General features: G+C 37.0%; 2 protein-coding genes, 1 long non-coding RNA gene and 1 pseudogene across 3 annotated transcripts; 1 reads left to right on the top strand and 3 right to left on the bottom strand.

The window, feature by feature from the left end:
- Positions 1-472: 472 nt before the first annotated feature.
- On the top strand, positions 473-4,142 carry LOC130721939 (uncharacterized). The gene is made up of 3 exons (XR_009013724.1): positions 473-806; positions 1,958-2,093; positions 2,443-4,142. It is a non-coding gene; the product is annotated as an uncharacterized LOC130721939 (long non-coding RNA).
- Positions 4,143-31,566: 27,424 nt separating this feature from the next.
- Positions 31,567-32,328, bottom strand: LOC130724804 (pentatricopeptide repeat-containing protein At5g39980, chloroplastic-like). Its single transcript, XM_057576084.1, has one exon. It carries the CDS (start codon positions 32,326-32,328, stop codon positions 31,567-31,569), a length of 762 nt encoding a protein of 253 aa, XP_057432067.1.
- Positions 32,329-44,406: 12,078 nt separating this feature from the next.
- On the bottom strand, positions 44,407-47,195 carry LOC130723124 (pentatricopeptide repeat-containing protein At5g39980, chloroplastic). Its single transcript, XM_057574081.1, has one exon. It carries the CDS (start codon positions 47,048-47,050, stop codon positions 45,041-45,043), a length of 2,010 nt encoding a protein of 669 aa, XP_057430064.1. The 5' UTR covers positions 47,051-47,195; the 3' UTR covers positions 44,407-45,040.
- Positions 47,196-48,306: 1,111 nt separating this feature from the next.
- On the bottom strand, positions 48,307-51,518 carry LOC130723125 (phytoene synthase 2, chloroplastic-like; annotated as a pseudogene).
- Positions 51,519-72,089: the final 20,571 nt, after the last annotated feature.

Below are 72,089 nucleotides of genomic sequence, written 5' to 3'. Positions count from 1 at the left end.
ACTACTAAAAAAACGTGATTTACCGAGGGATTTTAGCGAGGGAACAAAATCCCTCGCTATTAGCGACGGAATGTGATGGAATTAGCGACGGATTCATGTTTTTGGAATAAAAAAGATGTTTTCAAATTTAGCGACGGAATTAGCAACAGATTAATAATCTCGATGTTTTTCCGTCGCTAATTCCCTCGCTAATATTATTTTAATATTTTATCTTCGAATTTAGCGACGAATCATTACCGTCGTTGGTGTGCTCCCGTCGCTAAATGTCTTTTTTCCGTCGCTAAAACTTTTGATTTTGTTATTTAAAAATGACAATTTTGTGCTCTAGAGGTTTGAACCTTGGACTTCCCTAGCAAAACAAAACAAATTGGGCTTAGCCATTTCAACTAAATATTTTTTATTGCAATAGGTTGAAATATATTTACTATTACTTTTAAAGTTTTCAAGTCCTAATTATTAGTTCGAACCTGGGACTTCCCAAGCACTTGCACAATTCACACACTCATCCTCTCCAACGAAAAACCCTAAGTCTCGGTTTTCTCAGAAATTTCACGCTCATGGCCGCCGCCGTCGCTCTTGCTCCACTTTCACCGCCGCTCCTGCGCTGTTCACCTCGTCGTCGCTCGTGCTCGTGCTCGTGCTCTACTATTTTATCTGTCCCTTGCTAACTCTCTTTCTCTCTTTGTCTCCAAAAGGATCTTCATACACTACCACTCTTGCGCAACGTGCAATTCATAAAAGGGAAGGCTTGGAGGAAGAAGATAACCTACCACTTTCATCTGAACTTTAAATACGCTTAATTTATGGTAATTTTTTGTGTGTTCTGTTGTGGGTTCATGAATTGGGGGTTCTGTGTTGCCTTCATGCTTGGCAGCTCTCAAATTCATGAGGTCATAAAAACTTAGGGTTGTGATTTTGTTGCTGTCTTGAGTGAATTTATTGAATAAGTTTTAATTTGCAATGTCTAATCTTGGTCATTTATAGTTAAATTCTCATGTTGTTGCTTGCTGCGATTTACGTTTGATTTTTTTTGTAAAGCTTGTAATCTTTGGGGAAAAAATATTTGGTGTTGTAACTTGGTGCTTAAACTTGCTTACTTTTTAGATAAATGGTAACGGGTTGCCGAATAGAGCCTTCAAAATTTTTGGAAAAAGATTTCCTTCATGAATTTTGAGGTGGAATTCGCATGAGGAGTGTGTGATTTATGATTATCATATAGATGGTAGAAAAATTGTTTTGTTTTATTTTACGTGTTGTGAAACTTTTGCTGCTGCATGTCTCTAAATTGTGGTGCAAAATGAGGTTGATTGTGTGATGGATATTTTGTTGTACTTTCTATAATAAGTTAATGATCCAATTGATGAACTCTTCTTGCCTTAGCCCTTGAACATGTTGAAATTTATACTACTGTTTGGAAATTCTTTTTTCTGCTATTATTTAGTTCAAATTTGTTTATGAGCTTAGCTTATATGTTGATTTAAGTGTTAGATTTGAAGAGTTTAAGTTTGGTGAGTTGTGGATATGAAATTGATCTTGGTATATGGTGAAGGGTGGAAAAATCGTGCGATTATGTTGTGCTTGAGAAATTTGGATTCTTGAGAATGTTATTACTGAGTTTATGGCCGGGAGATGTTTTTGAGCAATAATTTCTCATGAGATATGTCTTATGGATGAGTAGTTGACTTTGGAAAATTAATTTACTTGTGTATATGTTCTTGGAATTCAGTATTTAAACAAGTGCTGCATCTTGAAAGTCTTTTAGGTAAGGTTTTTAGAGTTATTATTTAATAGGGTTTGTAATTCCCCCAACTTACCTTTTCTTAGAGTGAGTTCACTCCCACCTATGCTTTAGGTTTCCCTCTATTTTCCTTTCTCCTCCTCCCACTTCTCTCCCATTTCTCCTAGCTTGTCTTTTTCTCTCCCTTGCTAATTCTCTTTCTTTCTCTGTCTCCAAAAGGATCTTCATACACTATCAAAGGGAAGGCATTGGAGGAAGAAGATAACCTAACACCCTTGCGCAGCTTGCGATTCATACAAGGCAGGATGGAGTTCTAAACTTGCTGCGATTTACATTTGGGGGAAAAAAATACATGGTGTTGTATCTCTGTGTTGCCTTCATGTTTGCTGCGATTTAAAGTTGCGTTTTTTTATGAGATAAATTGATTGGGTTGCTCAATAGAGCCTTAAAAAGATTTGGAAAAAATATCTCTTTGATGAATTTTCATGGTGGAATTAGCATGAGGAATGTGTGTGGTTTATGAAGATTATTTGTATCAAATTCAGAGTTGAGCTTATTTGTATCAAATTCCTTTCCCTTTCGGTTACTTTTATTTTTGAGCTCACCTTAAGAGATGGTTTTTGCAGTTGTACAAAAATACTTACTAATCATTGTTTCTTTCATGATTCATTGAGTTTGATGTTGATTTGCTTCCCCATGTACAGGTTTGGGTTGGAACTTGCGGTTTCATCTCCTCTATAAGCCTCGACATCTCAGGATAGAGGGAGCAATCAACTTTGCGTTTCCCTTCTGTGGACATGAAGCTGCTTGAATCAAGAGGTACATCCCTATCTGTCTAAGTTTGAAGCTGCTGAATGAAGGGTTTGACACATGTGCTTGTGGGTAAAATCGTTGTTGGGACTTAACTTTATGGGTTCTCACTATTTTCAACAATAATCTTTACTGAATTGCTACCATATGTTGCTTTAAAACCTTGCTTGCATGAGTTAAATATGAGGATTCAAGCCTTTAAAGTTTATTTTAGCTTGAAATCCATGTTATGTTTTAGTACCCTTTCCTTGTTTTGTCAATTTACTTACATATTGATGAATGCTTTGATTTAAGCTTGACTATGCTTTTAAATTGAGAATTCATTTACTGAACTGCTACTAATTGGTTGCTTATTGTGTGTGTTAGAAACATGGATGTGCCTGAAAATAGGAAATCAATGGACAATAGATTCCTCATAGGAATCTATTAGCGAGGGAATGAAAATAAAAATGTCAGGCTATTAGCGACGGACACTTCCGTCGCAAACAGCGACAGACTGCTATGTTCCGTCTTAAATAGCGACAGAGTATTCCGTCGCAAATAGCGACGGCTAGTTATGTTCTGTCGTAAATAGCGACAGACTCTCCCGTCGGAAATAGCGACGGATATATGGGATAATCCTGTAAAGATTTAGCGACGGAAATATATAAGTTAGCGACGACCATTTTTCGTCGCTAATACCGACGGATTTAATTTTCCATCGTTAGATTTTTAGCGACGCCACTTAGCACGGCGGATGGCGTTCCTTCGGTAATTCCGTCGCTAAATGTTTTGCGACGAATTTTTGCTTATTTAGCGACAGATTTTGTCTCTCGCTAAATAGCTTATTTTAGTAGTGGTACTGTTTGATTGAGACCTTTTGCCGTAAAGATGTAATATGTCATATTGTAAGTAGCGTAGGTCTGAACTTCTATCCGTTGGTGTACAAATATGACAATTTGATAGTGACACCACCGTCCTTTCTCTTCATCATAACAATTGTGGCAGACATGTGATTTCTTCTATGGAACTTTTGTACAAAACTTTCTTAACTTCTTCGGAAAGTATACTTGATTTGACTTTGTAGCTTGTCTTTATATATATTTTAATGGGGGTTGTCTAAATAACCTTGATAAAAACCGGGTTAAATCACTTTTTAATGAGGTGTTCCAATGGTATTGTAACATGAGTTTTTATAAATTCCAACTCATTTCAATATTTTTTTTTTTTATATTTTCATAATACTCATTTTATTAAATAATCTATTTGCATAATAAACCAATCAATTGAGATAATAACACATAACTCCTTTTAAAGAAAAACCCTAAGAATCCTTACGACATTTGGAAGCTCTCCAAGCTCTGCCATTTTTTTTCTACCTACCATAGGTGCAGCAGCACTAAATGTTTTTAAAATATAAGAATAATTGTCATATGGAACAAAAATTAAATCAATTTTTTTAAGTTTAAGAAAATAATAGGACAATTGGGTTATGTCTAATTTTCAGCTTTGCAAGTGTTGAGGGACTGCAACAATAATTGAATATGGTATCAATCCTTGTTGCTTAAGTTTTGCACACTAAGATTAATTGTGAGAAGACCTTTTCTATTTTCTTTGCCAGATCTCGTGAATTCCTTCAGCAAGGAGGCCAAGAAGAAGAGCGGACAAACTGGATTCAAATTATATGGAAGAATTAGGGATTAGAGTTCTCAATTATTTCTTTACGGAAAATGAGTTATGTGTTATTATCCTTATTGATTGGTCTATTATTTTTTTTTTGATAATTGATTGGTTTATTGTGCAAATAGATTATTTAATAAAATGAGTATTATGAAAATATAAAATAGAAAGAATATTGAAATGAGTTGGAATTTATAAAAATACATGTTATAATATCATTGGAACACTCATCAAAGGGTAATTTAACCCAATTTTTATCAAGGGTCATTTAGACAACTCCACTTTAATGCTGAAAAAATAATAAACTACATATGAAATATTTTGACGTCCATCGCATAAATCACCGCACTGATATATATTAAGATATATAGTTTATACAACAGGAAGATTGAATCAAATAAATTCACTTATTTACTGCCCATATTCAACAAAAAAAAAAATTAAAATCACTTATTGCACGTTAAATGTCCACATACAAGTCAATTGAAACTGCAACTTAAGAAGTAAATAATTTATAAGTTATAGAAAATAAGTTTATTATAAGCTGAAACATACAACTTTTAATTTGTGTTTTTAAAAGTTTTAATAAGATTCAATATGTGGAAAACTAAAGTAACCGTGGAGAAATAAATACTATACCTTACCTTTGACTTCAAAATAAATAATATAATAGGATTATACAATAGTAAGAGCACTAGTAAAATCTCAAATGGCCTCCAATTTCAAACTTCTCTTCTTCACTCTCCTCCTTTGCATAGTTTTCAAAGGTACTATACTACAACTCTTATCTGTAGCATGCATATGTCACATTGTATTTCTTTTATTAAATTTTTAATTCATTGCTTATATTATTTCAGCTCATGGACAATGCTCCTTAAGGGACATTAGCATTAGACAAAAAGAAACATCAGATTGGGCACATGGCATGCGTGTGGTGCGTGTTAACATCACCAACAACTGTTCATGCACTCAGTCAGAAGTGAAGCTTGATTGCTCTCAATTTCAAACAACTTTTTCTGTGGACCCAGCAATCTTGAATGTTTCTGGGGATGAATGTATTCTAAAAAATGGCCAACCAATTAGACCTTTTGAAACTGTCACTTTCCTCTATGCGTGGGAACCTAAGTTTTCATTTCAACCAATTTCTTCTCAAATTGCATGTTCTTAAGTATGAGGATTTGTAATTTTCTTTTTTCCATCTCATAAGGTGAACAATATACAATTTGCACTACAAATGCTCTTGTTATTGTTCTGTTTCTTTAGTTCTTGTTATTGTTCTGTTTCTTTAGTTCTTTTGTAGCTTTAAGGAACTGATGCTCTCGTATTGAAGTTTTGAATGAACTGATCAATGTGAAAATTTAGAGGCTCTTATAATTAAATTTTTCCTGAAAATGCACAAGCAATACTGAGGTAGAATTCCTCAATAAATACAAAATAAACCAATGCAAATAAATAGATATTTCTTTCTGAGATTAAAATGACAACAAAACTAGACCACAAGATTCATCATCGCGCGACTACATATATCTATAAAAACCAACATGATGGTACTTCCTTAAATTAAAGGAGTCAATTCAGTAGTGCAAAGCTTGATCATTTAATATTCAAGAAAAAACACACTTCTATTTTAAAGTCAAGAAATCGAGAAAAGCGTTGAGAAATATATTGATAAAATTAAAACCATGATCATCTCCTATTGAAGAAGTAATCTCTCTGGTCAAATGGTTGCATTACAATTCCAATCCTGACATATAGGTAAGAATATTTATTACCTTTATATCAAACTTTGATAGTAGGGCTTCGTTGAGGCCAATTAGTCCCCTCAGCATGAATACTTGTTTTAGGTAATTACTCAACTCATAAAGAAATCTATAACCAACAGAACTGACTATGGTTACTTTTACGGTTCCTTTTATCTTGGCATCTAGACTTTCAGATTTACCTTTTACCCAACTGTTTCACTTTGGTTCCATTACAATCGAGGCTAAACAATGAGTCTAACGGTAGCGCTGGTGATCTACCAAAATAAAGTAGCAATGATGGGGTTGGCAACTACAACCTTACAACTTCAACTCGGAGGATTAACTCAAGTGGTAAGAGTTAGGGGATATAAAGGATTGAGGGAATTGAATGAAAGCGGAAGAAGGGGTCATGGTTCAAACCCTAGTGAATGAACTAAATTACTAATATTGCTAACAACTAACCTTTGCCTAAAAAAAAAGAAAAAAGATATGTATAAACTCAGCTTAGTACATGAAAGAAGGTAGTTCAATCAGGGCAATATGAATCAAGGCGAAACTATTGTACCATCATCCTCTTACTTATCACTATCTTCGCGACATGTATTTCCTAAAATCTCTTGTTAAAGCAATGTTCCTGAAATCAAAATTTCGAAATTATTATATAAAATTTGCACAGTGGCACATGATTTCTGGAAACGGGGTGCCTTGAAGAGGGGAAGCAACACATCCTTTATTGTGCTTATACCAAAAGTGAACTCTGTGCAAGGTATGAATGAGTTCAGGCCAATTTCACTTATTGGCTGTATGCACAAAGTTATCTCTAAATTATTGGCCACTAGACTCAAATCTGTCCGAGAAGGTATCATAGATGAAAGACAGTTTGCGTTTATCGGAGGGCGGAATATGTTGGATAGCGTGGTGATAGCCAATGAGGTACTTCATGAGGCTAAGTTGAAGAAATCACCTACACTGTTCTTCAAAGTTGACTATGAAAAAGCTTATGACTCGGTCTATTGGGATTTCCTTGAGTACATGATGGTTAGAATGGAGTTTAGCTCACGATGGATAGGTTGGATAATGAGTTGTTTGAAATCGGCTTCTGTCTCAGTATTGGTGAATGGCAGCCCGGGTAGGGAGTTTCAAATGGAAAAGGGGTTACGGCAGGGAGACCCCCTGGCTCCGTTCCTTTTTCTAATCGTTGTAGAGGGCATGAGTAAATTCTTTTTGAATGCAGTAAGGCTGAAGAAGTTTGGTGGGTTCAAGGTTGGAGGAGATGATGATCTGGAAGTGTCCCTTTTGCAATTTGTTGATGATACAGTCTTCATTGGTGATGCTTCTATCCAAACTCTTCTCACTATCAAGTGTGTGCTCCGTTGCTTTGAGTTGATTTCAGGTCTCAAAGTTAACTTTGTGAAAAGCAAGTTAGCTGTTGTAGGTGTTGAGGATGGGATTGTTCATCAGTTTGCATCTTTTTTGAATTGTAAAGTTATGCAGATACCTTTTGTGTACTTGGGCCTCCCGGTGGGCGGAAGGCCAGATAATCAAAAGCTTTGGGATCTAGTAGTGCAGAAAATCAGAAATAGACTCTCTAGTTGGAAAAGGAAGACTATCTCTTTTGGTGGTAGGGTGTGCCTCATTCAGAGTGTCCTCTCTGCTTTTCCGTTGTTTTACCTCTCCTTTTTCCGTATGCCGGTGTGTGTGGTCAATACTTGTACGAGCCTCATGAGGAGGTTTCTGTGGGGTGGAAGCGAGGAGGTAAGGAAGATTGTCTGGGTCAAGTGGGCCGATGTTCGCAATCCTAAAGACGCGGGGGGCCTTGGCATTAAGGATCTTTCCTCGTTCAACCGAGCTCTGCTGGCTAAATGGGTGTGGAGGTTCCGCACTGATTCTGGAAGCCTTTGGTGTCGGGTCCTTCGGGCTAAATACGGAGGGGAGAGTAGGTTGAAAGAATCTGGGTGGTGGAAAAGAGTTCAGGTGGCATGTAAAATTGAGGACTTGAACTGGGTCGATGTAGGGGCGAGGAAAGTGACCAAATCTGGTAATGACACTCAGTTTTGGCTAGAGGATTGGTCGGGCAAAGATATCTTCAGAGATATAAGTATCATAGATTGTTTAACTTGTCCCGGCTGAAGAGAGCTGTAATCTTTGAGTGTGGGTCGTGGTCTCAAAACTCATGGGTCTGGGAACTTCAGTGGAGAAGGCCATTGGTTGTAAGAGAAGTGGTTTGGCTACAATCTTTGATGCTGGATACGAGTAGTCATCCCTTGGTGGAGGGTGCTCGAGATACATGGTTCTGGATTCCTAGCTCTGATGGTAAATATTCAGTGAGCTCATCCTACTTCTTCTTGCAGGCCCCTGAGTCGTTGGTTGAAGATCAGGTTATGAAGAGTGTTTGGCACTCTTGCGCTCCATCGAATGCCAAGGCGTTTGCCTGGCGTGGTCTGCTAAATAGGATTCCTAGTGGGGAGAACCTTCTGAAGAGGTGCGTGCCCACAGCTGCTAATGATGCCTCTTGTAAGGTTTGCGTAGTGGAGATGGAATCTTGTGCGCATTTACTGTGTTCCTGCCCCTTTGCCTATGATGTGTGGAAGGAATGTTACAAATGGCTTGGCATAGTAACTGTGCTTCCAACAGACCCACGAGCTCACCTTTTACAACTCTGGGCTAGTGGTAATTCGGATGTGAATCTATTGTTGTGTTCCATTTGGGTAGCGGGTGTTTGGACTATGTGGTTGATTAGAAACGAAGGCATTTTCAGAGGTGGCATGAGAGATGTTATGGATGCAATAAAATTAATGGAGGGCTTGGCAATGGATTAAAGCACGTAGGAAGGGCTTCTCTTATTCTTGGTTTGAATGGATTTCCAATCCTTGGGTCTGTATGGAATCCTCGTGATTAATTGCCAGCATTTGTAAGACTGCACTGTTTTTTAGTTTCTTAGTCTTTAGGATTTTAGCTCCTTTTTTCCTTGTTTGTTTTTTTTTGGCTCCTGTATTTGTTTTCTTTTCTCTTTTGTATTGGGTTGAGGTATCACTTGTACTTCATTTCAATATACAAAGTTGCTTATAAAAAAAAATTAATCACTTAAATGAAATTGCAAATATCTTAATTTTTATTAATGATACAAATTTAAATATTAGCTAATTAATTTTATGTAAATATAGAAATATTATATATTTTCATATTCATATTTAATTCATTTCTCTTTCCTCTATCATAAAATTAATTCGTAATTGGTTATTCATAATTTCTCCAAATTCTAATATTCCAAATTATAATTTATTATATTACATATTTATTGAGTCAACAATATGGATCAATGACAATCAAACATGTGGAAAATCATGGTAAGAACCAATAGGTGAAAAATATGAAGCATTTATGTTACAATATGACCTACTTTGGTGGATGAGCTTTATATATTATTAAGATTATAAAACTTCCAAATTATTATATAAAATTAATCACTTAAATGAAATTACAAATATCTTAATTTTTATTAATGATACAAATTTAAATGGTGGCTAATAATTTTATGCAAATATAGAAATGTTCTATATTTGCATTTTCATAATTAATTCATTTCTCTTTCCTCTACCATAAAATTAATTAGTAATTAATTATTCATAATTTCTCCAAATTATAATTTATTGAGTCAACAATATGGGCCAATGACAATCAAACATTTAGAAAATCATGGTAAAAACCAATATGGGAAAACATGTGACATTTATGTTATAATATGACCCACTTTGGTGCATGAACTTTATAAATTATCAAGATGTAATACCTTTGACTTCAAAATAAATAATATAATAGGATTATACAACGATAAGAGCACTAGTAAAATCTCAAATGGCCTCCAATTTCAAACTTGTCTTCTTCACTCTCTTCCTTTGCATGGTTTTCAAAGGTACTACACTACAACTCTTATCTGGAGCATGCATATGTCACACTGTATTTTTTATTAAACTTTTAATTCATTTTTTAAATTATTTCAGCTCAGGGACAATGCTCCTTAAGAAAACATTAGCATTACACAAAAAGAAACATCAGATTGGGCACATGGCATGCGTGTGGTGCGTGTTAACATCACCAACAACTGTTCATGCACTCAGTCAGAAGTGAAGCTTGATTGCTCTCAATTTCAAACAACTTTTTCTGTGGACCCAGCAATCTTGAATGTTTCTGGGGATAAATGTATTCTCAAAAATGGTCAACCCATTCGTCCTTTTGAATCTGTCACTTTCCTCTATGCGTGGGAACCTAAGTTTTCATTTCAACCAATTTCTTCTCAAATTTCATGTTCTTAAGTATGAGGATTTGTAATTTTTTTATTTGTCCTTACCTCATGAGGAGGTGAACAATATATAATTTGCACTACAAATAAAATTTTCTATCATATGCTCTTGTTATTGTTCTGTTTCTTTTGTTCTTGTTATTGTTATGTTTCTTTAGTTCTATAACGTGTAGCTTCAAGGAATTGTTGCTCTCGTATTGAAGTTTTGTATGAACTGATAAATGTAAAAATTTAGAGGATCTTATAATTAAACTTTTCCTGAAAAAACACAAGCAATACTGAGGTAGAATTCCTCAATAAATACAAAATAAACCAATGCAGATAAATAGATATTTCTTTCTGAGATTAAAATGACAACAAAACCAGACCACAAGATTCATCATTGACTATGTTTGGATCAGCGTTAGTAGAATTGGATCTGATCAGAATTGGATCGGGCAGAATTGAATCTGGTAAACATGAGTTTGAGTGATGTGATTTATATTTGGATACAGTTACAATAACGTGATTTTAGTAAAAGAATTTTGTTTGGATATCTTTTATTAGAATTGCTTTTGAGTGAGTAATGACTAAAAGGGGTATAAATAATATTAATTAGTATTTAATTTTAAATATTTCATACAGTGTATTAAATAATATTTTATAACAAATATGGTATCTATAAATAAAAACATTGATTTACTTGAGTAAAAAAGAAAAGAGTAAAATACACTCACCCCCTCAAGGTTTGCAAAAATGACACTCCACCCCATTCTTTTTTAAAATCTACACTCCACCCTATTTTTTATAAAGGCAAAATTTAGTGATGAAAACAAATTCGTCACTAATAAAAAATAATTACTAATTAGTTAAAATTTAAATAAATTTAATGCATATACACTATCATACATTAATTTATGAAAATAATTTTACTGAATTAAATTTAAAAAAACCATCAACTCTGTCTGTTGAGTCCACGTCTCATTTATCTCCAAATCATATTTCTCACCACAAACGCTCACCACCAAGCCTTTGCTCCCTTTAACACGGTGGCCACCATCCCAGAATGTGAAACCCCATGGCACCACCATGCCTCAAAGTTTTGTTGCGACCTGAACCCCAGAACGTGAATCGCACATCCCCATAGCCACTTGTTCAACTACTTCTTGTGAACTTCACCCCTTTAAGTTGTGAGTGAACGCTCTGTTGGTTTAAGATGTTGTTGGATTTTGTTAAAAACGGTGCTCCACCGCACCGTTGAGGGTTCTAATAACCTCCGATCCACTTCATATTTCTTAATTTTGTTTCTCAATTTTCTTCACCCATTTGTGTTGCTTTTAGGGTCTACAATCCAATTTTGAAAATTAGAGGTATAAAGAGATTATTTTAATTCAAATTGAATTATTACCAAATATGAAAACACAAGCATGTTTCACTGTGTTTGAGATATGGTTTGTTAACCGGTTAGGTGTGCTATTGCAAAATTTGCATTGTGAATTTACGGAAGAAGAACACGATTGAGAGAGTGAGGGGGACTGTAATGTTTACATTTTTAAATTTATTGGATTATATTGAAAATATTTTTTGAAATTATTGATTAACAATTTAAATAATAACTAATTATTAATGAAGAATATTTTTCGTCACTAAATTTACCTCAATATAAAATGGGGTGGGGTGTAGATTTTAGATAAAAATGGGGTGGAGTGTAATTCTAACAAACCTTGAGGGGGGTGAGGATACTTTACTCAAAAGAAAACTGAGTCATGAAAAAAAAAGGTTTTACAATACAAACATGAATATCACAAGATTAGATGAAATTAGTGGCTGATTGTGTATTTTTTTCAATGGTTATCACTTGCTTGAGTATTGGCCCATCCGAGTTTCCTTGGCCCAGCAAATTTATTATTACTATTAGTTTTATATTAATTAAGAAATTAAAAAATGGTAATAAATAAATATATACGGCCCCAAACAATAAAACCCTAATACCCTTGTCTCCTTCTCTCTTTCTCCCGCGCAGCCACATTCTCTCCTTCTCCTTTCTTCTTCTGTTTTTGATTTTTCCTTTCATCAACATATATTGTCTGCAATTTCTATCTCTGTATCACAGTGCAAGAAGAGAAGGGTATTAAGGGAATCAGATTTTCGGATGTTTCTCAGATTTGGAGAGAATCGGATCCTCTCACGGAGAAGCAACCCTGGATTGCTTCAGCCAGATCCACGTTCCATCCTTGAATCGGTTCTTAGATGCGAGTAGCCAAACATCAATTTTGCACCAACGATCCACGTTACAGCTTCAAATCCGATTTTGAGCCTCAGATCCGCGTTTGAAACACACAACCAAACACACACGTACATATATCTATAAAAGCCAACATGAGGGCACTTCCTTAGATTAGATGAGTGAATTCACTAGTGCAATGCTTGATAATTTAATATTCAAGAAAAAACACACTTCTATTTTAAAGTCAAGAAATCGAGAAAAGCGTTGAGAAATATATTGATAAAATTAAGGCTTAAATAAGTGTATAACCCCTAACCTTTACTAAATGCTTGATTTTCGTCCCTCGCCGGAGCAAAGGTGGGCTTTAGTCTTTAACCTTTGCCAAAACGTTTGGTTTTGGTCCCTCCAGAGATTTGGGTCAATGCCGGAGTTCCGACGGCCCATGTGGCATGGCCACGTGGATTAATGAGACTATGTGAAATTTGTTTTTTCTTTTTCATTTAAATTTTTAAAAAACTCAGAAAAATCCTAAAAAACAAAAAAAAATCTTGAAAATAATAAATTTATCCTCATCAGTCATCATCTTCATCCCAATTCTTTTATCTTCTTCACCAAATCAAAATTAAAACTTAAATCCAAAACCCATTCATCAACCAAAAATTAAAATCATCATGCTTCATTCAAACCCGAATTCTATCACTCAATCATTCAAACCCGAATTCTATCACCAAAATTATCTCAAATTCAAACTCATTTTCAGAACCTCTTCACACAATATCCAGATTTTGGGGACAATTCCAATTAAAACCCTAAAAACCTGGAAACAATCCCATAATTTCAAATCCCCTTCCTGTTAAAAGCCTTAACGTATTATCATCATTCTTTTTGTCTTCCAGCCGCAGCCATCTCTGTGCGATTTTGTCTCGGTGCTGGCATTGGGTTTCGGTGGTGCGATTGGGTTTCGGCGGTGGTGCGATTCCAATCATCCCTGTCTTCCTCCATGACTAGCAGGGCCCTTGGCTTTCCATCTTTCCCAATCTCGTCGCTTTTCTATCTCTGGAATCACTCTTTCTCTCACTGAGTTTGGGGTATTTTGGTTGAGATTTGGTTCAGTTGCTGATCTGTTTCTGGGTTGAGAACAAGGTGAAGAAGAAGATGGTGGGAGGTAGTGGGTGTTGGGTCTGTTGTTGGGTTGGGGATGAGGAAATTTTGGATTTGTTTCTGAATTCTGAATATAGTGCTTCTCTCTTTTTTCTTGATTTGGATCTGCTTCAGATTCCACCCAAAACTATGATTCCTTCATCAAGCTAAGTTCCATTTTTTAATTCCATTGCCTCTAGACATTAAACTTTTTCCCATCCTAATAACTTTCATCTTTCCAAACCCTGCATTCTCTCCTCTTCACTGGAGAATAAAAACACTAACTTTACCTTTTTTTCCTTCCAAGTCCAACCCACCGTTGTTCTTCTGTGACTTCATTTTTATTTTTACGTTGATTTTCATTTTTTCGTTTTTTATTATTTTATTAATTAGATTTGTGGAGTTTTAATTTAGTAGTAATTTATTTTTAGGATTTTTCTTGAGTTTTTTAAAATTTAAATGAAAAAGAAAAAACAAATTCTATATAGCCTCATTAATCCACGTGGCTATGCCACATGGGCCGCCGGAGCTCCGGCGTTGACCCAAATCTCCGGAGGGACCAAAACTAAACATTTTGGCAAATGTTAGGGACTAAAGCCCACCTTTACTCCTACGAGGGACAAAAACCAAGCATTTAGTAAATGTTAGGGAGAAAAACTTATTTAAGCCTAAAATTAAAACCATGATCATCTCCTATTGAAGAAGTAATCTCTCTGGTCAAATGGTTGCATTACAATTCCAATCCTGACATATAGGTAACAATATTTATTACCTTTATATCAAACTTTGATACCTTTCGTTGGTAGGGCTTCGTTGAGGCCACATCCTCTCAGCATGAAAACTTCCAAGTGTTTTAGGTAACTCAAGTCATAAAGAAATCTATAACCAATTGAACTGACTATGGTTACTTTTACTGTTCCTTTTATCTTGGCATCTAGACTTTCAGATTTACCTTTTACCCAACTGTTTCACTTTGGTTCCATCACAATCGAGGCTAAACAACGAGTCTAACAGTAGCGCTGGTGATCTACCAAAAAAAAGTAGCACTGATGGGGTTGGCAACTACACCCTTACAGCTTCATCCCGGAGGGTTAACTCAAGTGGTAAGAGTTGGGGGACATAAGGATTGGGGGAAATGAAGGCTGTGGAAGGGGTCAGGATTCAAACCTAGTGAAATAACTAATTTACTAACATTACTAACAACTAACATTTACCTAAAAAAAAGAGAAAAAAAAATATGCATAAACTGAGCTTAGTACAGGAAAGAAGGTAGTTCAATCATGGCAATATGAATTAGGGTGAAACTATTGTACCATCATCCTCTTACTTATCACCATCTCCGCGACATGTATTTCCTAAAATCTCATGTTAAAGCAGTGTTCCTGAAATCAAAATTTTGAAATCCAATATTAGAATATTTTGAAATTTTGATTCAGGTAATATTATAAACATTATTACTTTCATGAATCTAATTTCAGGAAACAAAATCTTCCTGAATCTAATCTCAACTTTTAAAATATAAATCTGAATCTAATTTCAGGCATTTTGAATTTTAGTCCATGAGTTTGGTTTAACATAACACGTAATGTAATCTATATTTCTGAAAAGTAGGTCTTCTAGAACAGAAAAGTAGTTACCTGAAATAAGTTTCCACGAAAGATCAGTAAATTATTCAAAGAATCATATTTGTGTTCTGGAATCTAAAATTCGGAATGTTTCAGAATTTGATGGTATTTAGGGAACTTACACCGTGCGGGAGTGGCGACGAAAGATGAAGGGATGGTTATATTAGTTTTTCCATATGAATCAACATAAAAGAGAGTCTCTTTCAACAAATGAACCAATTACAAAATACCAAAATTGTTGCTAAATGCTTATAGTTGGTATTGCATGAGGATTTTTCAGCTGAGAGGTAGTTTAGAATTCAGATAAGAATATTAACTTCAGTTTCTTTGAAAATTCTTTTAGATCTATCGCCAAAAATGAAAAGGAGGTTCTCTCAGGAGATTGCTATGGGTTAGGTGGTCACTAGCCCATGGTGGCAGAACCCAAAGATAACTTTGCTGCCCCGGTACGAGGATATGAAAGATGGAGATCTGACAGGACGACGGGAACATCAGCGCTTGGAGGAGCCAGATAGAGCTGGAGATTCGATAGGAAGACGACGAAGACTTCACACGGTGGCAATGGGCAGATGACGGGAAACTATGAAGAGGGGGAAACTTCCCTGTTTATAGATGGATTGCACGCCAAAACCACGTACAATCAGGTGAAGACAACGTTCTCCACGGTCGGTAGGATCGTAGGCATCTTTGTTCAGAGAGAAGTAAAGCGAAACCGAAAGCACAAATTCGGGTTCGTGCGGTACATGAGGAAAGCAGATGCTATGGAGGCTATAAAGGGCCTCAACGGAGTATCCATTGACGGTGCCCCTATCAAGGTCTCATTGGATCGATACCCCTTCGCTCTAAAGGGAAAAAGAATACAGGGGAAGGAAATTCTGGCTGCCAGGGCAATGGGTAAGCGTGTCTGGAAACCTAGGGATGAGGGGAGGAAACCACAACTGAGTAGGGGGGATCCAGCTTCAATGGAGGTCTACCTCATTGATGACGCAGAGGTGGAATGGGTGGGAAGGGTGGCAGTGGCGTCCCTGAGAAACTTACACAGTGTAAGGGATATACAGAAATCACTTGAGGAAAATGGATGGTCGAATGTGATTGTCAAATCCTTGGGTGCAAAAGAGGTGGTCATGGAATTCATAGACCAGGGAGCGATGTTCAAATTCCTAAGCGAGGCAAGGGGGAACCTGGGGGATAACATAGAACTCATCAGACCAGCCACTACCGCAGATAAACCAACCCGTCATTTCTAATGGATCCTCATGAAAAATGTCCCCTTGGGTGCTTGGACGGAGAGGTTCTTCAGGCAAATTGCAGGTCGTCTAGGGGCCTTTGTATGTCTGGATAACCAAACTGAAGCTAGAGCAAGGTTTGACATGGCTAGAATGTTGATATCAACGTCTTCCCCTGTGGTGATGACGAGCGAGGTAAGCATGATGATAGGGAACGACATCGTTAAAATATCAGTGGAAGGAGAACCACCATCGATGTTGCCAAGTTTTGCACTGGAAGCTCTAAGGATGAAAGAAATGGCAAGTGATTCTGATGAAGGGGGGGGGGGAATTCTCGTCGGAGACCATGGTGGAAGAGACACAGGAATTAGGGACTCCTCAGCTGCCGGTTGACGGTGAGCTTGAGGAAGATGATGGGGCCCACCAGCTGGAAAAAAGGGATGATGATCTTTTGGAGGGAATGGAGACAATGCTGGTAGAATCATACAATGGCCAGACTAATCAGATTGAGAAAGTTTTTGAAATTACTCCCAGGGAGGAAACGCTGCAGCTAGAAACCACAGAGGAGGGGTTGACTATAGCTTGTATTGGAGGGAGCGTGTTATTCAAATTGGAACATTTTCATCTGAGGGATCCTGACAATATTAAAGTGGAAATTTCAGGTCTTTGGATTAGGAGTATGGCATATAAGGCAGAAAATCCATTGGTCCAGGGTATGGTTGAGATAGACAATTTCTGGCGTATAACTTTTTGTGCAAACCCTAATCAACTATATGGGCTTTTTGACGAAATGGTGAGAGGGAAAAAATTGGGCCGAACAAACAAAACAAGGGGCATAGAATCATTGACAACGAATGAGGTAGGAGTGGAGGAGCCCAATGTGATGGAAACGGATCCCTTGGGGTCAGGAGGAAATGATAATTCGTCAGAAATCTCTACTGATGGGGTGGAGGTGAGCAATTCACATCTTGCTGAGGAAATATCACAAGCAACACAACGAAAGAGGGGCAGACCTCGTAAGATCAGGAACACGGTTTGTCTTAAGGATAAGGTGGTGGAGTCTTCCCCACCGGCTCCAAAGAAGAGGGGCAGGAAACCGAAAGGGGGAATCACTCCAAGGGAAGCACCGGCGATGACGATTGATGTTTCTAACCCTAGCCTCCTTGAAGGTGCGTCTAGCCTGAGAGAACCTCAGGGCATATACCCGACCAGATCAAAAAATGTGTGGCTCCTTGGTAAGGTGTTGGGATTGGAATTTGATGGAACAGATGCACATGCCATCCTGGGATTAGACAAAGTGCTAAAGAGTTTCCTACCAAACGATTAGCGGTCAAATGGAGCAAAAATGGATCACCTGGAACTTTCATGGCCTGGGCAAAGCGGAGAAGAGAAGAGCGGTGAAGGATTTAGTACGGAAAGCCCAACCAGAAGTCATTTTACTACAGGAAACCAAATTGGATCTGTCAAGGGAGAAGACAATCAGGAAATTTGCTGATGCCCTTCAGTATGAAGTTGATTTTGTGCCAGCTATAGGGAGCGTAGGGGGACTGATGACTATGTGGAAAAGTTCAGCCTTTGTTGTGGAAGCAGTGTTTAAATCCGATCGAGTCCTTTGTATCTTGGGGAAGGTAAGACATAATGAATTGCAGTGTATGATTGGGAACGTATATGGTCCTAACCTGGTGGAAGAAAGAATAAGCTTTTTTACTGAGCTGACTGACTGATAAGTGCCAATTTTACGTATATTTGAATTCATTTTAAGCACTTATCTTAAGTGATTCATGAGAAATCCTTATTAGTTCTCCTCATCTTGATTGGAATTTGTTATTTGATTGAGAATTAAGCTCAAATGTGTTTTATGATTGATTATATTCTCAAATTTTGATGTAGGGTCTAAGTTCTCAAGGAAAAATGTATATTTTCATGAGACTTGAAGAATTTTTGGATCATCAATGTGCCCAGCGCTTGTCAGTGGCCGCCTAGCGCCTATGGCGGTTCCAGAAACCCAACCTTGAAGTAACTGGGCGCCCAGCGCCTATAAAGGGGCGCCCAGCACTCTGAACAGATGCAGAAATCATTATAAAAGGATTTTTCTTCAGTTTCAAAAAGAACTGGATTTTGGAGACTTAGAACAGAACCTAAACAGAGAGAACTTGAAGGAGATCATCAAGGAAGGTCTAGGAGGCTAGAGAGAAGGCTTTGGAGCCGGTTTCATCACCGGGGAACCGTCACGGATTCGGTTTTTCATCGTTTTTCTTCTCTTTTATGATTGTAAATCTATCCATGGAAATGGATAGCTAATTTCTCATTTGTTGGGATTAGAACTAGTTGTTTTGATGCTCATGTAATCTATCTGATTTCCTTTCATGCAAATTTGATGTTTCTATGTTAAAGAATCAATGGTTTTCTCTTTTGCTTCATGCTATATCTTAGGTTGATCCCCTTGGGTATTTTGATTGATTCAAACTTGTGTAGGGAACTCACACGTTCTTGAGTCTGGACTAGAGTTAATCATATGTATCTTTGCCATGATTCAATGATTTTACCTTGTGCTTTATGCTTGTTTTGGATTGATCACCTAGAACATGAATTTAGGTTTAATAGGTTGGTGGGAACTAGCTATTTAAACCTGAAATAGGTAAAATCATCTAATGATTCTAAGGTCTAGGGATAGGGTTAGATCATTAGTCCATTCAAACATCCATGCTTAATGCTACTATTGTTAATCGATCAAGGGATTGAGGGTTAATATAGCTGAGTTGATAATCTTCTACGCCGGGGGACTGGGTAGTAAGATAAGAAATGGTGGGAGGAATCAATTTCATAGAACTATATTTGTATGTGAATCAATAGAATACATAGAGGTCAGACAACGAAACTCTAATCTCAGCAAAACTATCTACCTTGGTGAATCCAACTCTTTTATCTTCTTTATTTATGTTTTTATGTTTTCAAACAAACACCCAATATATTTGTAAACCATCATTTAAGTCTGTTAGCTATTGAACGACATAAGTATTACACCTCCCTGTGGATACGACAAAACCCTTTACTATACTACAATTGAGTCTTGAGAGATTCAACGTAGAGTGGTAAAAAATCTTTCAACACTGACTCACTAAGACTGGTAAGTGGGTGCTGTGTTTTGGGGGGCGATTTCAATGCCACCCTAAATCAACAAGACAGAAGTGAGGACAATGGTGGAACAGAGATACCTTTCTCTAATTTTATGAATGACCTCAACTTCGTTGACCTGCCACTACAACACTCAAAATACACATGGTATAGCTCAAGGAACGAGGGAACATGGAGCAGGATTGATAGGTGGGTGGTAAATGAGGATGTGATAATGAACTTTGAGGAGTTGAATCAGGTAGCTGAATCGTGGGGTTTATTAGATCACAGGGCCATATCACTCCGGATGGGGGAAACTAATTTTGGGCCTAAGCCATTCATGTTTTACAATGACTAGCTATTGGACAAAGAGTTCGCAAACCTTGTGACTAATTGGTGGAATACAACCCTTGTCCAGGGCTGGTCGGGGTATGTACTACAACAGAAACTGAAAGAGCTAAAAAACAAGATTAAGGGATGGAAAGGACATTCAAACAACAGATCAACAGCAAAAATCAAAACCTTTGAAGGGGAATTACAAGAGGTGATGGAAAGGCTGGCTGTGGAAGGGGACTTACCATGTCTCAGGGATAAAAGGGTACAAATTCTGAGTGGTCTCTGGGAGGGCTATAGGGAGGAAGAAACGAAATGGCTTCAGAAGTCAAGACTGAATTGGTTAAAAGTGGAAGATAGGAATACATCGTTTTTCCACCGGGTTAGCAAAATCAGAAGATACAAGAACAACATCACCAAATTACGAGTGGAGGGTAATGAGACTGAAGACCCGGCTATCATAAAGGGTGCCATTCTAGAACACTTTAAATCCTTTTTCACTCGAGAGGAGATGATGAGGCCCAAACTGAAATGCCACAACCTCCCCAAGATTTCCGTGAGGGAGAACGCTGAATTGGAAGCTGGATTCACAGAAGCTGAAATTTGGGAGGTGGTGAAGTCTTGTAATGGGAATAAAGCTCCGGGCTCTGATGGGTTTAATATGGGATTCTTTAAGCATTTCTGGACCTTAATCAAAGAAGACATAATCAAAGCTTTCGTGGAATTCCATGGCTCGGGGAAACTAGTGAAAGGTCTAAACGCTGCATTCATTGCCTTAATCCCTACGTCCCAATCTCCTCAAGAAGTTTCAGATTTCCGGCCCATAAGTCTAATCGGAAGTGTGTATAAATTGATCTCCAAGGTTTTGGCGGGCAGATTACAAAAGGTCATGCCTAAAGTGATTACTGAAAATCAATTTGCTTTCACACGAGGTAGACAAATCTCTGAGTGCATCCTTCTTGCATCAGAGATGGCTGATTTCTTGCAAAAAAGAGAGGGTGGTGGATTCCTCCTCAAATTGGACTTCGTCAAGGCATATGACAGCGTGGAATGGAAGTTCCTTTTAGATACCATTGGAAGAAATGAACTTCGGACGAAAGTGGCTGAGTTAGATAAAAGGGTGTGTCACAACTGCCTCGATTGCTATCCTAGTAAATGGCTCCCCTTCGGATTTTTTCGCTATTGAAAAGGGTCTCCGACAGGGTGACCCATTGTCACCACTCCTCTTTAATATTTGTGTCTGTGGACTATCGAGCATGCTTAATCAGCTATTGGGAGAGAGGCTATTCAGTGGGGTTCATATTGGAGATGGTGTGGCATTGAACCACCTCCAATTTGCGGACGACACGCTTTTGTTTTGCGAGAATGATTGCGAGCAGCTTGAGAGGCTATGTTACACACTATTTGCCTTCTTGTACGCTTCGGGATTAAAACTGAACCTGGGAAAATCTGTGCTCATAGGGTGCAATATGGAGGCTGAAACAGTTGAGAGTGCAGCACAAGTGCATGGTTGGGCAGTTGGTAACTTACCAATTACATATCTTGGAGCTCCTTTGGGTGGGAATCCACGAAGAGTGTCTTTTTGGGAGCCAATGCTGGATAAATTGAGGAGAAAAGGGAGATCATACAATTCAAAATACATGTCACTTAGTGGGAGGCTTGTGCTTTTGAAAGCGGCATTAAATTCAATACAAATCTTCTGGATGGCTTTACTTAAAGCTCCGACAAGTGTCATTGGAGAAATTGAAAAAATATACCGGGCTTTTTAATGGGGTGGGGTGGGGGGGGGAGTAGAGAGAAAAGTATCTTGGATACCCTGGGAGCTGATCTGCAAAGCTAAAGCGTTGGGGGGCTTGGACCTTGGATACATTGGGTGGAAAAACAAGGCTCTCTTGATCAAATGGGCATGGAAATACGGTGTGGAGGCAGAATGCTTATGGAGAAAGGTAATTGCTGCCAAATACCATTTAAATAGTAGGAATCTATTGCTTCATCTTGTTATGTCTGAAGTTGGAAACTGGTCCATGATGATGCGTGATATTGTTGGTGTGCTAAAAGAAGACTCAATGATTACAAAAAGGGTGGAAGGAAAACGTAATATGCAGAGTTGGCAATGGCTTGAACACACGTTTTTGGTTTGACCCATGGGCTGATCTTGTACCTCTTTATCAAAGATTTCCACGAATATATGCAATGAATAATCAGAAAACTGGAACAGTGGCAGATATGGGGTTGTTTGTGAGAGGAAAATGGAGATGGGATCTTGACTTTAGACGCCAATTCTTTGACTGGTAACTCGAAGTCTATGCTGAGTTTGAGGCAACTATTAACATGGTTTTTCCAACTAAAAATGAAAAGGACTCGTTGATATGGTGCTTAAATCCAAACGGCTATTTTACTGTGAAAGACCTATGTAAATGGGCAGAAGAGAAGCTGAATATCGAGGCAGAATTCATAGGGTCAGAACAAGCTACAAAAGTGGTGCCCCCCAAGGTAAATTTGTTGTTTTGGCAAGCATGTCATAATAAGATTGCTTCAAAACAAAATCTCATAAAAAGGGGAATATTGGGACCTTTGGAGGGCCAATGTGAATTGTGCAGGGCTCATCTTGAAACAGGGGACCACCTTTTTGTATCATGCCCAAAGATCTACTTACTATGGTACAATACATTGGCAAGGGAGAAAATTTGCTAGGTCATGCCTAATTCCCTAAAGATGCTGGCACATGAATGGCCAAGGTTAGCTTGCAAAACTGATAATAAAATATGGGAACTCATCCCTTTCTCCATTGTCTGGTCAGTTTGGACAGCTAGAAATGCACTGATCTTCAAAGGTAAGGAGATGAACTTAAATGAAGTGTGGGATTCTCATATGCTGAAGGTTGTGTGGTGGATCAAGAGCACTTGGAAAGACTACCCCTTTGACACTTTCCACATTATTCAGAACATCGAGGATATTAGATTGGCCCCGAAACCAAAACCTCCTAGATCATGGGCTTGGTGCCCCCCCCCCACTGCAGGACTGCTGAAATGCAATGTTGACGGCGCATCCAAAGGGAACCCGAGACCAAGTGGCATAGTGAGGATTCTATGGAACGAAAACAGAAGAATAATGGGATTTTTCTCTCTGAATTCAGGGCATGGATGGGCTTTCGAAGCAGAGGTAAAGGCCATTCTAAATGCTCTCATCTTTTGCCAAGAATTTCTCTTCAGAAATATCATAACTGAAAGCGATTCATCCGTCGCGGTGAGCTGGGTTGCATCGAAGGAGAAGAGGTCGTGGAGACTCCTAAATGAATTGAATTACATTGATTTCTTGATACATGAGGTAAACTGTGTTGAAGTTAGACATATCTTCAGGGAAAGCAATGTAGAAGCAGACCTCCTTGCCAATAAAGGGTGCATTAGAACTACGCCACTCTGGGTTTGCATTGGGGATACCAGCGAAATGACAGTTCTTCGTGATGAGGATGCAGGAGCTGGTGTTATGCCATAGATAGCTTTAATTATGTTTATGGATTGTATGGGTTTTCTTTTGTCACCTTACTTGGACTTTGAAACACTTGGGTTGTTGGCTACACTAGGTGCTAGTAGTGGTTGCTTAAGCTCTAATACTGATATGAGTTAGGCCCTCACTTGGGAGAGGTTGTTCCCATGGCTTATTACCCTTATTAATGGAAGCTTATTTCAGTTTTCAAAAAAAAAGAGATTGCTATGGGTTGTTACAAGAGTTTAGACATGAGTTCAATTCCTGACATCGTGGGACTCTTTTCAAGCCATATAACAAGATATATTGCTCCAAAGGTACAAAAGCTCCAGCACATGAGTGTTAATGGATTCTTTTTTTATCCTGGTGGAAGGGGGTCAAATAGTAGCAGCAACCCAAAACAAAGAGTTGATGATGTGGCCTCTAAGCTTGGTTCATCTCTAGCTTGTATTCATAGCAATTGGCAAGTTAGAGATTAACTGGGATAAGGCTATAAGTACGTGGCAAAAGGAATAGAGAGAGTATCCACATATAAAAGGTTTGACATGAATGTATTCCAACATAAAACCGGAATTTGAACTGCTAAATTCATCAAGAAGAAAGCATGAAATAACACTGAGCTTGTCTTGAAGACAGTACCTGTGTAGTGTGCAGTGGATCAACAGTAATGGGCTGCTTCCATCTTTGGAATGCTTCATCTTCCTTCTATTAGTCAATAGACATTCTTCCCTGCAATAGAATCAGCACCCACCTAACCAACTTGCAAGGGTCTCAAGGTTAGAGGCAATGCCACTCGACTTAATTCTGCTCCAAACTCCGGAGGGAGTCAAGATTTTGAAAATTCAAAGAATATGAAAATATAGAATCCTGATTTTTCCCTGATAGTATAAAAATGTGCCTGCTCAATTATAACAATGCTCGCATTAGCTAAACTAACTCATATCACATAAATTTCTTTCAAACATTATGAAGGACCAGAACCTCCAGCACAAACATTTGAAACTACAAAGATATTTAGAACAGATGCATTCTTCATTTTTGGAGATTTCCTAGATAAAAAAAGTATCTGAAAGGATAAGCCCTTGTGAAGAAGCATATTTTCAACCTCTCTAAACATATATTTAGTAATAACAGCAAAACAAATAAACTGAACTATGCATCCAGGAATTGGAACTCAACCCCCCTTAGCTGGGATTCCTTGAAAAGGTTATAAGGTTTGCAGAATTTGGTAGAAGGCTTCTACTCACTCAGAAAGCATCAAGATTTTCTGGATGACAGATGTCAGGTCAAAATTTAATGAAAGCCACATGAGCAACAAGAACTGGACAGGCTCTGTAGCTGTCCAATTAAGCATTTTATTCTTCATATTATCTGGCACCCTTTGACTCAAGAAAATGCTAACAGCACATATGTTAACTATTTGGGAAATAGATCAATCATAAAGAGTGTGTGAGAGTGTATTGCTAGCACTCCTCCTTACTGAATGGTATATAAATAGAAGCACTCTGCCAGCCAGTTTTCCCTAGCTGGGTTGCATTTTAGGATGTCCATTCGGGTTGGGACAAGGGGAAAGGAATGCAGCCTGAAAGTAATCAGTTACTAAATTGCTATTTGTGCTAGCTGCCCAAAATCTATGGAGTTGACCAAGTTAGCATTTGAAAATCTTGATGACCCCAAAGCAAAGGATATATGTGGGAATTCCTTTTCCTCTGGGGGCTCAGCAAAAGGAAAGTCTGAAAGTATTGATTGTACAGAAACGTTTTCATTCAAGAGAGCAACTAGATCTGTTTTCCGCTGTCAAATATAGACTAGGCTTCTCTACATTGTTGGGTTCACTTTACATGGTAAAATGCATCATTATATTTGTTGCTCACAAAATCAAGTGTTGCAATTGAGATAAAATACTTCTAATATGAAAATGCTAAATTAATTCTGACTTCATTTTATATAAGTACAGATCAACTGGCATTAAAAGGATGACAACACAATATCACTTATGAAAGGAAATATTAACCAAGTAAATACCTTCAAGAAAGTAAAGCAGGATCAGAACAATGATACCTTGGTAGCAGCCTCACAACTGAAGTCGAAAGTGAATTAGCAAGGAAATTTTCCCAGCAGGATTACTAGAGGATGGCAGCATATGTATATAGAGCAGAATTCCTCTAAATACAACCATGGAGGGTACTCCATTGAGATTTAAATAGTGAGAGTACTGATCTATGGTAATTTTCCCCACTATCAGCATTATTTGATCTAATTTCCTTTTGTAAAGAAGCAACAGATTACATAAAAGCTTATAACTGCAAAAGTTTACCAATAATAGAAGTCCTTTAAAGTTTAAACAATGGTTTCAGCCAATGCTTTCATATTAGACCTTTTACCTTTGATAATGTGTTATCTACTGAGAAATTCAATATAACATGTCAAGAAGGCACAGCTAGTTCACAAAAGATATAAAATGAGTCACATCTGCAATAGAATGACATGACTTGTATTACATAAAATACATTTACACAACTAAGTAATAGACAATATCAGTCTATATTAGGAAACAATAAATTTAGGGATTATATTCATCTTTCATCATATCAGTATGATATCACTGCATATCTGTAATCATGCTATTTCCCTCCTTTAATCATGGGATCCCTCCTTTAATTATGGAGTTGACCCTAGCATTGTAACTCTATATATGCTGTACAGCAATACAATAATATGATACCTTTCTCCTCCATCTTTACATGGTATCAAGAGCAGGTTTTTTTCCAGAGACCTGAGTAAAACACATACGCCCACCCATCATGGCAGATGAGTCAGATTCAGATGCCTCAGTCCAAAATCTCACCGATCCACAAAATATACCGATGTATGGAAGAGACTATTCATCACCATATTATCTCAATCCATCAGATAACCCAGGAAATGTCCTGGTTTCTTGCCCCTTCAATGGCAAGAATTACCCAACATGGCGTAGAGCCATGATAAATGCCCTTCGTGCCAAAAATAAGGTTGGGTTCGTCGATGGCACTCTTGCTCAACCAGAGGAGTTGAGTGTTGATATGCCAGATTGGATCAAGTGCAACTCAATGGTGGTTGCATGGATTTTTAACTCATTGAAGAGTGACTTTCATGATAGCGTTGCCTTCTATGAGAAAGCTATTGACATGTGGAAAGATCTGGAAGAAAGGTTTTCACAAGGAAACGCCCCACGTGTTTATGAGTTAAAGCAAGAAATTGCTCTGTCACAGCAAAGAGAACTCTCTATTTCAGCCTATTACACCAAACTAAAGGGTTTGTGGGACGAGCTCAATACCTATTCAAAGGTTCCTCAATGCACTTGTGGTGCCGCAAAGGAGTTTGTCAGCGAGCGTGAAACAGAAAAGTTGCATCAGTTTTTGATGGGTCTAAATGATTGCTATGGAGTGACCAGATCACAAATATTGACCATGGAACCACTTCCAAGTTTGTCCAAAGCATATGCCTTAGTCTCAAGGGAAGAAAAGCAATTACAAATCACCTCCAAAAAGAATCCAAGTGTTGAAGCTGCTGCGTTTGCTGTGAAGAACACAGGAACACATGAACAAAGGAAGGATCTTTCCCAAGAAAGAGTACGAAACAACCCACGATGTGAGCACTGCCGAAAGCTAGGACATGTGAAAGAAAAATGCTTTGAGATTATTGGTTACCCGCCAGATTAGAATGTAAGGGGGAGATCTTTCAAAGGAAAGACTACTTATCAAACTACTTATCAACCAAAGGGTTCACACCAATCAACATCTTCACCTACTGTTGGACTTACTCCACAGCAGTATGATCAACTCATGGCCTTACTTGGTGACAAACAAAACATTGTTGCTAACTTTGTCGGTAAGATCTCTCAATTTTCAAATAATTGCACAAAATGGATATTGGATACTGGTGCGTCAGACCATATGACATCTAGTTCATCTATTATTGAAAATGCATCTTACCCACAACATGTGTCCCCAGTCTATCTTCCAAATGGTACCCAACTACCTGTCCATGCGTATGGGAATGTCTCCTTAACAAATGAAATTAGTCTTGATAAAGTCTTCTATGTTCCCCAATTTACTTGCAATTTGTTGTCTGTCAGTAAATTAACAAAAGCCTTGAAGTGTGTTGCAATCTTCTTTCCTGACTTTTGTGTTTTACAGGACCTAGTCACGAGGAAGCTGATTGGAACGGGTGAATTAAAGGATGGATTATACTACTTCAAGGATGTTTGTACTCGGCATATTGCAGCAACAGTAGTGGGTTCTGGTCCAAGTTTGCAGTTGTGGCACCAACGCTTGGGTCATCTTTCTTTTGATCGTTTATCTCGTATTTCCATTTTGCCAAGTGGTTCTTCCCAGCACATTGACAAGTGTTGTCATGTTTGTCATCGCGCTAAACAAACACGCGCTGTTTTTCCTCTTAGTTTTAATAAATCATTGTTTCCCTTTGAACTTATACATATTGATATTTGGGGGCCTTACAAGACTGCTTCCTCTAGTGGAGCTCATTATTTTCTTACCATTGTGGATGATTATAGCAGATCCACATGGGTTTATTTACTTCAGTACAAATCTGATGCGTATTCCAACTTTGTCCATTTTCATGCCATGATTAAAAATCAATTCAATCAGTGCATAAAACAAGTACGGAGTGACAACGCGTTAGAATTCACCTCAGGAGCGATGTGTAAATTTTTCAAGGAACAAGGTATCATTCACCAGACTTCATGTGCCCACACACCGCAGCAAAATGGAGTGGTGGAAAGGAAACATCGCCATCTCCTAGAAGTTGCTAGAGCCCTCCGTTTCCAATCTGGTTTGCCTATAAGGTTTTGGGGTGAGTGTGTCCTTACTGCAGCATATCTTATTAATCGTATGCATACACCTAAATTGGATGGAAAGACTCCATTTGAATTCTTATTTGGAACTTCGCCATCATATTCACATCTGCGTGTTTTTGGGTGTCTTTGCTATGCACACAACCCTGCTAAGCCTAAAGATAAATTTGCACCACGCTCACATGCATGTGTCTTCATTGGTTATCCAATGGGAAAGAAAGGTTACAAAATATATGACCTCGAGACAAAACAGATATCCACTTCCAGAGATGTTATTTTCTATGAAGAACGTTTTCCTTTTGTGACATCCACTGTGGCAAGCTCATCACCTTCAACAAGTGTCATTCCTTTACCCATTCAAGATGAAAGTCTTGCCCATGTGCCACCTACAACTGGAAATCAAACGTTGGAAACTAATGCTTTTTCTCCAACATCTGAGGCTGAGCAAGGTGTTCCAAGTCCAACACCAACACCTACTATTGTAACTAGGCCACGCCATGATAGACACATCCCAAGGCATCTCACTGATTATGAGTACAAACTTCCTGGAATAGTATCCTCTATCACACCTGTGTCCAATTCAGCATCCTCAGGTACACCATATTCTCTATCTTGTCATCTTTCTTATTCACGTTTTTCCCATTCCCACCAAGTTTTTCTTTCGGCCATCTCCACTCAGGATGAGCCTCAAAGTTTTTCTCAGGCGAAATTAGACCCACAATGGCGTGAAGCCATGGCCACAGAGCTCGCTGCATTGCAAGATAATGATACATGGTCCTTGGTGCAACTACCAGACGGCAAGAAGCCTGTTGGTTCTAAATGGGTGTATAAAATTAAGCGTCATGCAGATGGCAGTATTGAACGCTATAAAGCTCGCCTTGTTGCCAAGGGTTACACACAAGTTGAAGGAGTTGATTTCACCGAGACTTTTGCACCCGTTGCCAAGCTCACAACTGTTAGATGCCTCATAGCTGTGGCGGCAGCAAAGCATTGGGACTTGTCTCAATTGGATGTGAAAAATGCATTTTTGCATGGTGATTTGCACGAGGAAGTTTACATGCTCCCACCTCCGGGTATGCTCAAGAAAGGTGACAACAGAGTTTGCAAGTTGAACAAATCTCTGTATGGACTTAGACAAGCATCTCGCCAATGGTTTGCAAAGTTATCCACTGCCCTTGTCAAGTATGGATTTGTTCAGTCCAAGGCAGATCACTCCCTATTCACCATGAAATCGGGAAATTCCTTTACAGTTGTGCTTGTGTATGTTGATGATTTAATTCTTGCAGGAAATGACCTCACTCAATGTGCTAGTGTCAAAACATATCTGCAGAAATGTTTTCGCATTAAAGACCTTGGCAAGTTGAAGTATTTTCTTGGCTTGGAAGTGGCTCGTTCACCTACTGGAATTTCTTTGTGTCAGCGGAAGTATATTGTTGATATTTTGGAAGAATCTGGTATGACAGGTTGCAAACCATCTTCATTTCCTATGCTTCAGCAACAACAACTTTTGTTGGATTCCAGCCCCTTTCTTGATGATCCTAGTCAATATCGTCGTCTTGTTGGGAAACTTATATATTTAACCATTACAAGGCCTGACATCACATATTCTGTCCACTCTCTTAGTCAGTGCATGCACCATCCTAGACAAGCTCACCTTGATGCTGCAATGCGGGTTTTACGCTTCTTGAAAACCGCACCTGGTCAAGGACTATTTTTCCCAGCTTGCAATGATCTTCAACTTCGTGCCTTTTGTGATTCAGATTGGGCTGGCTGTCCGTTAACACGGAGGTCCACTTCAGGATACTTTGTACAGTTAGGAAATGCTCCAATCTCATGGAAAACAAAGAAACAACCCACTGTGTCTCGCTCCTCTGCAGAAGTTGAGTACAGGGCCATGGCAGCAACCACTAGTGAGTTATTATGGCTCAAAAATTTATTTTTCGATCTCACTGTTCCTCAAACAGCACCTATGCATCTTTACTGTGACAACCAAGCTGCTATGCATATTGCTTCTAATCCAGTTTTCCACGAACGCACCAAACATATCGAAATTGATTGTCATTTTGTGCGTGACCAACTTTTACTGCACACAATCAGCACTCATCATGTTCCAACCAATGCTCAGCCAGCAGACATTTTTACAAAGGCGCTCGGTGCTGACCAATTCAAGTTCTTGACACGCAAGTTGGGCATTTGTGATCTACATGCTCCAACTTGAGGGGGAGTAATAGACAATATCAGTCTATATTAGGAAACAATAAATTTAGGGATTATATTCATCTTTCATCATATCAGTATGATATCACTGCATATCTGTAATCATGCTATTTCCCTCCTTTAATCATGGGATCCCTCCTTTAATTATGGAGTTGACCCTAGCATTGTAACTCTATATATGCTGTACAACAATACAATAATATGATACCTTTCTCCTCCATCTTTACACTAAGCAAGTTAGAGCACCTTTCCTACTATCAGACCATAATGTTAACGTAAAATCTTCTAAATAATTCTGTGTGAAAGTGTTGGCCATTGATCAATGTGTATGGGAGAGGAACAGCAGCTTCCACAACTTTCATTCTCTTTGCTGGATAAATCAATATCTCATTTTACATACACATAAGTTAAAGCAGTTCTATTAACAATTTTGTCAACGAACTTGCAGAATTGTTTCCAAAACATAGATAACCAGTCATGCAGGTATTTATTCTAAATTCATCGTCAATGATTTTTAATTAATAAATCTGATTGTAATTAATTATGGAAAATTGGTGAACTGTATTATCTGATGGTTCACCTTAGACAAAGCCTATAGTAATGTATAGCAAAAGGCTCTAGATTCACAATTAATCAAATAAGGCAAGTGTTCTGACTCACAAAAGCACTGATACCAGCCTACATACATCAAAGTTTTGAACTGGGTTACACTAATAACATCTTAGAGACTTCCTCAATACAGTGTTGATTTTCAAAGAGAAACAGATATTGACTGTTTTCAAATACATCTACGGTTGAAATTCTCAGCAGATACTAAGGAAGCATATTAACAGAAGCGGCTCAACTTTCTCTAAAGAGAAAATAGGGACTCGATTTTTAATAAGTTTTTTCCCAGAAGGACACAGGAAAAAGAGAAAGCCCTCATAAGCCTGGATGTATAACACTGTAAGATTATTCACAAGGGTGTTGCTATTCAGAACCTGTGTTGTTGCTTGACATCATATATAAATGGGAATGAGGTAGGTTTTCAGAATACAGCATTTATGGGTGAACAGGGGAAAAACAATACTCATAAACAGCACACAAGTTATACACAAAAGGTCACATGCATGCTTCTAAGCATGATCATGATTTCCGATTGCTTTGTGATTCATCCTGTTCATGATTCGAGAAGCATCATTAAGTCTATCTGCTCTTTCATAAATGCCGGAAACAACAAGATGCAACTCCTTCTTGTTGATATTGGGATTGGAATCCAGCTTCTCAAACAATGACTCCACCATTGTGAAATCCTTTCTTGCACCATATAGACTAAGCATCTGGAAATGAACCTCATCTGGAAAAACACATCCTTCGTCATGTATCTGACTATATAAAGCATCTGCTTTCTCAAACTCACGTAGCTTCCCAAAAGCATTCAGCACGAGGGCAATAACATTGGAATCAGGAAAGTATCCAACTTCTCTCATCTTCTCAAACACCTCAACTACATTTGTGTACTTTTTGTTCCTCGAGTAAAGATTAATCATGCACCCAAACACAGATATATCTTTTACCTCTCCAGCAGCAAAAGCCTGCCGAAAAACCCATGTAGCCTCTTCAACTCTCCTGGCTCGAGCAAGCACCATGATTGCAGTTTCCCTGGGAATGTTGTCAGGTCGCTTGAGCTCATGAAGAAGGCGCTTAGCATGAGCAACCAAACCGGCCCTCTCATAGGCTACAATCATTGTCTGGTACAGAACCTGATCAATTTGAACACCTAAACTCCTCAATTTCTGAAACAACATGGCTGCCCTGTCCAGTTTCCCTGCCTTCTCCCATATAGATACTATAGTTGAATAGGTGATAGCATTTGGTTGAATACCATTATTCTGCATTTGGTCAAATATATAATGTTTACACAATTTATAAGTTAAAATTATGTATTTACTAAACTAATTCTTTGGGGGATTAAATGATGAATAAAGTAAGCATATAGGTCAAATAAGTGCTTAAAAAGATATCAAGATATACGTAAAATGAGCACTTATCACTTATACGCGTCAGGTATTTGGTCTTGTAGGTTGCGGCGGCGTACAATGTCATCATAGGGCGGAACACATTGAATCGTCTCTGCGCGGTGATCTCAACGGCCCACCTGGCAGTAAAGTACCCTCTGATTTGCGGTAAAGTTGGGAAAATCGAAGTAGATCAGCGAGGGGCGAGAGAATGCTACAGAAACTACCTTAGTTTGTACGGTAAGAAAGGAGTTAATGACGGACACAGGTGTCATGAGATTGAAGTCGCTAAGGGTGGATGGAAACAGCTAGCTGCACAGGGCCAAAGCGCTGAGGGACAGCCGGTCGGCGAGAGCACCAAAAGATTAAGGAAAGATCGAAGTCGGGACAAAGAAAGCCGAGAGGCGGGGCAGAATGGACAACCTATTTGCACCATTGACGGGAGGCGTTGGGAGAACTGGGATATGGACGCATCCAGTAAGGCCGTGCTGGAAATTGAGCCCAGGCTTACCGCCGAGCAGGAAGGGCGCTTGGATAGATTAGTAGAGGACAACGTGGACCTCTTTAGCTAGGAACAAGACGAAGTAGCGCTCCGAAGGTTGAACACACTTAACGGGCCAGTACAGTTGACGGGAAAGAAGCTGAAAAAGGTGAAGCCCCAAAGGGTGAGCAAGGAGGTTGGTCTAGATCAGAGTAACTTGAAGACGGAGGAAGAAGGGGGTCAGTCGCATAGACGCCAGGATAAGAAAATGAATAATATGAAGTACAAGGACCCAGCAGAGGCCGCAGATATGGGGTCGACAGAGACGAACCAGCGCGTCGGGCGAGAGAAAGAGATCGGAAGGCCTCCTTGATGCACTCTTTTTCTCCACCACGGGAGGATTTTAACGAGGCATCCCTCGAATGTAAAAACTTTTTACAAGACGAATATACAAGGATATTCTCAGCAATACTCCTAACCCTCAACTAAATTGAGACGGCAGCCTAGTGGGAAAAATTCCCTGAAGGTGGCGATCCCAACACGATCTTGATGTCTAGGGATCGCTCCGGAAAGTCCGACACTGACCGTAGCCACTCGTTGGCGACGTGTGCGGATAAGCTTCTTATCCCAAGAACCTTCCCGAAATATGGGCGAGTCAAGTCTCCCCGGAACGCAGGCGAGCATTTTAACCAGGCCAAGCCTTGGACAACCCACATGGCCATTGGGTCCCAAGCAACTATAAGTCCCCGCCTAATAAGGCTGGTGGGGCCACATCTGATCTTACGGGAAAACGGTGTGAACAAAGCCTCGGTCAAAGACTGAGCAAAAGTCATAGTTATACCCAGCACACTCTCAAAATTATTCACGCGAAACTCGGATTCAAGTACTGGAGGCACGGGCGAAAGGGCGACGTAATGTAGCGAGTTGCCGGACTCACACGTTTATGCATATGTTTGTTCATTCATTCATAAATTCATTCATTCGTTCATACATTCATTCATAAATTCATTCATTCGTTCATACATTCATTCATTCATTTGTCCATTTATTATATATTTGCTCGATTCATTCATTAAAAACAGGCTTTTGCGGGGATTTTGAAGGGACGTTTCAAGGGAGGCAGTTGGGATTTTGCAGACCTTTCCTGCCACGTGGCATAGACCTAATGCACGTCAAGCCACCACGACTCATGACGCATGCATAACTGCAGCTGGGAGAGAAGACCAAGTGTGGAAGATGGCTATCTAGCTCAACTTGTGGACTCGTGGGATCGAAGGAATTCGCTAGGAAAATTAGTCCTAGGCTCTAGTTATCAAGCCATGTTGGCAATTGTTTTAAGTCATTAGACTCCGGTTTTAGGTAGCTTATTCATGATTGTCGCCTTGTGTTTTTCCTTAAAAGACACACTCAGCTCTCATGGTTCGGGCTCGATGTCTTGTGGACTGGGCGAGACCCTGGGGTCCCTCGCCCAGGCGCGCCAGCCTAGGGCGACATGCGAGCCAGGGAGTTGGGCCTTCTCCCGGGAGGCCTAACTAGCCCATTAGGAGAAGTTAGGGGCACCAAGCCTAACTCCCGAATCTATAAATAGGGAGCGGTTACCAATTGTGAAGGACTCTTGGCTCATTTGAGAAATAAAAACCCGAAATTCAGTTATTTTCTCTCTCTAAGCGGTTACGCTCTCATTCTCTTTAGATTCTCACATCACGATCCTCTCACTATGGGTATCGTACCTCATCTCTATGTTCTTGGATAGAACACTTCTCTTCTGCTGACACGTGTTCTCTGATTCCAAAACAAAACTTGAAACTGAATTATAAAATATTTGCCATAATAATCTAAGATTTAGCTAGATTACTCCTTACTAAATTTATTTCATCAATCTTGATTTAAATAGGTTATAAATATATTTAATTATTTCGGGGAATTAAAGTAGTTATTATTTGATGGACACGGGGAAGATTGCAATATTTGATTTGATTGGTTTGCAAATATTTAAGAAAATGAAATGTTTTAATAACCATTCCAGAAATAAGAAATTATTATAGAAAAAAATGGGGAAAAAGGAATTCGAAAGAAGGGATGAGGGGTGAGAGAGAGAGCAGCGAATTGGGGGGAGGGGAGAGAGAAGGACAATTAATGAGCAAAGAAGAAAAAGATATAGGGAAAATGAAAATTTAAAATGCCAAATGAGAGAAAAGAGAGAGGAACGAAATTGGGGGAGAGAAAAAGACAATTAAGAAGAAATTAATGGGGAAAGAGAAAAGCACATATTGTGAACAGTTTTTTTTAAGAAAAAGAACAAAACATAAATAACTTAGAACTTAAAAAAAGTAACTGAAAACGAACTCGCATAATCACGTTCATGATTAATTGATGTATCAAATACAATAGAAATATTCCTCGTGCAACGCACGAAAAAAACACACTAGTTAATTATTAATATAATGACAAACCACTTAATCTACTCTATGATGTTTTTTTTTTTTTGAAATCGAAGAATTCAAATTTAATTAAGCATTCGAAATTAAAAAAAAAATTAGGAAGTTATAGATTTTTAACGGATAGATGCCAATATTCATATTTTATTATAAAACTGCCAAATTATTACATAAAATTAATCACTTAATGAAATTGCAAATATCTTAATTTTTATTAATGACACAAATTTAAATGGTGGCTAATTAATTTCATGTAAATATAGAAATGTTCTATATTTGTATTTTCATAATTAATTTGTTTTGTTTTCCTCTACCATATAATTAATTCGTAATTAATTATTCATAATTTCTCCAACTTCTAATCTTCTAAATTATAATTTATTATATTACATATTTATTGAGTCAACAATATGGACCAATGACAATTAAATATGTGGAAAATCATGGTAAGAATCAATAGGTGAAAAATATGTAGCATTTAGGTTACAATATGACCCACTTTAGTGGATGAGTTTATATATTATTAAGATTATAAAACTTCTAATTTGTTTTGTTTTCCTCTACCATAGAATTAAGAGAAAAAGTTTGATGCACCGACGGTGTAAAGTTTTTTTACACCGTCAACCAATCAGATTTCAAGAATGTGAGAAAATCTCTCTTTTCATTTAATTTCTTTAATTGACATGTCACATCCATGAAATCTGATTGGTTGACGGTGTAAAAAAACTTTACACCGTCGGTGCATCAAAATTAAACTCTATAATTAATTCGTAATTAATTATTCATAATTTCTCCAACTTCTAATCTTCTAAATTATAATTTATTATATTACATATTTGTTGAGTCAACAATATGGACCAATGACAATTAAATATGTGGAAAATCATTGTAAGAATCAATAGGTGAAAAATATGTAGCATTTAGGTTACAATATGACCTACTTTAGTGGATGAGTTTTATATATTATTAAGATTATAAAACTTCCAAATTATTATATAAAATTAATAACTTAAATGAAATTGCAAATGGTTGACCAGCTCAAACATGGAGCAGGCCACCATCCTTTGTTGCTGCTGCTACGTTTTTAGATGCTTCTAGTTAGTTCAATTTTACTGTTACTTTTCCTTCTGTAACAAAAAAATATTGCAAATATCTTAATTTTTATTAATGATACAAATTTAAATGGTGGCTAGTAATTTGATGTAAATATAGAAATGTTCTATATTTGCATTTTCATAATTAATTCATTTCTCTTTTCTCTACTATAAAATTAATTAGTAATTAATTATTTATAATTTCTCCAAATTCTAATTTTCCAAATTATAATTTATTATGTTATAATTTATTGAGTTAACAATATGGACGAATGACAATCAAACATGTAGAAAATCATGGTAAGAATCAATAGGTGAAAAACATGTGACATTTAAATTACAATATGACCCACTTTGGTAGATGAGCTTTATATATATATACCTTACCTTTGACTACAAAATAAATAATATAATAGAATTATACAACAGTAAGAAGAGCACTAGTAAAATCTCAAATGGCCTCCAATTTCAAACTTGTCTTCTTCACTCTCTTCCTTTGCCTGGTTTTCAAAGGTACTATACTACAACTCTTATATGAAGCATGCACATGTCACACTGTATTTTTTATTAAATTTTTAATTCACTGCTAATATTATTTCAGCTCATGGACGATGCTCCTTAAGGAACATTAGCATTACACAAAAAAAAACATCAGATTGGCCACATGGCATGATTGGGGTGCGTGTTAACATCTCCAACAACTGTTCATGCACTCAGTCAGAAGTGAAGCTTGATTGCTCTCAATTTCAAACAACATTTTATGTGGACCCTGCAATCTTGAATGTTTCTGGGGATAAATGTATTCTCAAAAATGGCCAACCCATTCTACCTTTTGAAACTGTAACTTTCCTCTATGTTTGGGAATCTAAGTTTTCATTTCAACCAATTTCTTCTCAAATTGCATGTTCTTAAGTATGAGGATTTGTAATTTTTTTTTATTTTTCCTTATCTCATGAGGTGAACAATATATAACTTGCACTGCAAATAAAATTTCTATCATATGCTCTTGTTATTGTTCCTTTTCTTTTGTTCTTGTTATTGTTATGTTTCTTTAGGGCCCGTTTGGTGGTCAGGATAGGATATGATATGTCAACAGAATAGCAACAAGATATGATAAGAGCAGGATAGACTCTTATCCTACTTGTGTTTGAGGTGCACATGATAAGGACAAGATATGATAAGGAAAATGAATCAAATTTATATTTGTATAAAAAATACATTTAAAAATTTATCATTCTATTAAATTTAATTTTTAATACATTTTCATGAATGAGTCTATATTTTAAAATAAGTAAAATTAATTTAAATTTTATTAATTAGTCTATTTTATTGTTTTGAAGATAGCCTATATTTTGTTTTAAAAAAAGATAGCTTATATTTTAAATAAAATTATGCAATTATTTATTTTTATTTTGCCAGCAAAATGATAGTGTATTCATATGGCTCAAAAGAGCAAACCTTCAATGACCAAAACACAAGAGTTCCAAAAATTCCCAACACCTACTCTTTCACAAACATTGGAGCTTAGAGTATGTGCCTCATTAAAACCTTATTAGGAAAACCCAATAAGAAAAAACTTAATAAGGAAAAAGAGTACATCATACTCTAGAAAGTTTGGGAAAGAAGAGAACTAAAGAATACCAAACTATTACAATCCCAAATTCAATACAGAACAAAAAAACCAAACACCTACAATTAGAAAACCAACGAGTGTGTAAAAAGCACACCAATAACACACAGTGCCTTTGAAAAACCATAGAACCTTCTTCTTATGCCAAGTTGCACGTGCCACTGTGTTCAGCTCATTGCCATGAAGCATACTTGCCAATTTCCATTAACCAGCATCAAGTACATTCCCCAAAAATCCACGCGCTTCAATTCCTGGGCTACTCCTTCATGATTCAACCCATCTCAGATAACAATTAATGACAGCAAGCCATAATCAGCTCACCACAGCAGTCCCTCCCTAATAAACACCCATCTGCCATAACTCAACCCTTTCATCACGCCCACATTTCGATAGAAAATCCGCAACTTCATTGCCTTCTCTCAGAATATGTTCTACGCCTATGCAGTTTACCAATGGAATCAGAAGATCAATCTCACTTAAGACTTGATACAGCCTCCAAGGTCTTCTCTTTGTACTATGAACCCACCTCACAGCAGCTAGACAATCACTTTCAATGAGAACCATATGTATCTGAATTATGCAATTAACCAATTGGTTTTCACTTATTTGTGACACGTGATAATTAATAATAAAAGTTAATTAAATTAAAAATATTATTATTTCAAAAGTACTTTATATTTAAATTATAAACTATTATATAAGTAGATAAATAATAGGAGATGAAAATAGAAAATTAGTCTATTACTATTAAAAAATAAATATTTCTAAACAATTAGCTTTCACTTAATTGTGATCACTTAATTGTGACACGTGATAAATTAGAAAAATTAACTAAATTAAAAATATTATTATTTCAAAATTAATTTATATTTAAATTATTATATAAGTAGATAAATAATTTTTAAATAATAGGAGATGAAAATATTAAATTAGTCTATTACTATTAGTAAATCAATATTTGTAAGTGAGTAGTCTATTTTACTATTTACGAATAAGAATTTTATTTATTTTTTATATTAGGTAAATTAATATTTTTATATTTATTAATTATTATTATAAATTATAAATTATATAATATTAAAATAAATTAATTTGGAGTTAGGATACCGAAAGAAAATATATAACTGGTATCCTATCTTGTTCTATCCTAACTCCCTCCTCAGGATAACTTTTACATATGATGGACATGATAGGATAGGAGACAGGATAGTGTTATCCTATCCTGCTGCCTGCTGACGCAACAAACAACAGATAACAACAAGTTATGATTACTATCCTGTCATATCCTATCCTGTCTTGTCTACCAAACGGGCCCTTAGTTCTTTAACGTGTAGCTTTAAGGAACTGATGCTCTCGAATTGAAGTTTTTATGAACTGATCAATGTAAAATTTAGAGGCTCTTATAATTAAACTTTTCCTGAAAAAACACAAGCAATACTGAGGTAGAATTCCTCAATAAATACAAAACAAACCAAGGCAAATCTATATATATATATGTAAAGCTCACTTGAGTTTTTACATTAATTACATATTGTGGTTATCATTTAATGATTTTTTTAAATATTGCTACTTTTATATTTTTTATCAAGTAATTATTTATTATAATAGAGTAATTTTCCTAATTAAATACATATATGATAATAAATAAATTAAATATATTAAAAACAAATTAATAAAATTATATGGTATATTTAAAATATTATTCATATCATATTTATTATAAAAAAAATAAAAGAATAACTCAAATAAATTCATTTTTCAAAATAGTTTAATTTTGAAATTTTTGGTTGATAATAATTATAATTTATATTAAAAATATGTTTTTGGTAATAATATTTAATATGATTTTTACATAAATATGGACATATTGCACTAACTTTCCCTGAGGTTTATTATTGTTGCACTCACCTATAATAGGAAAAAAAAAGTAGTATACAATAAAGTGTTTAATGAACTTCCTAAATGCAATTATATTTGGTATACTTAAAATTTTTCTTAATTGATAAAAAATAAAAATTATTCTTAACCAACTTCCACTTATTTTTATCTTTATATTCAAAGTAGACGAGCTTATGAAGTTTTTTAACTAAGTCTTTACAATTTTTGTTAGTTTTTTAGCCACATGTATCATCTACTGAGGAAACCATGTTCTACTCGAGTGTGATTAAAGTCAAAGGTCTCCCATAGAGTACAGTTCTTAATGATCGAACCATAGGATTAAAGAGTTAATTTTAACCACTATGATAGATATACATCAGATAGAACGATTTGTGTTTGTAAATTGCACTTATAAAGTTTTTTCAATTTTTTACTATCTTCAAAATTGTAAAAAGTTTATATTGAATAAGATAAATTATTATTTGTCATCGAATAATAGCTCAAGTGGCAAGAGCTAGAGGACATGTGGGTAGGGTAGGGGAGGTCAAAATATCAATCCATGAAAGGTGCAATATATCTTTCTGATGTACCAAAAAGATAAACTATTATCTTAATTTAATTCATTTATCAACTAATTAAATTACAAAATATAATTTCTTACAAACTGCATATTAACTAATTAAATGCTTATTAAACAATAAAGAATATAATTTTTTATATGCATCACTAAAAATATTTTTCATAATTAAACTTTTTCTATACCATTGTTCCCATAAAAATTCAATTGCAAACATTGCTTTCAAGGTGAAAACATGCATAAAAGTAAGAGAGAAACATCATTTTGCACAAAACAGAAACTAAGTTATTCAACTCTAATTATATATTTCCCTCCTTTTACTTATTATAAAGAGTGTACTATTATGAAAACATATGATCACAAAATGAATTGAAAATTAATTTTAGTAAGCAACATAAAATATTTTTTAATATACTAAAAAATTAGTTTACAATAAATATTTTATTAAACTTTATCAATGTAATTACATTTCATATATTTATCTTATTTTTAATTATCTACTTAACAATACATTTACTATATTATTACATATACGAAGATAAATTTAACATATAACTTAAAAAAAAAAAAACCGTGCAACGCACGGGTTTAATTTCTAGTAAATAGATATTTCTTTCTGAGATTAAAAGAGTGAATTCAGTAGTGCAAAGCTTGATCATTTAATATTCAAGAAAACACACTGTTTCAAAAAAAAGAAAAAACACTTATATTTTCAAGTCAAGAAATCGAGAAAGGCGTTTATTGAGAAATATATTTATAAAATTAAAACCATGACCTTCTCCTATTGAAGAAGGAATCTCTCTGGTCAAATGGTTGCATTACAATTCCAATCCTGACATATAGGTAAGAATATTTATTACCTTTATATCAAACTTTGATACCTTTCATTGGTAGGGCTTCGTTGAGGCCACATCCTCTCAGCATGAATACTTCCAAGTGGTTTAGGTAACTCAAGTCATAAAGAAATCTATAACCAATAGAACTGACTATGGTTACTTTTACCGTTCCTTTTATCTTGGCATCTAGACTTTCAGATTTACCTTTTACCCTACTGGTTCACTTTGGTTTCATTACAATCGAGGCTAAACAATGAGTCTAACAGTAGCACTGGTGATCTACAAAAAATAAGTAGCACTGATGGGTTGGCAACTACAACCTTACAGCTTCTTCTCCGAGGGTTCACTTAAGTAGTAAGAGTTAGTGGACATAAGAGTTGGGGGGGAATGAAGGCTGAAGAAGGGGTCAGGGTTCAAACCCTAGTGAAGGAACTAACTTACTAACATAATAACATTACTAACCACTAACATTTGCCTAAAAAAAGAGGAAAAAAGATATGCACAAACTCAGCTTAGTACAGGAAAGAGGGTAGTTCAATCAGGGCCAAACTATTGTACCATCCTCTCACTTATCACCATCTCCGAAAGTATTGTTCCTGAAATCAAAATTTCGAAATCCAATATTAGAACTATATTTTGAAATTTTGGTTCAGGTAATATCATAAACATTATTACTATCATGAATCTAATTTCAGGAAACACAATCTTCCTGAATCTAGTCTCAGCTCTTAAACTATAAATCTGAATCTAATTTCAGGCAGTTTGGTTTAACATAACATGTAATGTAATCTATATTTCCGAAAAGTAGGCCTTCTAGAACAGAAAAGTAGTTACCTGAAATAAGTTTCCACGAAAGATCTGAAAATTAAATCCAAAGAACCATACCTGTGTTCCGGAATCTAAAATTCAGAACGTTTCAGCATCCACCTAACCAACTTGCAAGGGTCTCAAGGTTAGAGGCAATGCCACTTGCCTTACTTCTGCTCCAAATTCTGGAGGGAGTCAAGATTTTGAAGTCTTCAAAGAATATGAAAATATAGAATCCTGATTTTCCCCTGATGGTAAAAAAATGTGCCTGCTCAATTGTAACAATGCTCGGATTAGCTAAACTAACTCATATGACATAAATTTCTTTCAAACATTATGAAGGACCAGAACTTCCAGCACAAACATTTGAAACATCAAAGATATTTGGAACAGATACATTCTTCATTTTTGGAGATTTCCAACATAAAAAAATGTCTGAAAGGATAAGCCCTTGTGAAGAAGCAGATTTTCAACCTCTCTAAACAAATATTTAGTAATAACACCAAAACAAATAAACTGAACTATGCATCCAGGAATTGGAACTCGACCCCCCTTAGCTGGGATTCCTTGAAAAGGTTATACGCTTTGCAGAATTTGGTAGAAGGCTTCTACTCACTCAGAAAGCATAAAAAATTTCTGGATGACAGATATAAGATAAAAAATTAATGAAAGCCACATGGACAACAAGAACTGGATAGGCTCTGAGGTTTTCCAATTAAGCTTTTGATTCTTCATATTATCTGGCTCCCTATGACTCAAGAGAAATGCTAACGACACATATGTTGACTATTTGGGAAATAGATCAATCATAAAGAGTGTGTGAGAATGTGGTGCTAGCACTCCTCCTTACTAAATGGTGTATAAATAGAAGCACTCGGCCAGCCAGTTTTCCCTAGCTGGGTTACATTTTACAATGTCTATTCAGGTTACAAGAGGAAATGAATGCAGCCTGAAAGCAATCAGTTACTAAATTGCTATTTGTGTTAGCTGTCCAAAACTTATGGAGTTGACCAAGTTAGCATTTGAAAATCTTGATGACCCCAAAGCAAAGGATATATGATTTCGAATTCCCATGGGGAAATTCCTTTTCCTCTGGGGGCTCAGCAAACAAAAGGAAAATCTGAAAGTTTTGAAATTTTTTCATTCAAGAGAGCAACTAGATCGGTTTTCCGCTGTCAAATATAGACTAGGCTTCTCTAAATTTTTGGGTTCACTTTAAATGGTAAAATGCATCATTATATTCGTTGCTCACAAAATCAAGTGTTGCAATGGTGATAAATACTTCTAATATGAAAATGCTAAATTAATTCTGACTTCACTTTACATAAGTACAAATCAACTGGCATTAAAATGATGACAACACAATATCACTTTTGAAAGGAAATATTAACCAAGTAAATACCTTCAAGAAAGTAAAGCAGGATCAGAACAATGATACCTTGGTAGCAGCCTCACAGCTGAAGTCGAAAGTGAATTAGCAAGGCAATTTTCCCAGCAGGATTTTATTAGAGGATGATTGCATATATCTAAGAAGATGTGCTGCTGCACTCCATGCAGTGCGAGGATCTTCAGCACAAACTGAAACGAGAAGAATTCCTCTAAATACAACCATCTGGAGGGTACTCTATTGAGATTTATGGTAATTTTTCCCACTATCAGCATTATTTGATCTAACTTCCTTCTGTAAAGAAGCAACAGATTACATAAAAGCTTATAACTGCAAAAGTTTACCAATAATAGAAGTCCTTTAAAGTTTAAACAATGGTTTCAGCCAATGTTTTCATACTAGACTTTTTACTTTTGATAATATGTGTTATCTACTGAGAAATTCAATATAACATGTCAAGAAGGCACAGCTAGTGCACAAAAGATATAAAATGAGTCACATCTGCAATAGAATGACATGACTTGTATTACATAAAATACATTTACACAACTAAGCAAGTTAGAGCACCTTTCCTACTATCAGACCATAATGTTAACGTAAAATCTTCTAAATAATTCTGTGTGAAAGTGTTGGCCATTGATCAATGTGTATGGGAGAGGAACAGCAGCTTCCATAACTTTCATTCTCTTTGCTGGATAAATCAATATCTGACTTTACATACACATAAGTTAAAGCAGTTTCTATTAACGATTTTGTCAACGAACTTGCAGAATTGTTTCCAATACATAGATAACCAGTCATGCAGATATTTATTCTAAATTCATCGCCAATTTTTAATTAATAAATCTCATTGTAATTAATTATGGAAAATTGATGAACCGTATCATCTGATGGTTCACCCTAGACAAAGCCTATAGTAATGTATAGCAAAAGGCTCTAGATTCACAATTAATCAAATATGGCAAGTGTTCTGACTCACAAAAGCACTGACAAGTGACAACAGCGTACATACATCAAAGCTTTAAACTGGGTTACACTAATAACATCTTAGAGTCTTCCTCAATACAGTGTTGATTTTCAAAGAGAAACAGATATTGACTGTTTTCAAATACATCTGCGGTTGAAATTCTCAGCAGATACTAAGGAAGCATATTAACAGAAGCGGCTCAACTTTCTCTAAAGAGAAAATAGGGACTCGATTTTTAATAATTTTTTTCCCAGAAGGACACAGGAAAAAGAGAAAGCCCTCATAAGCCTGGATGTATAACACTGTAAGATTATTCACAAGGGTGTTGCTATTCAGAACCTGTGTTGTTGCTTGACATCATATATACAGAGGATACTAAATGGGAATGAGGTAGGTTTGAGGTAGGTTTTCAGAATACAGCATTTATGGGTGAACAGGGGAAAAACAATACTCATAAACAGCACACAAGTTATACACAAAAGGTCACATGCATGCTTCTAAGCATGATCATGATTTCCGATTGCTTTGTGATTCATCCTGTTCATGATTCGAGAAGCATCATTAAGTCTATCTGCTCTTTCATAAATGCCGGAAACAACAAGATGCAACTCCTTCTTGTTGATATTGGGATTGGAATCCAGCTTCTCAAACAATGACTCCACCATTGTGAAATCCTTTCTTGCACCATATAGACTAAGCATCTGGAAATGAACCTCATCTGGAAAAACACATCCTTCGTCATGCATTTGACTGTATAAAGCATCTGCTTTCTCAAACTCACGTAGCTTCCCAAAAGCATTCAGCACGAGGGCAATAACATTGGAATCAGGAAAGTATCCAACTTCTCTCATCTTCTCAAACACCTCAACTACATTTGTGTACTTTTTGTTCCTCGAGTAAAGATTAATCATGCACCCAAACACAGATATATCGTTTACCTCTCCAGCAGCAAAAGCCTGCCGAAAAACCCATGTAGCCTCTACAACTCTCCTGGCTCGAGCAAGCACCATGATTGCAGTTTCCCTGGGAATGTTGTCAGGTCGCTTGAGCTCATGAAGAAGGCGCTTAGCATGAGCAACCAAACCTGCCCTCTCATAGGCTACAATCATTGTCTGGTACAGAACCTGATCAATTTGAACACCTGAACTCCTCAATTTCTGAAACAACATGGCTGCCCTGTCCAGTTTCCCTGCCTTCTCCCAGATAGATATTATAGTTGAATAGGTGATAGCATTTGGTTGAATACCATTATTCTGCATTTCTTGAATGAGATTTGTAGCCTTCTCATGCTCAAGAGACTTGCCGTAAATATTAATCATAGTATTGTAGGTGACAACATTCTGTTGCACACCCTTCTTCTGCATCAAACGAAACAGATGGATAGCTTCCCCGAACAGCTCAGACTCTCCATAAACCCTCAAGAGCGTATTATAACTAACAACATTGGGTTCAATCCCCATCTTCCTCATGCTCCAGAACAGGCGGTCGCCTTCCTCGACCATGTGAAGCTGACCATAAACATCAATCATAATATTGCAAGTGGTGAGATCAAGCGGGCATTTGGCATCATTCATTTCAGAGAAAACAGAAAGCGCCTCAACAAACCTCTCATTGTCTACATAAATGGCAAGAAGCGTAGAGTAGCTAACTGTGTCAGGGCAAACACCGTTGTCCCTCATCTCTTGTAGAAGAAGACGAGCCTCACGGAAGAGCTTAGCCTTTCCAAACACATTAATCATAGAGTTATAAGCAATGAGGTCAGGGGCAATAGACGACGCTTTCAACCTGGCAAAAATGGAAATCGCCTTGGAATAATCACCCAGCTTGCGCGAAAGCTCAATCAAATTACTATACAAAACAAGGTCACCAGACACATTGTCTTGCTCCATCTGCTGCAGCCAGAACAAAGAGGAATCAAGCAAGCCATGTTTCCCAAAATGGGTAATGAGCGTGGAGTAAGTGTACCTATCAGGGGCAAGTCCTCTCTGGCGCATTTCATCAAACAGTCCGTGTGCAAGGTGCCACTGCTTCGCTCGCAGCACATTGCGAAGAACAACATTGTAGGCGAACACCGAGGGCGAGTAAAGAGCCTTTTCATTGATCCAATCGAGCAAAGCCAATGCGCGCTGCCAATCGGTTTCGCGGGAGAGGAGGGAAACCATGAAGCGAATGGAAAGCTGTCTCTGGTTGTAGAGCGACATCACAGCGTGAAGCTCTTGCTCGTTCTGGGTGGAGCTGATTGAGGCTAGTAGTTCATCCATGTCGATGCTGTGGTCTAGGAACATTTGCTGTTGGGTTCTGGTACGGCGGTGATATGGCGATGGTGTTGTTCGGGTCCAGACATCTTTGACTGTAGCTGCTACGGTTGTTGAGGCAATAGAGCTCGGGTTTGTGGTTATGGTGAAGGTGGTTTTGGAAGAAGAAGAAGAAGAAGAAGAAGAAGATGGGAATGAAGAGGAAGAAAAAGAAGGCCAGGAAGCAAGGATTGAACAAGTAACTGCGCACATAATTGATGAAGTGACTAGCTATCTTCTTTCTGAAGTGAAGCTTATGTTATGTGTGAGTGTTTTGGTTATTTCTGGTATTGCTGATGTTATGGAAGTGTTCAGATTTTGATTTTGTGGCTTTTAATATCTAACCTTTGAGGAAAAGAGATATAAAGTGGGTATTTTGATATTTTCTGTCTTCCCCGTCTATAATTTAAACAAATAAAGGAAAGAATGTTTAATAACAACCATGTTTCTGAAGAATAACTCAAAATGGTAACAGTTGAGTGATATATTGTGTTGACCATTTGATTGACTCTACGTGTTAGATTCGGCTGTTTTACCGACGCTAAAAGGATTGTAGCATTAGTTTTTGACTCATTAGTTTCAAATTCTGATTGATGCTAATGAGAAATTTTCTTATAGTTCTTTCTCTGTTGACTATGTAATTCCATAATTGGGGGGCAATGTTAGAAATATGTTTTCAAACTTATTGAGTCCTTTAAACCCATCCCAAAAATAGTTTAGTCTTTAGGACTCGTTTGATATGTTTTACAGGATAAGTCTCATAGTATGAGGACGGATAATATTAGACCTTATAGAATACGTTTTAATAAAAATTTATCCAACGTTTATCAAACACTTATAACTATTATATTATTTAAATTGATACGATCATTTGTTTAGAGGAAGGTGGTGATGGTGAAAGGTGGTGGTGGTGGTGGAAGAGATGGCGGTGCTAGTAGCAGCGGTGGAGGATGGAGGTGGCAGCGTTGTAGGGCGGTGGTGACGATAGTAACGTGGCGATGATAATTGCGAAAGTTGGTGGTTTTGGCGGGAATGGTAGTGATAGTGGTGATGGGTGGTGGCTGTGGTAGTGGCGAAAGTGGTGGGGGAGTTGGTTGTGGTGGTGATGGTGGTGGCAGCAGTGTTATAGGTAGTGGTGGTGGGAGTTGCGGTGGCAAAGATGGACGGTTGGTGGTTATAGCGGTGATGATGGCAGTAGCGTAAGTTGTGGCAGTAGTGGAGGAGAGTGGTATAACCCACCTTTATACGTTGAATTAAATAATTCACTATTTTAATGTATAAGAGTGGATTGATAGATAAAATCTATACAATACAGTATTATATTAACTTATAATATTATATCTAATAGACGTCTTAAACGAGTTCTTAAATTGGTTATTTGTTTTAATAATAGTCATGTTAGTCATAACTAACCTTAAGCTTTAACGTAAGAATTCTCATACTAAAAGTGGATTCAAACTTGTGATAAATTGACAAGAGAAATGATTCAATTCATTTACAAATATAAAATTCTCTCTCTTTTGGTCTCTCTTCTTTACTACTTTAGATTTCGAATCCTCTCCAAGAGGGACCCAAATTTATACTAACCAGGGTTGATTATTTAGATTATATGGTAAACATATGATCTGTACAAGGAAGCCAATATTATGATTCCTCTTATTTGTGGTATGCATTTGGCATTGAATTGAAGCTATTTTCTCGACTACTAATTTTGCAAGTTATTCCTTGCCAATGAAGGATGAAATTTCCTTGTGGCAATGGAGAGAGATCTAGTATAGGCTAAAGGCAACGTCAAAAGTTTCTTAGTTCGTCCTACATAGGCTCTTTTCGTCAAATTGTCATAATCATTGTCTTCAATTGCATCCAAGATCTTGCGATACAATATCAGTGAGGACCAAACCTGCACATCTCACAAAAAGCATATTAATGTGACATTCATGTGATTCCCCAATGTAATATTCCTAATTTAAAACCATGTACTCTAAATTCTCAAATGTACTTACTGGCCAACGGCTGTCCTTTTGAAGCTGAGAAGCTCCTTCCTCTGCTGAATTGAAGTAGAATCTTGCCCTTGTAATCTGCTCTTTCATAAACTCTTTCCATCTTTCATCGACCTTTCTTGAGAAAACATCCTCATCACACAAACCAAACTGGGCAAGTTCATCTTGGGGAAGGTAGACTCTACCTCTCAATGCACTGAAACAAGTTGACAATTATACATTCTTGTAAGATAAGTCATCACTCATCAGAAGAGAACTAAGAACCTGTTTGGATGCGGATCAAACAGCAATTATTGGAGCTCGTTCGATGTTGTTTTTTGTAGTAGATAAGCTCCAACAAGTGCTCTTTAGTCTGTAACTGAACAGGATATAATGAAGTGAAGAAAAACAATTTGAAACTTACTCCTCTCCAACATCTCTAAGAATGTTTGTGAGTTGATTTCCAATCCCAAGATGCAGTGCTGCATTATATACACTCTGAGCAGATATGAGAGACTCTGGGGAAATTCCCATTATTGGAACACTCATCAATCCAACAGTTCCAGCTACATAGTAGCAGTAGAGATATAACTCCTCGAAATTCTTGTATCTGCTTTTCATTGTGTCCATTCTCATACCTTGTATCATGTCCCTGAAAGGCTGTCATGCAATCAAAGAGAAAGACCTCGTTAGCTGAAGTGAAATCAACTGTTGGGAGAAGTTTGTTTGAAATATAGCTTCTGAATATTAATTCAGAGGAAACAAAAATTGATTCAAACATGCTAGATATCTTTTTATAATTGACTTTTAAAGATAAAATCAACTTTTGGGAGAAGTGGAGAACCTTCTTTGAGTGACTTTTGAGTGTCAGAATTGATTATAAAGAAAGAGAAGATGATTCAAACATGTTATTAGTGAGATTAAAGCTTTGTTTACAAGTTTGATTTTAGAGAAGCGAGAAGAGAAAAAATAGGCTTATCAGAAGTCATCCCCTTGTTTGAGTGTTTTGGTTGAATTATAGCTTCCATATAAGGGGAACGCTTACCCTCCATTACCCTCTCTTCCCCTCCCTTCCCTTTGACTCAAAGTCTTCCCCTTCCCGCCCTTAAAAACTCCCAAACACACCCTAAGAGAAAGAGACAACATATGTTTGGAAAAACACGGTATGTTTTCATGTTGGGCCACAAGTGATTCTTGAAGAAGCTACTATGAATAGCTTTTGTGCGACGAAAAATTGATTCTGAAAAATTAAACCGTGGATCCAAACATGGTAGTGAAAGAATTTATTCTAATAGTAGATTTAAGTTGTTTAGGTTCATTTTAGTTTAGCTCCTGCTAGCTTAAAAAGTTGCTCAACTGAGATAAGTATGTGATTTCCAACTTATATAAAAGTATATTCATAAGTTTATAGGTATTCATGGAGAAGTTAGATGAAGGAGATTCTGTAAAGATTGAGGGGCATAACTAATTTAGCTCAAGCAGGAAACTATCATTCAGAAGCATGTATACCTTGCAAGATCATTTTAGCTTTTCTTTTCATTTTAGTACTTGTTGAAAAATCTATTCTAATGGATTTGTAATCACCTTAATATCCAAGGGGAAGTTGGAGACTGTATCAGTAAGTGCAGCATCAAGCATATCATAGGGTTGTCCATTGAAAATATCATGCAATCTATCTTCCCACCTATCAAGCACAGAAGAGTTCATATAGTCAGCGTTAGGGCCATCAACCAGTTCATCCGTCCTCCTGCACCAAACTGAAAAGAGAAAATGTCAATTAAGAAATATTATTTGGACTTGTGGTGAGTGATTAGAGTACAAAACTACAACAGTTGCAAGATCCTCTGTCCTCATTTGACGACCTCTTCCGTGTTTCATCAATAAAATTGTGTCAAGTAGACATGAGTATGGCAATTATAACTTACATAAGTGATTTTCAAATAACATGACATAATTTGATTGATAGGAAGATAACAAGACAGTAAATGAGGATAGAAAATTTTGGTCATTGTTTGCAACTTTATCAGATGAAATTTCTTACCATAAATTGCCCATATAGCTCTCTTCCTTTCTTCTGTCATAAGCAATGTTCCTGTTTAAGGAATGACAATGAAGGTGAGATGATTATAACAAACAGATATATCAATCAAGTTTCTAAGTACCAAAATGAAATAGTTCTTATTATCATTAGTCCCTAGCTAGTGAATTGTAAGAATCTACTATGTTCAACCAAAATGAAAGTGGAATTTGCACCAAGATAGAAGGTCTTGGCATATTCGGCACAGATCTTTCTACACATTTCATAGGAATCCATGAGAAAATTGGGCTCAAACTTTGGCTTGCTACAAGGACTTAAAGTGTCAAAATTTGATGTCTGGCACTGCCTCTCAACAACTTCTTGTACGTGTAAATCAGCTAGAGAAACTCCTTGTTTTGACAGCAGAGGAAACATGCTCTCGGTTCTTTGTTTGGGAGCCAAGGTTACCTCTGACCTTATAACATCATTTCTGCTACAGCATGGTTTCCTGTTGCTCCTGTAGATTGAAGGCTTTGCTGCCAGAGAAAATGATAAACTCATCAGAGTATCTCTTTTCTGACAGTTTAACAGGAAGAGAGGAACTAGCTGATGCCAAATTTGTGGCCTAGCTTAGTGAACTATATAATTCTTTGAACTCTGTATTGTATCTACTACCATGATATAGATATCTGTGGTTATATAGTTGAGTGTAGTGACTAATCATATCAATGCTTATCCTTCCAAGGCAAATTGGGGAAATGTAGAATATTCTGACATAAATTTGATGATTAAACATATTAATTCGTATAATTAATTAGGTTAGGCGAGACAGTCACTACAGTCGATAAATCACTCGAAACTGTCTAATTTAATAAGCTTTTTATTACCCAATCATTCATAACCATTGTTTATAAAAATCAATGTCATAAATAGTTGTGCAGGAGGGAATCGTAAAGATTCTATGCTGCCGCACAGGATCCAAATTTCATTGTTTTAAAATTAAAATATTGCAGTATATGCAATTACAATAATAATTCTGTACATTGTTAGTTTGAGGAAGAACGGGGTTTACAAAGATGCTGTTTTTGTCTTGTAAAAGGCCAATTTTGTCTTCTAGTTCAGTTCATTGTAAAGAATCTTAGTAACCTGTGATTCCTTTTCCAACTCTCATTTGATGCCTTGGCTTGTCTTTTTTGTTGGCTGATCTTAAGAACCTGTCTTTTAGTCTCATACATGTCCTAGAACGATCAAATATATACAAACAAAATATGGACCGTGCATAGTTTTTTTTTTTTTCTGAAAGAGTGCATAGTTGATATTATTGAAATATAATATTGACAATTACTATTGATGTTTTTTTTCAAATTTAATGTATATGCACGCATTGTAACCTCCAATTAGACTTTCTTTTTAGTATTTTATGATGTGGTAAAATCATTACAATTTTGTTGGCCTGCAAGTTGTGTGCATGGGAGAGAGTGTTAGAGACTAAGAGAATTTGAGAGAGAAAAGATGAGAGAAAGAGAACCACAGTCCTCAGTTTATTGAATGAGCAATTGTACTGTTACAAGTAAACAAAGCATGCCTTTTATAATAAGGCTTTAACAACAGAAAAACTAATCTTTCTAACTCATTTACTGTTCTAAGTAAATGCTGACTCAGCTAACTAATCACACTAATTAGCCACATAGGATTTGGATTATACAACTCAACAGAGAGGCTATAGAGATGTTATATGAAATGTTGATTTCAGGGAGCTTCTTCGAGCTTTGAAGGATGATGAAAACATCATTTTTCTCCCCATTCTAGAGGAGATTCAGGGCTGTTGAGTCAACAGTGGACGGTAGCTTTGAGCAATGTTGGTAGAGATTGCAATCAACCAGCGGATTGGTTGGCTAGAAGAGGGCTTCTTCCCCAACCGTTGCTTGGTGTCTCTAGGAGGCTCCTTCCGGCTGGGACTTGGAAATCCTCATTTTGAGGGATTGTTTAGCGTATCCATAGTTGCTTTTCCTTTGCTGCTAGTTTTCCGATGTAAAAAAAGTTATAATTTTTTTGGCGATTTTGTTAATGTTTCACGGGCAATGACCTCAACCAAGGACGGATATGGAGGTTTAAAATTATGAGGTGCCCTCACTTAATTTTGAAAAAAATCATTATAAAAAAATTTGAGTAGTAAAAGCATGTGATATTTATATTTTATCTCCTTTTTGGTAAAAACTGCACTCACGTGTGTCTCACATTGTTAAATATTCTCACTTAAGTAGTAAAAGTATGTGATTTTTTATGGTACTTTAGTAAAAAATGTCCTCACTTGTGTCTCATTTGGTAAAAAAGTGTCGTCACTTTTAAAAGTTTATGTTAATTTTTTTTTTTATAAATTTATATGTATATATTACTCTTACAACATCAAATTTCTGAATCCGTCGAACCTGAACTCAATCATCATCTTCCTTCCGTGCCACAAGCTGTTTGTGATTGCTGTAAGCCAACCACAGGTATATATTAGATGCTTTAATGTATGAGCGTAGCCATCTATGAAGACTATACCGGTGGTTTTAAGTTACCAGAGGACTCCACAAAAAAGTATCAATGAATAATTTCCTGCTGGGGTGAAATTTTGCCTGCTGATTCATTTTCATATTAGAACAATGTTATCTATATTACACCCCAATCTGTTCAATATCAGTGTTCTTTGCTCTCCCTCAATATATAACATGTTATTTTCTTTTTACTATGAACCAAATCTTATAGTGATACTAATGACAAATATTCAAAGTCATCACAGGTAAAAATAAGAAAAGGCATATCAAAGCATCAGAGGTGGGAACTAGGAAGGTTACAATTAGGGGTGGCAATATGGGTTGAGTGGGTCAGGCCTAGTCCAACTCGCCACTAACCCGTCGAAATGCGGGTTGGGTTGGGCTAGCCCATTTTTGACATTTGGGTTCAAAGTCTCAACCTAACCCATATTTTGGCGGGACGCCGGGTTGACGGGCTAGTCCACTTAGAAAATGTAGTGAAATAAAAAAAAGATGTGCAATGAGGAATTTTAAGAAATCTTTTACTTTTTGTAGGTTGGCACATGAAAAAAATTAGAATTATACTTGTTCTTTATCTTTAAAGGTTATGAGTTCAACTAGAAGGTCTCACCAATAGCAATACCAAAAAAAATATTTATCATATGTTATTAAAAGTTGTAACTATAACCTCAGTAGTAACTATCAAGTATAAGTGTCAATAACCTACATCAAATCATTGGTAAATGTCATTTTTTTCTTTGATACACACTCACTTAATATTACTTAACATCACTAAATGTGTTTTACAATCACCAACAAGAGTTTACTTCAGCCAATAATAATCAACCAACAATTATAAATGATAATGTCGAGTAGTCATGAAAGTTTTAGACAAAACCTAACCTACAGATAAGAGCCGCAACTTATATAGGTGAATCCATGGAATGTCATCATTGACTAGTTTTCAAAATAGTCTTTTTTTAGTTTAGATCTATCATAATATATGCGCACCTTACAATAATCTACTTAAAGAATACAAATTGAAAAAAAAATTGAAAAAATGGGTTGGCGGTCGGGATTACCCAACCCATCCCGTCATTAACCCGTCAAAATGTCGATTGGATCGGGCTGACCCACTTTTAAAATTTGGGTTCAAAATCTCAACCCAACCCAAAAAAAAGTGGGTCAAACGGACTAATTCAGCAGGCCAAACCCATTTTGCCACCCTAGTTACAATACTAAAGAGACGAAGCCAATGTATTGCTTCATAACAATGACTAGACTTAGGTCTTTTTTTTTATAGATCGAATGGTTTTTTTTTTGGAAATCGAAACAACAATATGGTAGAAATAAATTAAATGTGGTTAGAACCAACGTTGGATAGAGATTTGGTAAAATAACACTATTTATTACGCTTGACACTATTGAGAAGAATTTCACACAAATTAGAAATAACTTCTCGAGATATGAAATTTTCAAAATCATGATCAACAAAATTCGTATATTTCTAAGGCTTCATCAAACATTTCTTGATGGGAGAAAATACTTCAACTCTTTTGATCTTGGAGTTAGAAATTGGAAAACCAACAAATTAACCCAACAACCAACAACCTGAATATGCAAGATATTATTATTATTATGTGTAACAATTAAAAAGAAATTAAAGAAGGGCACTCAATGGGTGTACTTGAGAGGCCAAACTAAAGCATCTTATTCTTTAGCCTATACTTGTTAGTAGATGACTCAAATTAACCCAAGCATTTGATTGGTTAAGGCAGGGCACAAATCAATTTGGAATTCACTTCATGAGGAAGACGGTGGTAAGAGATTTGTACCATATGTTAACAATAAATCAAGAAATCAATTTGGAATTCACTTCATGAGGAAGACGGTGGTAAGAGATTTGTACCATATGTTAACAATAAATCAAGAATGCATGATTAACATGAAAATTGATTATGAGCATCATGAGTTATGAATTGATTATATCTCTTTGATGTTTGAATAACATGAATACTCGTTGAACTAGCATGCTTGAATTTTGTGAGACCCATGATGATTATATGCCTCTGAACTATACTCATATGTTGGTTTATGGATTATGTTTGTTGCTTATCGAATAAGCACGATGTACATGTGAACCTTATGCTTGACATGTGATGTTAATCGATTGAGATCGAACGTGGAACCAATTATGGTTCGGATTTTGTGGCGACGGATAGCTGGTGACTCCTATGAGTTGATGATCCTGACCACTCATGTCGAGGTGTAGTGAATTCTATTGAATGACATGGTGATTATAACTTCGTTGTTTGGCTAATCATGAAGCATGGCATTGCATAGTTGTGTCAGGAGGAGCTGAACTAAATGTTCAATGCTGGCAGATCGAGAGTACTGCTGGATAGGTCTCATGAAATCGATCACTAATGACTGCTAGAGTGGGTCATTAGCTAAGTGGCAATTGACTACTGGGATGAGTCTTTGTCCCGCCTGCCTTGTATGGAGTTGGTGTTTATTAGGGTCATGGTGAAAAGCATAATATGTAGGCATGTCGACTAACCTTATAGTGATTGGTTGTGCACATATGTTTATTGATTGAGTTGCTATTGTGCAGAAATGTTGTTAAGTGTTTATCTTCATGTATATGCATGTTTTATCAGCTTGTGAGTGTGTACCTCCAAAATATGGCACTGTGGTAAAGAAGTTGACCATTTAACCTCTTTTCTTATGTTTGTTCGACGACACCACTCTAGATGATGAGCAAGAGACTACTAGATGCATGGGAGAGGGTGTCGTACACGGGGAGTGTGACATTCACACTCGTTGATGAGGATCGGTGGTCGTGGAAGATTGATCACCTCCGACGACGGGTGACTTACGCAATTCATGTTGTAGAGGATAAGATGGATGAGCGAGGTGTACCCTTCAATTGGTAGGTCTACAGACGCACACTAAGTTTCAACATTCCACCCGGAGCTTTTGCGAGCACTTCAAGAGAGGCTTCGTCTTCTATACCATCTCTGGTCGCTGAGTAGGCACAAGTCCCTCAAGTAATCTAGGAGATTGTTGCCATGATTACCATGGCAGTGGACGTCGATACCAAGGTTGTGAAGATATTGGACTCTGATGATGAGGTCATAGAGGGAGAGAGTGGAGGGGCAAGAGTAGAGATGCCAGAGGAGTAGGAGGAGGATTCAGACCTAGAGGAGCTTCTCGAGGACGCATGGACAGGGCTGTAGCCGAGGGTGGGGTAGTGTAGAGCTGTCGGTTTGTAGTTGAGAAACTCATTTGTATTTTTGGGGGACAGGGTAAAGCCCACATGTTTTATATATTATATTCTGATGTTATGAATTGTATTTAACTATTACTATACCTCTTTGTTAAGGTGACATGTTGCTCACTTTTGGAAATTTTTTTTGAAAGCAGAAGTTTTATTAAATGGAATGGTTGATTGTACAAACATAACTTAATAAAGTGGGCATAATCCCCTCCAATATTCACCAAGAACACCTAAAAATCAATATTGCTTTGGCGCGCCCAAAGATATAACTTTTGAGATCCAGCACCTATTAAACACATACCATGCACAAATTGCAAGAAAAACCCCAAGCGACGATAACAAATTAAAGTCCAAACCTGAATAAAGCACTAATCGACCAATGAGAAGGAGCATCTGTCGGGGACCGAGATGCATAACCCAACAAAAACAGAGCTCGCTATTGGAGGGGACACGAAACAACACACGACATAAACCAGAGGCATAAAAAACTAAGGGGAACAACACCCGACAACGACCCTACACAGCGCACGCTGGCACGAATTTTCACCACCTTCACCATTGACCTCGAGCAGCACTCCGACGGTCAAAACAAGGACCATAGCGCCCCAAAACAATTCGTGACAAAGAAAATCTCCACACCTGAGAATCGGGACATTACAATAATGAAGGGCTGGTAACGAACGTTTGGTTTCCGTAGAAAAGAATTTGAATCAGAAGATGTTTAAACATGGTAAAAGGAGACTATCATAGAGATTGACAAGTATATAAAAATCTAACATAGAAAATCTTAGAGATACTAGCAAGGGTGAGTTGTCAACGTGACAGTCCGTGCTTCAGGATTTATTTATATATTATAAATAGATAGAGGGTTAGCTTAAGTGGTCAGAGTTAGGAAATATAAGGGTTGGGTGGGGTGAAGGGTAAAGGGTCCAAGGTGCAGGGTCCAGGGTTCAAACCCTGAGAAGAGGCTAATTTACCAACATTATTAACAACTAACATTTGCTTATAGAAAAACAGATAAATAGTAAAGGATAGAAGGAATGCATGTAACAAACAATATACACATTTGCCTATCAAACAACACCGCTATAGGTTGACCTTGAGGTATATCAATCACATTTTTTATTGTCAACTATATCTTCTTTTAATTTCTTTATTCATTTATTAAAAATAGGTTAGTGTTAGCATGCATGAATATATAGAAAAAAATAATTAAAAATTGAAAAATTAACAAGGGACTACCTATAGTTTGGAAAGTCCATAATCGCCGGCCGGAATCTCGTTCTGCATAGGAGGAGGTACGTCCATGTACTAGTTGATTGTGAAAAAGCCTTAGGTTATGGCTCCATATGAGGCATGGCTAATGATGAAATAGTAAAGTTAGTATACAAAATAATAAAAATGCATACGAAAAATTAGAAGCATATATATTGTAACACCCCGATTTCGGTGGCGTCACTTTAGTAACCAAAAATAAAATAAAGCGGAAAAGCAGGTATATTTTTTTTTCCGATTTGTTTAAATAAAAAGACTTGTCGAAATTAAAGACTCAACCCAATCGCAATTAACAGCGACTAACATACAATATAAGTACAGCCCTCGCTGCAACTAAAAACATCGTCACGAGTGTCCTCAAGTGACGGAAAGTAAATGAAAGTGGTGCCCGCAGGAAAATATGTGCGACCCGTAGACAGAGTCATAACCTTTATAAATACAGTTCTCCAAGAAAGTAAGTCAGCCCAAAACGGCATCCAAAAGACTTCCTATGTCCAACTACTCCATGCGATTCCCATCTACGGAGAACCACACCGAAAAACAATCTGTCGGAAACTACCCTGTCCCAAAAATACAAATGACGAATCAGAGCTATGACAGAAACTCCCACTACCAGTATGCTCTAACCAACCCTATCCTACACTACTGTCAACGACCCTCATCCGTTCATGCATGAAGTTCGGGTCCTCGTCGAAAGCTTCAGTAATGGTCATTACGCTCATGGTCCTCCTCGAGTGACGAATCATCACGAACCAGCTGTCGAACGTCTGGCAGCAGGCCGACCGCCCAAACACAGACATACAAACAAAGCCAAGGCGCGAGGGTCAACTCACAGAATATAATAGATAATACAAACAACATGTGAAGAATAAGGGGGTATACATATAGGTTGTATATATACATATAACTTGTGTATTGCCTACCCTAAGGTATATACATAACATGTTATCAAGGCTCTAATCAACAATTCGATATCTGCTACCTTAACAGTTCAGTAAACAATGGCTCAACAACTCAATGTATGCAATGTCAATTCAAAAGATGATCCCAACAAATAGGCATGTCAAGTCGATCCAACCCATCGGGTTGAACATACAGACTCGCACACGCAACAAATGACAACGCCAAGTCGGTTCACTCAAAAGAGTCGAACATACGGACGTTGCGCGCGTCCAATGACTATCGCCGAATCGATCCAATCCATTCGATTGAACATACAGATCCGCGCGTGTCGAAATGTTATCGCTAAATCGATCCAATCCATCGGATTGAACATACGGATTCACGCGAGTCGAAAGGGTATCGCTGAATCGATCCAATCCATCGGATTGAACATACGGATTCACGCGAATTAAAATAGAAATCGCTGAATCGATCCAATCCATCGGATTGAACATACGGACTCACGCGTGCCTGAGTGACTACCGCCGAATCGATCCAATCCATCGGATTGAATATACGGACTCGCGCGTGTCAAACAATTATTGTCGAATCGGTCCAACCCGTCGGGTTTGGACATACGGATTCGCGCCGCAATGCCGAAGATACACTCTTGGTGTTCTTCGTGAAGGCCCAGTCTTTCGACCGTCCCAAAACCCCGAACGTATGCATGATGCAATAGGGTTAGTCAAACACCGAATCGTCCTCACTCGTACGTGTTTAACTACAAATCTCAATTTTAAAAGTACTCGAAGGTCAAAGTCGTCCTTGCGACTAGGCTGTGAAAAGCCGGAGTACATATTGCACTCAGTGACATTTCCATGGTCACTATGGTTCATCCCCGTGACGACCATCAAATCATTTCAAGTTCAAGGCTTTTCGACTATTTCCCGTTTTTCACAATCATTTCCAACTCTTAAGTTTCCCTAAAGGTCTCGTTAGTTAATCAAAGCATTTCAAGTTGAGTTAATCGAGTTATGAGGTTTATTATCGAAATCCGAATTCCATAAGTTCTCAAGTTCCAAATTATATCTATTCAAGGTTTCCCAAATCCTCCAAATAAAATCCCCGGGAAAAGTCTATGTATTTCAAAGAGGGCTAGATCTCAGACCTCAGGTCAGGACCTGCCTAGGGTTATTCTTTCAACCCGAATGATCAAAAGAATCAATTCAAATGTCCTACACTTTGCAATCGCGTCAAAACGCACGATTCGACAACAATATCAATATCTCAAGCTATAAGAAGCAATACGACAATAATTCTGTGCGGAAATCATAAGACAAACCAGTAAACGGCCGAAGCCTCTCAGAAAACGGAGACACACGTCTCATATAAGTTCACTCGGCCGAAGCCTCCAGAAAACATTTTCCAATTCAAAGCGATAAACGATATTCAATGCAATCCTTAATATCAAGCAATATTCAAGTCGAATTTATCGACGCCTACAATACAAATAGCTAGGAAGTAAGTTGCCGTAACCTCGAGTTGTTCCAGTCTCGCGGTGTAGGTCTCCCTCACAAGCTTGTTCAGTCAATCCCAAAGTTTCCACAATTGAACCTTTGAGCGAAAACCACAGAATTCAATCTCAATCAGTCAGAAAATCAGCAGACAACAATTACTTAAATTACACGAAGCATCATAAACTCCGAAGTACGATAATCTAACGCGATAAGACAAGTTTTCGAAAAAGAAATTTTCCTCCCCCTTGGAGGGGTGCTCTCGACCACACACACAAATGTGTGCGCCGATTTTTCTTCGATCAAACTTGGTTCCTAGGTTATCATTAGTCGCAACTAAGGCGAATTAAAGCTCGGAAAAATTATCGGATCGAAAACTGTCGCAGGGGTATTTTAGTCAGTGTTTTTAGCTCGGAATTTCAAAATTGGAATTTCGAAAAACAAATTTGATGGGGACGTCACCAACGACGTTTATGACAACTAATCCTACTGGCGCTAAGCTTAGTCGAGAGTTTTAAGTCTAAAGGACGAAGCTTTGGCCAAAAATGGGTTTTTCAAGCAGAATTGAAACTCGGCGGCAATTCGGCGAGATTTAGCAGAAAACAACCGGATATTCATGCTCTTGGGCATGTAAGCAATAAGTTTAGACACTAAAATCAAGTTATTTGGACAGTTTTACAAAAAGCTCAAAACTTTGAGCACAGAAAAACATAGGGAAAAACGACGGAATTGACGATCAGAAGTATGAAATAGCAACTATACCTCGATGTCTACGCGTAGCAACTGTCAGTGAGACGATCAGGCAAGAAACGGCGAAAATCTTTTCTCCTCCCTCTCCTCTCAAGCTCGCGGCCTCTTCAATGGTGGTGGTGAGAAATTTTCATTTTTTTGCTATTTATAGGTAATGGAAAATGCGGGAAAATGAATATTTCGCGATTCCGATTTTTCCTGCGTATTCCTCTGTGAATTCTAAGATAGGTTCGGGCGACAGAACTCCAGAACTCGAAACAGGTTTCTTGGAATTTAAAAAAACGATCCAAAGTCGGTGTAAATCGATTTTACCCGAAAAACTACTTTTTGCAGTTGATCTCGGATGAGAAAACTTCTTTCTGAAGAAAGATGAGAAACATCGAAAGAAATGGGTGTACGCGTGTGGAATCTTCGTTTGAAGCTCCGAATAGAAAAAGTCTTCATCGACCGTTTATTTTAAGTTTCTCGAGTTATCAGGGATTTAGTTTCGGCAAACCTCCGAGAATTGGAATCGGACGTTCGTATATCTCAGGGTTTCGTATCGAAACGCTTGTCATGGAAATGAATAAGAGAAATTCTTATATTTCTCTGAATATTTTTGGAATCAGTTCCTATAGTGCTTTAAGGATAAATTAATCGTTTACTAACGCTCTTGCCCTAGGCGTAAGCGAATAAGACTCACGCTATAACTTATATCGACTTTAATACTATTTTCAGCCTTTTCCTGAACTTTCTTCTTCATAAATTTATTCCATTTGGTAAACACTTGTTCAGGTTTCCGTCATGATACATCGAAACCTAATCGTGAATATGAATTTAATTAATTTATTCTAAGCTTAAAAACTTGGGTCTCACATATATGATACTAGTGATTATACCCGTGCGATGCACATGCTCTAAATCATTAATTTTGTTGAAACAATTGCGATTCATTTAATCCAACAATGGTTTATTATTTTATTATCATTTATCAAATCCCAACTACTCATATATTTACATTAATTATTTTTTCACAAAGTCAAAACTAAGTACACAAACTGGAAACATCAACACCTACAATACACTAAGAAACATACAATACGCTAAGAAACATTGAATCAAAGTTATTACATATTTCAATTGAAACTATTAAACCACCACACACTCAAGGGTTTCGAACAACTACAACTTGAAAAGTATCGGGCACTTGCAGCTTGAAAAATCTCAAATGATCGGTGAAATTGAATATGCTTGCCCTGCAATACTCATACCACCCGATGCCTATCATGCATTTAGGGTACAAAAGAGAGTTCATTCCTGAGTTGACATGTACAAAAGGTGTTCTTACATACTTCTTATTTTGTTGAACCTGAAGGAAGGTGCATAAAATTCACATAATGTGCTTAGTCGCTTAAATTGCTTAGCTTAATGGAAAGGAAGGAAGACTTAAGGTGACTGTGGTTGTGTGCTTAGTTGCTTAAGGTATCATTTCCTCTTTTAGTTGCTTAGCTTAATGACAATGACCTTGAAAATCTCATGGATCAAGTCCTTGTAAAGTGAACACCGAATTCAGAGTTGTGTTAGTGCAACAATTCACCAATCTAAATATCAAAGATGAAACGGAAAAATATTCAAGTCTGCAGCCAAAAAGAGCCTATGTTAGAAACCTATTGACAAATATGAATTTCAAATGCAAATGTGAAAAAAGAGACCTAAAAACCCAAAATAAAGCAATAGCACAGAACTTTACGAAGCCTGATTTTTAAAAGCCAAAAACCAAACTCACTTTAGTAGTTATACCTCATGCTCCCAATGTGAGCTATTTAAACAAAATGCATATCATTTAATTTTTTGTCATATGAATGGGTGTTTTTCATTTAGAAAGAAGAAAAATAATTAAGGGTGGATTAGTGGTTAGAGCTTTAAAAAATTTGCAAGAAAACTTAGGTTTATGATAAGTTAAAGTATCGAACATAAAGCTAAAGTAAATATATTTGATGAGTATAAGGATGCAACTATGAGTACAACTAATACCTATGGATGTGACTTGGATAAGGATGCAGCTCCAAGACCATAACTCCATGTGTCTGTTTTCCACATGAAAATCAAGAAGAAAATTGAACTTATGAGTACATAGAATAATGAGAAAATCATTTAAAACTTAAAAAAATTCCATAAGATTGACTCACCACCCAGTGCAAGGAAGCTCTACTAACTGAAAGCTCCAGTGAAAACCTTTTGCACTCCCACAAACATGCTTGAACAATGGAAGTGGAAACACCTACTTAAGAATTCATATTGGAACAATCTGTTCCATCAGTCCCCGTATTTAGCATTAAGCTTCAAAAAGTGAAAGAATTGGAAACCAATAGTAAAAAACTAAAGACTACATGATGACAGCCACAATTATTAGAGTTAACATGAAAAAAAGATACCAATTCAAGAAGGAAAAAGCAAAGAAGAAGGGTGTTATCAATTCTATTTGCTTGCAAGAAATCCAAGTGACATAGTCAAAAGTTTTCAGCAGAGAAGTCATAACTCATAAGTATAAGTGCATAACAGGATACAAAATGTATCAAAGTCAAATGCATATGAATATCAATCATAATTCACAGAGGAATCTAACCTACCAACACATTTGATAAAAAAAATTATACAACATAGTGTTTTTTCTTGCAGTTCAAGTTGGATCATGTCTTTCATTGGGTTTCTGAATTTCACTCGGGAAGTACTTTCCTTATACAAAAAAGGTCTTCCATAATTAACCTACAATTCAATTTCTGAGACTTTATTTTCATAAAGAATGCTCTAAAACCCAAAAAAGTTCTGCCACAAAGCTCCAATATTTGCTAGAAATGAGGTAACATCGCTTTCACTAATTGATAGAAAAAACTGATACAATGATAGTGAGTAGAGTCATCAAGTGTGCATACTGAATGAGAAAAACCTTATTATTAAAATCCATGGCCATTGAGGCAATTTCATATGAGATTGCTGCGATCAAACAACATGAGAACAGAATACTGCTATATGATAAATCGAAACACATTTAGTATACAACTGAATTTTTGATGGCATAAACAGGTTTTACATGTCGTTTCCCAGACTTGGATACCCCACCGGCACTTAACTCTTCATTCTTTTCCTGGGTTAAATATGTTTTTCGTCCCTAAACTTTGCCCGGAATCCGGTTTTCGTCCCTCCCCGGCGTAACTTCCGGATGAGGACCTCAGACTATGACCGGCGTTTGGAAATCGTCCCTGCCTGAGTGGTTGCGTTGACCGCCGTAGACACCTGTCATATTTTGCCCACGTGGCCCTGCCACGTCAATTAATGAAGCTGATGTGGAAAAAAATAAAAAAATTAAAAAAAAACCTTACAAATTAAGAAATTAACATAATTTAAATAAAAAGAATGAAAAAGGGTGCAAATCACAATCAGATCTGGAACCCATTCGATAACACCAATAAAAAGGGCATCAAACATCCCCAATTCTCCTCTTCCTCATTCGATAACACCAAAGAAATTAGGGTTTTTGATTCTTCCCCAATTTCTTCATCTGGAACCCAATTTCTTAGTATGAGCTTCGAATTTCTTCCTCTAAGCTTCGAATTCCTTGTTTCTTTCGTCTGATTTGGTTTACTTCATTTTGTTTCTCGCAATTTCTTCATCTTGTTTCTTGCTTCAAACACCATGTCTTCTGTGTCCTCTTCTGGGTCACGCTCTTCTTCTTCTTTGGCGATGAAACGTGCATTGGTCAGGCGTGGAATGTGCTCTTGTGGAGAAATGCTACTGTATTTGACCTCCAACACTGACACAAACCCAAGGAGGAAATTCTGGAGATGCAAGAATTGGAAGGTACACATTTGAACTATTGTTTGCTTCATCCTTCATCGTTCATGCTTCTGCAATGCTACTGATTGAGGACTGATTGTGTATGTGTGTATGGCTGACTCGTTTTTCAGGCTGGTGATTGTGGGTTTTTTCTTTGGGATGATCTTGCTGGATTGAATTGTGGAGAAAATGAGTATTTAACTCAGCTTATCAAAACTGTCCAAGAATTGGAGGAAACCAAAAGGAAGTTGGAGGATACACATATGAAGCTGGAGGATAGCAAGAACAAGTGTGAGAATCTGCAAAAGAAACTTGACTCTGAACTGAAGAAGAAGAAGAATATGGCAGTTGTCTGCACTGTGTTGTCTTGTGTAATAACATTAGGGGGTTACTTTGGATTTAGCTTTTTTCCAAAGATGTGTTATGTGTAGTATGTTAGGGTGGGTTGCGAATTTTACTGATTGCTTGAAGTGTGTATCAATGACAATTAATTGAGATGTACCAACTGTATTTGAGAAATTAATGAAAAGTTAAATTTGACATGAAACAACCCTGTTTGTACCATCTAACTTGCATTATGCTTTATGCTTAAACCTAACAAATGACAACAAGACATAGTTAATAGATGACACAAAATTAGTCCACAACTATCATTGAACACTAAAACACAAATGCATTCATAATTCATAATTCAGTGGTCCACCACAATCATTCAACAAGAGGCAGTAAAATATCCAAAATGGCCTAGTGGTCCACATTAAATAACATTACAAATTAAAGAAGGGGTCTATTCAAAAAGATGCACCCATGTGCTTGTCTTAACTATTACAGCAAGAAAGAAGTATAATAAGGCAAGGTTGTCCCCCCACAACCACTAAAAGACACAACCCCATCTTGGCATCTGCATCCATCCTTCATATCTGAGATCCATTTCCTCCCTCAACACCTGAAGCATGTTGAGCAGCAGCAGGTTGAGTAGTTCCTCCTTGTCCTTGATTATCTGCAGCAACATTAGTGGTGGCTTGTCTAGTCTTTCTCTTCCTTGTCCTCTTTACTGTGCTTGTGCCTCCTTCAGTAGCAGATAGATTGTTGGCCTGAGAAGTTCCTCCTTCTCCTTGATCAGCAGCAGGAACATTAGTGGTGGCCTGTTCAGTCCTTCTCTTCCTTGTCCTCCTTACTTTACTTGTACCTACTTCAGTAGCAGTCCGAGCAACCTGTTAAGCACATGTTAGTTATGTCTTCATATTTCATAATATACAAACCGTAGATCTGAATGATTATATTACCTAAAACTAACCACACAACATGTTTACATGTCAGATTAAACAACCAGAACTAACTACACAACATGTTTAAATGTATGCAATTATACAAACCCCATATTTGAATGATCTTACATTTCCAGCTTGAGTGTTCTGGGTTACAACAGGGTTCTGGCTCCCATCTGAGTTCACCACTGGATTTGTGCAGCTCCTAGAGTTATGGCCAAATTGACCACAGCGGCTGCATCTGTGTCTAGCAACACCCCTGTGCAACCTGGTCATATCTGTATCTTCATGGGGCTCTCTCCTCCTTAGCTTCTTAGGCCTCCTCACTTAATTCCTTCAACTCCATCATTTTCTCATGCCACAGTTCTCTATATGGAGCCTTTGCTGCCCCCATCATTAAGTTTCTGATTGCTACTCCACCACCAAACTTCTTTTTAAAATTAGCATACAAATGCCTGAGGCAAAACCTATGCTCCACACCCTCAAGCAGGTCATCAAACACTGTCATTAAGCCCTGTAATTAAAAGTTCAGAATGTTTATCATGCATTGAATTTAGGGACTTTTAACAAAAGGAACAAAATTAAGGGATTGCATACCTTCTGCTGATCTGAGATAAAAATCCATCTGCGATAAGCTCCAATATCATCCAACAAGATTTCCAGGAACCACCTCCAACTTTCTTTGCATTCAGATTCCACAACTGCAAATGCTAATGAAAAATATTGATCATTTGGATCTCTGGCTACTGCACACAGAAGTATTCCCCCAAACTGAGTCTTCAAATGGCAGCCATCCAAACCAATGAATGGCCTGCATCCAGCCACAAACCCCCTTTTGCACCCATCCAAGCACATGTAGTATCTGCCAAATCTGGGTTGTAGCATCCCTGCAGGGCGTTCCAGAAAAAACTTGCAGGTATTTCCTCGACACACCCTTCGCAACTCAGCACTGAAACTATACAACATCTTATACTGTCTACTTGCATCTCCTTCAACTATCTCCAATGCTATCTTTCTGGCCATCCATGCTCTCCATCTAGTGATCCCAGTTGCATACCCAACCTTGAATTGATCAACAATCTCATTAAGTTTCACCTTTCTTGAAATTCTGACCTTGTCCACAAGCTTGCTGGCCACCCATTTAGATGATGCACATTTGTTGTTAAATACCCTGCCACAGGTATGTGTTGCAACTAAGGTTTTGATGGCGAATGTTTGCTTCCCACCAACCTTACTACACAGCATTACAAACTTACATTCAAGGTTCTTGCATACAGCCCTTACCCTGACTGTGTCATTTTTCTCAAACCTAATCGACCTCCCATTCAACACTGAATGGTCTATTGCAGCTCGTTTGAATTCATCCAATGATGTGAATTCCATGCCCACCTTGAACTTGAACTTTGCCCTCATATCTTCTTTGTGAAACCTTGGATAATTTATCTTGACTCCATCACTTTCATCACCACTTGACATGCTATCCAAATCCTCACTCTGCCACCCATCAGCCATCTCATGGTCATCATGAAAACCAGATTCTTCCCCTATACCATTATCATTAGGCTCATCATAAATACCAAATTTGCCAGCAGCCATGACCTTCAATTGTTCTCTCAGCAATGCTTCAGCCACTCCAATGTTAGGGTCCTCAAAACCATCGTCAATATCTTGTTCCCTCTCCTCTTCAGTATCACTAAAGTGGATACCATCCACTGAATCCTCAGTATCAGAAGATTCCTCACTGTCAATCATTGGTTCTTTTCCTCTAATTGCTTTGATAGCAGCAGCAGCAACTTCTTCTTCATTCACAACAACTTCTTCCTCAGTCATATGCACCCTAGAAGGACCACTACCATTCACATTCACTAGAACTTCTTCTTCATCACTTGACACCAACAACAACTCAGGGAGGCGCCTCTTATTTGCTGGGTGATCACCCTTCTTCTTTGATGGAGCTTGCTTTTTTGCTGGGGGATCAACCTTCTTCTTAGGTGGAGGCTGCTTTTTTGCTGGCTGGTCAACCTGCTTACTTGCTGCAGGGTTAACCACTTTCACTGCAGGCTTGGGCTTCATAGCTAGAGGCTTGAAAGGCTTGTTTGGCCCATCCTTAGGTGGTGGCTTGTTCACAGCAACGTCCCTAAACTTCAGTAAACCAACTGGTGACCTAGGAAGGTCTTCAGCATCATGCTCCACAAATAACGCCAAGTCAACCCTGTGTTCAGCAGCATAAGTAGCACACACCATAGCCTCATTATCTGTCAACACAGGCCTAAACTTGTGACTCTCCACATCCTCTTGTGTCCTCCAGAATACCTTGTACTTGCCCCTTGTATAGCCCAGGTCTTTGACATAATCAAGACAGTCAAAATAGCACCACCTGTCAACTTCAAGGTCCTTATATTCATGAATGCCTCCTTCTCTATAGTGTAGATAAGGCTCAGAAACAAAGTGACCCATATGATGAATCCTCATATTGAAAGACATCTGTTCAACAGAATGACAATAATGGGCAATCAGATGGTGAAACGAGAAATTCTTGTTAACAAATTAAAAAAAAAACCCGATTAAGAAACCCTATAACAACAAATGACATTTAAGAGGAAGTGAAACCCAGCATATGAACACAAAGGAGCAGTGGCACTAACCTTCGCAACGCCGTCTTCGTGCTTCCTCGATGGTGGAAGCTTCGTCGACGATGGTGGCAGCGGCGGAGACTATGATGCTTGCACAGTGAAGGGTGAGAGGTGAAGTATGAGAGGGATAACAAGTGAAGATTGTGAGATTTTGGGGGCAGTTTCTATTGTTATATGGGTTTAGGATTATTAGATTAGGGTTTTCATTCTTTTTATTTAAATTATGTTAATTTCTTAATTTGTAAGGTTTTTTTTTTTATTTTTTTATTTTTTTCCACATCAGCTTCATTAATTGACGTGGCAGGGCCACGTGGGCAAAATATGACAGGTGTCTACGGCGGTCAACGCAACCACTCAGGCAGGGACGATTTCCAAACGCCGGTCATAGTCTGAGGTCCTCATCCGGAAGTTACGCCGGGGAGGGACGAAAACCGGATTCCGGGCAAAGTTTAGGGACGAAAAACATATTTAACCCTTCTTTTCCTCTACCCCTGTGAAAACAAAATAAAACAATAGGCTGAATGAGTACCCTTCGTGCACCAAGTTCAAACGAAGCTATAGAAATTAGTACAATATTGTCTTAGCTCTTGCTTCTCTGCCTTTCTTTTTTTTTTTGTCTCATTTTCTTTTTCTGAGAATGAAGCAACTTTGACATCTCCTCATCTCCTGATCCCTGAAAGGAAAAAAAAAAACAGTTGCCAAATTGAATTTCAGTGAAGCAAACTGTCGAACATGTTGTATGCACAATCTTAATTAGAATGAAATCATTGTGAGAATTAATTGTAACCTGTGAAAGAGACAGAGAATCAGCCTACAAATGCTTAATTGTCGAAAATGCTTCCCCGTCTAGTATGCAATCTCCACCGTTTCTTGCATCGATGTTTTTTAGCAACCCTGAAGAACTGTCGCTATTTTCTAGGGCGGTTTAAACAACTCCAAATGAACAATTAAAACTCAATGTCTAACCGTCGCGAGTTAATTCAAGAAATTCATCATAATTCTGTTGTGGCTGTAACCGCCATGGCTCAGGAAATTAATTTCTTAGAACTTTTGCAGCGGTTTAAACCATTGAAAAATATATGTATTCACAGCAAGATATTCAAACCTCTAAGATTGAGGAATGAGAAAGAAGATGAAGTGAAGGATTTGGAATGAGAAGCACACCTTCCCGATTTTCTCAAAGAAAAACAATATATGAACACATTTACGATCTCCATCTCCTTCAAGACATATAAATTTGTAACAAAACTATTAGAAGTGAGGGCAATTTTTTATTAAAAGGGACACAAGTGAAGATATTTTTTACCAAATGAACCATAAAAAACCACATACTTTTACTACTCAAGTGAGCGTATTTAGCAATGTAAAACGCAAGTGAGGATATTTTTTTACCAAATACGCCATCAAAAATCACATACTTTTATTTCTTAATTTTTTTTCTAATATTTTTTTTTCAAAATCAAGTGAAGGAACTTGCCCTCATAGTTCAACGCTAGATCCGTCCTTGAAATGAATGAATAGAGATACAATTAAGTGAAAAATGTGATATATAATATAACTAGAAATAATACCCGTGCGCTGCACGAGTTGATTTACAATATTCTTAAAATTATATATAGTTTTTATTGTTTTAATAAATATATAAATATTAAAATATTTTTAATTATAAAATATAATAAATTAAATAATAATGGAGGTGAGACATTTCATTGAAATAGAATTAGAGTTCGCTAGAACTAAATAATTAATATTACTCAAATTTAATAATTGATATTTTTTTAAAAGAAAACTTTATTGAAACGCAATAAAAATGGGAACAACCTTCTCATTTAGGTACTTACATTGGATCACAATATACCCATATTTGTTGTTTCCTACTACACCCTTGGTTTGCCAAAAAGTTTGTCACAATGTTTCTCCCTCGCAATACACGCACCACACTAACACACTGAATTATAGACATCAAATGATCTATATGATTAAACACTTGTTCCCATTTTCATGACCTCCTATCTCCCCTAGATACTCACTCAACCACTAAGGAGGAATCACTCTCAACTACCATATTTGAAAATTTAATATGCTGGCAAAATAATAAAGCATGTAACACTTCTTGAACCTCTGTCTCAAAAGCACCCAATATCTCAGTTCCTTTTGCAATGTAACATAACACCTTCCCTCCATGATCGCTCAAAACTCCGCCAATATCACTCACCCCAAGGTTCCCTTTCGACGCCCCATCCATATTAAACTTCAAAACGGTGGCTAGCGTTGGCTCTCAATACAGTATTTGTGGCATCTTTTGTGTTCATGACATATTTTTTTTAATATGTTATATCAACAATAAAGTAATTTTAACTTTTAAAATTATAATAAGAAATGATTTTATTGGTGTAAATAATTATTTATTAAATTTAAATTTATTCAAATTTTGTCATAGTTATTTTATTTTAATATTCTCTCTCAAGTCATTTCTACTAATAGATAATAGATAAAAAATTATATTCAAAGAATGTTTTCATCCAATACACACATTATATTTAATAAATACCCATAGAGCGATACTTTTAATTTAAAGACTATTTTGTCTTAATTAGTTTTTAATAAATATTATAATAATTAATATAAAATCTAAATCTTTTTTATATATAAAAATTTACTTAATTTTATTTTAATTTTTTCTGCTCCAACTTATGGTTGATAATTAATATTCTAATTTTTTTCAATTGATATTGAATAAATTATTTCTTGTATAAGTAACTGAAAACTTATAATTAATCGTTAATACAGTTAATACAAACAAGATTTTTTATTATTTAATGTATATAATATTTTTATTATTTAATATATAGTACTGCCAAATGATTTAATGTAGTGTTTTATTGATGATTTTTTTCCTGAAATAAATAAATAAACTCTTATATTTAATGTAGTTTTTTGTTGTATGAGTAAACTAAAAAATAAATTCAAAATTTAGTTTATAGTTTTATTATTTAATGTAAGTAGCTAAATAGTCTCTAGTTAATTTCTTTCAGTTTTCAATCTTTATATTTAATTTATTTAATAAAAAGAATGGCTAAAAAGCATTTTTGGCCCCAGATGTTTCAAGTTTGTGCAAATTATGCCCCTGCTATATTTTGTCGACGTTTCTACCCCTCATGTTTTCAAACAGTGCATCGTCTACCCCTCCGTCAGTCAGGCTTTCTCAATAGAGGTTTCTGAGTGGATTGGAGAGATGAAGAGGAGTATAAGAAGTTGATGATGATCAAGGAAATGATATAAATTAAATTTGCTTGATGTATATATCAATTATGTATGTAAC

The sequence above is a fragment of the Lotus japonicus genome, chromosome 6, assembly GCF_012489685.1.
Source record: "Lotus japonicus ecotype B-129 chromosome 6, LjGifu_v1.2".
Taxonomy (NCBI): domain Eukaryota; kingdom Viridiplantae; phylum Streptophyta; class Magnoliopsida; order Fabales; family Fabaceae; genus Lotus; species Lotus japonicus.
Note: the sequence above shows the minus strand (reverse complement) of the source record. Positions and strands in the feature narration are given on the sequence as shown.

Bases quoted from the DNA above. Each gene is read 5' to 3' on its own strand.
- LOC130724804 (XM_057576084.1), bottom strand. From the start codon at position 32,328: ATGCAGAATAATGGTATTCAACCAAATGCTATCACCTATTCAACTATA.
- LOC130723124 (XM_057574081.1), bottom strand. From the start codon at position 47,050: ATGTGCGCAGTTACTTGTTCAATCCTTGCTTCCTGGCCTTCTTTTTCT.